The sequence below is a fragment of the Mchenga conophoros genome, linkage group LG6, assembly GCF_057382185.1.
Source record: "Mchenga conophoros isolate Kocher_MC1m ecotype Shallow Benthic linkage group LG6, M_conophoros_male_GT1.1, whole genome shotgun sequence".
Classification (NCBI taxonomy): Eukaryota; Metazoa; Chordata; class Actinopteri; order Cichliformes; family Cichlidae; genus Mchenga; species Mchenga conophoros.
In genome coordinates, this window is record NC_140531.1 from 24919409 (window position 1) to 24991497 (window position 72089).

At 40.7% G+C, this 72089-nt stretch overlaps 2 protein-coding genes and 1 pseudogene across 2 annotated transcripts; all 3 read left to right on the forward strand.

Annotated features, from left to right (window-relative positions):
• Positions 1 to 19378: 19378 nt before the first annotated feature.
• On the forward strand, positions 19379 to 33586 carry LOC146572679 (uncharacterized). The gene is made up of 5 exons (XM_085278499.1): positions 19379 to 19463; positions 32137 to 32535; positions 33064 to 33207; positions 33317 to 33375; positions 33470 to 33586. The coding sequence occupies exons 1-5, from the start codon at positions 19379 to 19381 to the stop codon at positions 33584 to 33586; spliced, it is 804 nt and encodes a 267-aa protein (XP_085134625.1).
• Positions 33587 to 43005: 9419 nt separating this feature from the next.
• LOC146572680 (uncharacterized) lies at positions 43006 to 45246 on the forward strand (annotated as a pseudogene).
• Positions 45247 to 50983: 5737 nt separating this feature from the next.
• On the forward strand, positions 50984 to 57224 carry LOC146572681 (uncharacterized). The gene is made up of 5 exons (XM_085278661.1): positions 50984 to 51025; positions 51147 to 51584; positions 55361 to 55504; positions 55732 to 55793; positions 56925 to 57224. The coding sequence occupies exons 1-5, from the start codon at positions 50989 to 50991 to the stop codon at positions 57045 to 57047; spliced, it is 804 nt and encodes a 267-aa protein (XP_085134787.1). The 5' UTR covers positions 50984 to 50988; the 3' UTR covers positions 57048 to 57224.
• The last annotated feature ends 14865 nt before the right edge of the window (positions 57225 to 72089 follow it).

A 72089-nucleotide genomic window follows, 5' to 3' on the forward strand; every position in this document is an offset into this window, starting at 1 on the left:
TACGGCGAGTGCTACGCTGTGGGCTCTTGCTGAATGAAGCTAGGACAGCCACTGATGTTTCTTCATTAGTGACAGTTTTCTTGCGTCCACATTTTGGTAAATCCAACACTGAACCAGTTTCACAAAACTTAGCAAGCAATTTGCTAACTGTAGCATGGGAGATGGGTGGTCTTGTAGGGTGTCTTGCATTGAAATCTGCTGCAATGACCCGGTTACTGCGTTCACCAGATATCAACACAATTTCGATCCGCTCCTCACGTGTTAACCTCTTCGACATGTCAATGGCTGTGAACAAAGAGAAACTTGTAAATAACTCATGAAAGAATAAAGTTACGTTGAAACCAAGCACACCATTGTTTTTCTTGTGACGTTACCAATAAGTTTGACGTGTCACATGGCCCTCTTCCTATTGAAAAAACAAAAGTTCTATCCAAGATGGCCGACTTCTAAATGGCCACCATGGTCACCACCTATCTTGAGGAGTTTGTCCCCTCACATATACTAATGTGCCACAAACAGGACTTTAATATCACCAACCATTCCCATTTTATTACGGTGTATCCATATAAATGGTCCACCCTGTATATTAACCCCCTCCCCTTTCTCCACTGCACACTACCATGCCCTATTGACTCTCCTTCCCTTCCCTTTTCTCCTTCCTTTCACTCCTCTTTCACCTGCCACAGTGCCACCAGTGAGGCCACCTATGAGATAAGCAGCGCCAGTGTAGAGCCATCAGGTTCCTGACAAGATGCGCCCCGTGTGTTCAGACATGACCCACTGCCAGGCAGCTACTGAACCTGTCAGAGAGACACTGGCGGCTCAGGGCACAAGATGACTGCCAGACGGACATTGCAGGATTCGCAGAGGGGACAGTTTAAAGTTAAAATTGTTGTTTAGATTCACTTGAGACCATTGACCTTGTCCACCTTGAGCATGCTGTCAGGAGTTGTGAACTGGATAAGGTTGAGCAAAAGCAAACAGAGAAAGTGCTGGGAAGTAACAAAAGCACTGCCATTACATTCAGATGTAACATCGTCACTTACCACACACATTAACAGATGTAAAAGAAAAATGGCAAAATTTACTTTCTAAACGGAATGTGACAGATAATGGCTGAGTGGCAATTTTCAGGGTTTAAAACTTAAAAACAGCACATAAGTGTTCAAAGTGTCATTTGAGGCTGATTCTAAAAGCAGGTCAACATGTGCAGCTGTAGCTGGCAGCAGTTCACTTAGCACTGACACCAGAAATATGTTTGCGGTGTTGGTGCCTCATGGAAGATTTAAATGTAGTTAAAATGACAATACTGCTTACTGTGCGGTTAATTGAGAAAAGTCAGTGCTTTTATTTGGATAACACATGGCTGGTATTTGTGTCTCTGCAATACACACGTACATGTGTGAACTGATGCACCTTGCTAGTGTTAAGCTAATGATGTAACATTCCATCCTCTTATTCAAATACGGTCTCTTCTGTCTGCCAAACATACAACAGTATCTAACACTATGAGATCTCATTTTGAAACCTCAAAGTTCAGTGGCTGCATGTCAAATTTAAAACTGAATTTTAAACCCTTCTTCTCATGTGCAAAGTCTTGAATAATAAAGCTCCATCATATCTTAAAAATGCTTTGGTATCTACCTATCTCTACTAGAGGTTCAAGGTTCAAGGTTCTTTATTTGTCACATGCATAGTTGTACAAGTATAACACACAGTGAAATGTAGCCTGACACGCTCCTCGACATGTGCAAAAATGGGGGGGGGGGGGGGGGGTAGAGGAATATATATATATATATATATTAGAGATGGACCGATCCGATATTATGTATCGGTATCGGTCCGATACTGACCTAAATGACTGGATCGGATATCGGAGAAAAATAAAAAATGTAATCCGATCCATTAAATATCACGAAAGCACCTCACAAAACTTGCAACACGCCGTAACTCACCTCAGAACGTTAGCACTCGGAGCAGTATGCATCACGTGATAGAGCGGCTGTGGCATGCGGGACCTGTGGTCTGGATAGCATTTGGAGCTTCGCTAGCAACCTGGCATTTCATCTCCGACAAAGTTATCCCCGAGAGAAGTAAAGCACGTGTGTAAGTCCATCTCTGAATGTTTGTAAAGCATTCCTGCGTTAAGCTTAACGAGCGACTGCCTCTCGCTCTCCGGCTGCTACTTCAATCGTGAAACTGCTTAAATGATCAGCTGATCGGCTTTTCTGTCGCGAGTCCGTCTTTGTTTTTGGCCCACTTTGCACCAGAAAGAGGAAACCAGCGGCTGAACAACAGCAGCACGTTTAAGCTTGATAAGCTGTTGTTAGAATTTATTTAATATTACTTTCTACACCAGGATCTTTTTCTACGTAGCTGACGCTGGTAACTGTGCAGGGGCGGATCTAGCAAAGTTTAGCCAGGGGGGCCGTAGGGCATTAACTGGGAAAAGGGGGCACAAAGACATACTTTTCTTTCTTATTCTCATTTAAAATGTCGAGCTTTTAATAAATAATTATCTGACACACAAAGTTTTAATTTGATGTAAAATGAATAGAAGTCAATTACTGTATATAGTGACTATTAAGTCTAATATATATACCCTAGTAAGCTATAGTACTTTTTCCTTTGGGAAGGTACCATCTGTGCAGTCTGCAATTTTGTTGAAGAAAGATGTTGAATCTATTTAATATTTCTTGAAAAATAATTGATTTCTGTGCATTTTTTTTCACACTGCATCAAATTAAGGTTGATTACGTCGATTAAGCATCATGAGGTGGAGCGTGAGGGGTGGTTCCCTATTTTTTATTTATTTATTTTTGTTGTTGCTGGGAGTTGGAACCCTATTAGTTAGGTTGCTTAATATTTACGCTAAGTACTCTTTAAAATACCAGAATAGGGAGGATGGTGTAGGTTTAAGTTTATTAGATTGATCAGTATTGCTGAACTATGAAATATTTTTTTTGTATACAGGTATAACAGAATAGCTTTAGTGTAGTTGTTGTTTTAAACTTGAGTATGAACTTGCAGACTTGCAAAATGCAGGAAGATATTTTAAAAAACAGTTTTGTTGATTAAAAAACACTATATCGGATTCATATCGGTATCGGCAGATATCCAAATTTATGATATCGGTATCGGTATCGGACATAATAAAGTGGTATCGTGCCATCTCTAATATATATATATATATACATTGGGTGAATGTGCAGTAGTAGCAGAGATGGACCGATCCGATATTACGTATCGGTATCGGTCCGATACTGAGGTAAATTACTGGATCGGATATCGGAGAGAAATAAAAAATGTAATCCTATCCATTAAATATCAAAAAACCACCTCACAAAACTTGCGACACGGCGTAACTTGGCTCATAACCGTAGCACGTCGGAGCAGTGTGCTCACGTGATAGAGCAGCTGTGTGTATTTGTAGCCTCGCTACCAAACCGGCATTTCATCTCCGATGAAGTTATCCCAGAGAGAAGTAAAGTGTGTAAGTTCATCTCTGAATGTTTGTAAAGCATTCCCACGTTAAGCTTAACAACCGATATATGGAGCGACTGCCTCTTCTTGCTGCTACTTCAATGGTGAAACTGATTAATGATCAGCTGATCGGCTTTTCTGTCGCGAGAACAGGGAAAAGGGGTCACAAAGATATACTTTTCTTTCTTATTCTCATTTAAAATGTCGAGCTTTTAATAAATAATTATCTGAATCTTACACCCAAAGTTTTAATATTATGTAAAATATATAGAAGTCCATTACTGTATATAGTAACTGTAAGTTTAATATACCCTAGTAAGCTATACTACTTTTTCCTTTGGGAAGGTACCATCTGTGCAGTCTGCAATTCTGTTGAAGAAAGGTGTTGAATCTATTTAATTATTCTTGAAAAATAATTTATTTCTGTGCATTTTTTTCCACACTGCATCAAATTAAAGTTGATTACGTCGATTAAGCATCATGAGGTGGAGGGTGGTTCCCTATTTTTTTTTTCTGGGAGTTTGCAACCCTATTAGTTAGGTTGCTTAATATTTCTGCTAAGTACTCTTTAAAATATCAAAATTGGAAGGATTGAGTAGGTTTAAGTTTATTAGATTGATCAGTATTGCTGAACTATGAAATATTTTGGGTGCAGTGTATTTTTTACATACAGGTATAACAGAATAGCTTTAGTGTTGTTGTTTATTTAAACTTGAGTATGAACTTATACAAAATGCAGCAATATATTTAAAAAACTGTTTTATTGATTAAAAAACACACTATATCGGATTCATATCGGTATCAGCAGATATCCAAATTTATGATATCGGTATCGGACATAAAAAAGTGGTATCGTGCCATCTCTAATCTCTACAGAGGACTTCACTCTCAGAGTGCGGGTTTGGATTCAGAACAGACACCTTTACTGTCTTTACACCTCTACTTCTCTACTTTTAAGACTTGGCTTAAAAACTGTGATCTTTGATAGAGCTTATAGTTAGGGTGGATCAGGTGAGGCTGCCGGGTGCTTCGACATGAAGCATTTCTTTGCTACTCACTTTTGTTTATATGTATTTATTGCATTTGGGAGAAAATATTTTATAATAACTACACACTGTTAAGCATTAGAAGGGTATTAGTTAAAACTTTTTATAAGAATCAATTTGAATGTTTTAGTCTTGTTTAATAATCATATAAATAAAGATCAAAATAATGGATTTTTAATTTTTCAAACAATTTCGAAATAAAGTATTGCATCAAGTACAAACAAGCCATGTGAAATATTACCCATTCCTTTATGATAAACGTATTCATGTTTTATTTTAAATGAAGAAGTTTCAATACCCAAGTTAAAATCTTCAGTGACTCTAGCTGCTCAGTGTGTCTCTTTTGCTCTTAACCCCTCCTATGAACTCCGACACTGGTCCTACTTACATTTCAGTATTCTGAAAATATTAAGTGAGTTATATTTGCCTCCCGCAATAAATATTTGTATGTTTTGTATAACTTTATGTTTTGTCTGTTTCCTTTTTCTGACTGTTAGATAGCTGAGTCTCAAGGTCCTGCTGCCCTTTCAGTTTCATTTATATTTTTTGTAAGTCACACAGGGTCTACACTTTAGATAAGGTTGCACAAAGTCCTTTGTAAAGTAACAACCTGAATTAACCATAATTTACAATGTGAAATAAGTAGTGTGAAGCTTCTGTTAACACATTCAAAAACAACTAGCTCATTTCATAATTTTTATACAATAAGATGTTAATCATTTACTTTCTGAATTATACTATGGACCATTAACAGTGCCTAAATAACTTGTTTGGGCTTGATGTCATACTTTATTTAGAAACTATAAACTGTAAACAATTATATGCTGTATGAACTTGTAAAGCAAGACTAAACCATTTTTACATATATGTTCAAAAATCACATACTAATATGTAATACTTACTTGATTAAATAAGTATTAACTAATACCTTACTAATGCTTAATAGTGTTTAATTATTATAAACGGTGTTGGGGTGTAACACAATACATGTCCTGGTGTTACGTATTTTTAATACAAAATATGAGTAACTGTATTCCATTACAGTTACCATTTAAAAAGGTGGTATTCAGAATACAGTTACTTTGTTGAAACAAAGGGATTACACTGCTGTCTTTTCCTGCTTCATATGTTAGGCTATGCCCTCTCTATTTCTGGTAATTCCACGCCGTTGGAAACCCAAACAAAACACACACACTCATTAAGAGGCTCTAATGTCTGTGTCTCAATCTTGCGACCCATGTCACCTCTACCTGCAGCCCGCATAATGACGTGAAGAAATATTTAAAAAAAAATTTTGTTCAAAAAATTATTTAATATGAAGGCAATATGAGTAGAGTATTACAGGCATTGCCCTAAAGAATGTAGCCTCATGGGCAGCGTAGCCCAGGTGTAAGTAAGCTAATAAGACTCAACTGTACACTGTGTTCGTGTTTTTCTCTGAAACAATAAGTTCCATTGGAGCAGCCTTTCAACGCCTCTCTCTGTCTCTTGCTAGCAAAGTTGACTCAGACAGCAAAAGCTAGTTTTCAGCTACGAGCCCGACATGGAACCCGACGTATTAGTCAGAGGTCACTTTACTACGGTTCGCAGCTGCAGGCCTGTTTTATATACGCGCGGAATAGTTTTCTATACAAGATCACTGAAAAAGTGCAGCCTTACCGAAAGTCCACCCTACTGTTACTCATTTTATATTAAGATTTAAAAATCTAGTTTGTATTGGTATGGCGAGTAGCCTTCAGTAATAATAATAAATCACACAGCAATAGTACATTCATGTAGTTGTAGTTTGATAATATATTAAGTAATCCAAAGTATTCAGAATACATTACTCTCATTGAGTAACGTAACGGAATACGTTACAAAATACATTTTGGGGCATGTATTCTGTAATCTGTACTGGAATACATTTTAACACTGATTATAAATTCTTACCAGTTGGTAAACTTTTGTCTTGTCTCTCTCAAATAATTTGTGCTTTGTACCAATCTCTCACACTTTCTTTTTCTTCTTCTCTTACCCCCCAACCAGTTGTCATGGTCCTCGGTTGGTGACCCAGTGTTTTGAGTTTTGTACTATTATTGATCTTCGATTTCTTTATGCTTTATGATGATGATGATGATGTTTTGGTTTGGTTTCTGTTTTGTATTTCTAGCTCTCTACTTCTTCTTTGTCATGTGATCTATAGTTCTTAGGTTTCAGCTCCTGTGCCCTCATGTTTAGTGTAGGTTTAGTTCTGTCATGTTTATTTCCCAGTCAGTCGGGTCTCATGTTGCAGTTTGTGACTCATGTTTCTGTGCTCTGTGTTTCCTCTGTTCAGTGTCTAGTCCGTGCCTCTGTGCCTGTCGTATGCTTCCTGTTTTATTTTGATAGTCCCTGTCCCGTGTGCAGGGTGTCTGATTCTGCTTCCCCTTGTCTCGTTAGGTCTGATTTGTCCCAGGTGTGTTTCCACCTGTTCCCCTCCCTCTTGTTGTTCTGTTTGTGTTTTTAGGCCCTCTGTTTCTCTCTGTTAGTTGTCGCATCATACCCCTCACCATGCTGTGTTTTCTCCCTTTGGGTTCCTGAGGAAATTCTAGTTCATAGTTCCTGGTTCGTTGTCCTCGTTTATGTTTCTTAGTCTTTAGTTGCTTGAGACCAGTCTAGTCCTAGTTTTCATGTTCAAGGTTTTGGTTTGTTTTTGTGAGTTTATGGAAATGGTGAAAAGGGAGTTCTTCCTTCCCACCATTGCCAAGTGCTCCCTCACAGAAGATCATCTGATTGTTCTAAGTTGGATATAAATAAAACTGAATGTAATTTAATTAAAGGGTGGTGGTTACATCTATTTTTTATATAATAAACCATAACCACTGACTTGACGAAGCTTACCTGCGTTTCCACAGTAATTGTGGATTCCATGCGTGTTTTAAATCTGAAAAGTCATAATAATTCTCAGCCCATGCAGAGCCACTCCTGAATCTCTAAGCAGCTTCCCACCTCCAGTCATACATACACATGCAGACACCAGAGTCCCTGTGGGCCTGACGATGCTGTGCTTGTCTTGTAGTACGGGTTGTGGCTTTTACCAATTAGCAAAGCAGAAGAGAGAGATTTAAAACATGATGACACCACAGTGTTGTTTTATCCCACAGGCCACTGATGCTCCACAAGCACAGATCATGTGTGATCAGATCAAATCTAAGTGCTTACACAGGCCAGATGATACACATACTGTACTTACCTCTTGCTTTGATTAGCAGAAACTGGCTGCTACTTTCCCTTTTAACTGTTATAGATTCAGTAAGCTTTTACTTAGCTTTTCATAGAGTCCTGTGAAAAGGCTTTTGTTTTGTTTTTTCACATGACTGGAGTATTATGTACTACGTTTCATTCATTTTAGTTCATAGTTTATAATTTTGAATCAAAAATGAGCTAGGTCGTGCTTTTCAATTCACAATTGTCCCAAACCATGACAAATCTCTAACCTTAGCCAATTAGTGTTAATGCCTAAATCTAACTGAGCAGTCCGTGAAAACAAGAAACTGCCCTGGGTAGTGGTCACGCTAAGGTCTCCTATCCAAAATAACCTTCTTAACCCTTAATCTCTTAATCTCTTAACCCTTGTCCCTTTTTAACATTAAAAAAGTATTATTTGTAAATGGTTGAATCACTTTAAGTCAGTTTAACTGCAGAACTGTAGTTGGAGGTTGAAAAGCAGCCAGTAGTGTAGTAGTTCTTGTAACATCTGTTTGTTTGGTTTTTCTAAATCCATGCAGAGCAGTTTACCTCTCAACCACACAGGCCAGGTAATTGGCACTCAGAGTGCAAATCAAATTTTTGAGTAATTTTTACCAGCTGCATCGCTACATAAGATTTTAGTGCTTCCCAACCTGCCAAATCCCACCTTAACCCCTGATTATCTGCACGTTATGCTTGATTTATTTGGCAAGTAAATGTTAAAGGGTTTTGTGTTGTATTAAACAATAATGTGATTTTTAATGACGTCATCTTCTAAAAGCTGACATGTGATAAAAATGCAGTTCTCTTATAGGTGCAATAAACATGAATTTTAATTTATTATTCAGCATTTATTTTAAGTAGTAAAAACCACTGGAAGATTTAGGAAATGCACCAACTTCTTTTCTGTTGATGTGGATCAACTTTCTCAAGCCACTCCCAGCCAAGAAGAGCTACTAGAGCAGGGGTGGGCAATCTCAGCCCACGAGGGCCGGTGTCCCTGCAGGTTTTAGATGTGTCCTCGAACCAACACAGCTGATTTAAATGGCTAAATTAGCTCCTCAACGGCTGTGTCCCAATTCAGGGTCTGCACGCTTGAAGTACGCATTTTAAGTGCGGTTACGTCACCGCCACACGACGACGGCTGTCCCAATTCGAAGTGTACTTCTTTTTTTTTTTTTTCTTTTTTTTTCTTTTTTTTTTTGTGTCCCGTTTGGATCATTAGCCATCAGAATTGTTGTCTTAAGGCCAAGAAAGATGCCAAGCGGATTTATTTTACCAAGTGGATCATCATGGCCTTGCCATATTGGTCCATTTGATTGACCTTTATTATAATTATGAATTTATTTTATTTTCAGTTCCTACAAACGGGACAGACATGACTGGGGGATAGGACAGGGAGAAAGAATGAAAGAAAGAGAGGGAGAGAAAGAAAACCAAAGGGGAGAAGAGACGGTGAGAAGGGGGGGAAGAAAGAAAAACAAAAAAACAAACAGAAAAAAAGAAAACACCTGGGTCACCTGTGTGGAGAAAAAAACAGAAGAGAAAGCAAACAACAAAGAGCAACATAATAAAAAAAACAGCACCATCACAATAAACTAGCTAGCAGTAGATAACAGTAGATACTAAATAATAAACGATATTGTGCAGTACGCAAGATAGACAGCGCACAATGTGCTTTGAGGCAGCAGCCAAGAAAGCTGTAGTCCGCGTCTGTGAACACCCGTGTGTACACCTGTGTGGATCAGCATGCTTGCATTCCAAAGGTTTCTCCATGTAACGATCTGCTAGGGAGTGTGGGGGGGCCACAGCCCCGTCCTCCAGGGTATGAAGCAGGTATGGAGGAGATCAAAACTCCAGACATCCAGAGGCCCCCAGAACACAAGAGACCAAGGAAGACCAACAGAGGGGCAGCCGCGCCACTGTCCCAGTAAGAGCTGAGGAGAGTCCCAGATGAGGGCTCACTCAGCAGCCGCGGAGCAGAAGCCAGGGGGAGTTGCAGTGACGTGCCCGTGAGCTCCGCCGGCAGCCAGCTGTGCCTGAGTGACCGAGCCCCAGGCCGAGAGGCCGGGGGCACCCCACCTCCAAAGTGGCCTGAGCGAGCCCCAGGCTCCAGGCCCCGATAAGCGGCCGCCAAGGAGTGAGCCGGTGTGTACCCGGACGCCCACCCCCAGACACAAAGAACCACCAACGCACCGACACCTGAGGGAGTCCGCCACTGGCAGGGGAAGTGGTGGTGGGTGGAGATAGGCCTCCAAACCTTGGAGGGCCTGAGATGTCCCCAGAGAGGTGGCGTCTGACATCCAACCTGACATATAGACACAGACATACAGGCACACACAGATACAAACATCCATTCCCACCCTCATGCTCTCATATGCACTTACTCCACACTCAACCAACGTGGAGACAGACATAAAGAGACGCTGTACACACGATCACACTCCCCAAGCATACTCTACGAACCGGGTCTAGGTACCCTTGCCCCTGGAGGGGGGAACTGCACCCAGACCCAGGTGGTGTTACCCTTTTCCCTGCGGTGGGGAGAGGCAGACCGCCCCGACTCCGTAGCAGCAGGGAGGCCCCACACTCCAAACCGCAGTCGGACGGCCAACTCCTCCTAGCCCCCCCGCTCCAGCAGGCCGCAGAGAATGGGGGTGAGAGAAGACTCCAAACCTCCCTCCACCCACTCATTGTAGTGTTGATACATGTGTGTTCTAAAGTGCAATTAAAACCCAGGAGGGCATGGAGCTACCTGCCAGAGAGCAGCAGGTAAGCGCATAGCCCCTCCTGATAGCCCTCAATGTCTACGTGTATTTAAAATTGAGAGGTGGGCAACGACGCCAGGGGTGAGGTGTACACCCTGATGGTAATTTGGACTCCGTGTATCGTGCCCACCCCCAAGATCCTATATGTATGTGTAATGAGAGTGTGAGTAATGTGAATGTCTAAGTTGTGGGATAAAATTGAGGCAGAGGCAGCCAGAAGGGGACAGAGGGGGTGGGGGGGGGGGGGGGGGGTAGCCTCCTCTGCACCCTGGTGACATACCCCTACTCCAAGGCCCTGCATGTGTGGGTGGTTGTGGTGGAGCGGGAAGTGGGAGGCAGCTGGAGATGGGGAGGGAAGGAAGGGAGGGGCAGGTGACCCCTCCCTGGGGCCAGCTCCCCCGCTGACCCCAGTAAATGGCCTGTATTTATATAGCGCTTTACTAGTCCCTAAGGACCCCAAAGCGCTTTACATATCCGGTCATCCACCCATTCACGCACACATTCACACACTGGTGATGGCAAGCTACATTGGAGTAGGCACTCCCATACTCCGCGACCCGCCAGGGAAAGGGGGCCCAGGCCCATCCAGACCAGGGGCCAGCGCAGCAGCGCCCCCCGGCCCCACAGAGCCCGGGACAGTCCACCCAACCCCACCACAGAGAAAACTGCACCCACCCCACCATCCACTCATCTTCCAGACTACATGAGACAATAGACGCCCAGGCTGAGATCTTCCTCCACCTCTCCTGTATCTCCCCCTCCTGCAGAGAGTTCCTGAGGAGAGGAAAGCTCCTGCAAGGTGTGACAATCTCCCCCACCAGTTGAAGAGCCCCCAGGTGGCTTGATGCACCGGCGGCACTGTACTTCAAATGCATACTCCAAATGCGCCGTCGATTTCCCCAAATATCAAACGTGGTCCCATATATCCCACAATCCATAGCGCGGCGGTGGGCGTGGATAATTTTGCCGCAAAATACAGCAGATGGGAGCGGCCGAAGAGGTTTTTGTTTTTTTTTCAAAACTTTATTGAAATTATAAAGCGAACAGTCAGTCATTCCAGTTCAGTTTGTACAGTAGACATACAAGACAAATAAGAGTAACAATATACAGTACAATGAAATAAGAAGGATAAATAAAGGATAAAAAAGAAAAAAAAAAAAGGGGGGGGGGGGGGGAATGTGACAGACTTCATAACAACTTTGTATTTGAAAGTTGTGACCGCTCATTCGTTAAACATTTCTCAATGAATTTCAATCAGTGATAAACCTTTTTTATTGGAAGTTAATTTAAGAGAGTTTAAGTAATATTCAATTTCAATCAAAAACAAATTAAATGATGGGGTTGAGTTTTGAAATTGACATTTATGTAAGTGGACTTTCCCTAATAAGATGGAGCAGCCGAAGAGTGAACTGTCAAAAGTACTGAATACGACGTCACTTATTTATATATATATCACTTATATATATCACTTATTTATATATATATATATATATATATATATATATATATATGTATGTATGTATGTATGTATGTATGTATGTATGTATGTATGTGTGTGTGTATATATATATATATGTATGTGTGTGTGTGTGTGTGTATATATATATATATATATATATATATATATATATATATATATATATATATATATATATATATTGTGGCATGCAGAGGAGACTTTACAAAGAAGCTCACAGGGAGAGATTGTTATTCAACCCCAAGCTGGTAGGGGGAGCTCTTTATTACAACACACACTGATGCTACACTGTGCTTCGAGGGTCATCAACAGCATAACAGAACTCACCCATGGTTGCATTCATTCTATAAAACAACAACTGTAAGTGCCTTTGAACCACAGTACAAACACAACATTCAGGAAAACAGTTAAAAGTAGTGTAACCATAAACAACAAAACAAGAACATCCAAACAGCAGCACACGTCCCAAGGCATGATGGGAGAGAACTAGCCGCTCCCCCAACACGCCACACAGCCCCCACCTGAGTGGTTAGCTGTCCCCAGCAACCGGCATGTCCATAGCAAAGTCTCTGAGGTGTTGGGGAAGGCGACGGCTTCGTTGAGGACGTTCCGTGGGTCCCCCAGCTGCCTCCGAGGCCAGGTTGGGGGCCTGCAGTTGAAGCTGGGACCCTGACGTCTCCCTGGATGGACTCAAGGGCTGATAGGGTGCCAGGCGATCGCGATGGAGTATGACCACCCTGTTCCGTTTGACCAGCCGCACCCTGTAGACCACGTCGGACAGCCTCTCAAGAACAGTGCAGGGTCCAACCCACTGGCTCATCAGTTTGGGAGAAAGCCCTTTCTTCCTCTCCGGGCTGTAGACCCACACATGCTGACCGGGCGAAAGTCCTTCCCCCTTGCAGCGGGTATCATAAGCTCGCTTCTGCCGGGAACCTGCATCTCGGAGAGCCTGCCTGGTCAACTGATGCACCTCTCGGAGCCGGGCGAGGAGGTTGTGGAGGTAGTCCAACCCGGGGTCCCCGCACACTTCCGGCCCGGGGGGAGATCCAAACACCAAGTCCACTGGGGTACGAAGCTCATGACCGAACATCAAGGCCGCTGGAGTGCACTTAGTAGACTCCTGGACTGCAGAACGGTAGGCCATTAGGACCAGGGGAAGGTGTTGATCCCAGTCACGCTGCTGGTGGGAGGTCAGGATAGCAAGCTGGGTGGCCAGGGTGCGGTTGAAGCGTTCCACCAACCCATCGCTTTGGGGGTGCAGTGGCATCGTCCGGGTCTTTCTGATACCCAGCCGCTGACAGACCTCCTTGAACACCGCAGCCTCAAAATTCCGGCCCTGGTCGCTGTGCAGTTCCTCTGGTACCCCGAACCGGCAGAACATCTCGTTGACCAGACGCTCAGCAGTGGTAACAGCACTCTGGTCAGGGACTGCATAGGCCTCAGGCCACTTAGTGAAGTAGTCCATGGCAACCAGGACGTAGCGGTTCCCCTGGTCAGTGGTGGGGAAGGGTCCCAGGATGTCCACACCAACCCGCTCCATGGGAGCCCCCACCTGATACTGCTGCAAGGGGGCATGAGAGCGTTGGGAAGGCCCTTTCTGAGCCGTGCAGGCATCACACCGATGGACATGGAGCTCTACGTCCTGGCGACACCCGGGCCAGTAGATCCGAGACCGGAGTCGCCGCAGAGTCTTGGTAACTCCAAAGTGTCCTGCCCCCGCTGCACCATGAACCAGCTGGAGCACCCTGGACCGCAACTGTTGAGGTACCACGAGCTGGAAGACCTCACGGTGACCCCCGGGAGCCTGCCAGCAGCGATAGAGGAGGCCGTTTCGGTTTGTGAGGTTGGCCCATTGGGAGTAGAGAGCCTTGGTCTCGAGGTCCAGTGCAGATACCTCTGGCCATGATGGTCTCTGACCGGCTCCAATCCAACACTGAACCTGGGAAAGGGCAGGGTCCTGGTTCTGGTTGTGTTGCAGCTGTTGGGGATCCATGGCCTCCAGACCCTCAGTATCCCCCGCGGCGGACTGGACCTGAAGACTGCTACAATGCCCACCTGGAACAGAGTCATTCTCAGGGCCGCCCTGTGGTGACGCGATCACTGAAGTCATGCCCTCCCGGTCCTCCAAGCGTTGGCAGTACCTGCACTGTTTTTCCTCACAAGGGCGTCGGGAGAGGGCATCTGCATTGGTGTGGAGACGTCCCGCCCGGTGACGGACTTCAAAGTGGTAATCTTGCAATGTCTCCAACCACCGGGCTAGCTGTCCCTCCGGTTCTTTAAAGCTGAGCAGCCAAGTGAGGGACGCATGGTCTGTGCGCAGGAGGAACTTCTTCCCGTAGAGGTAGGGTCTGAAATGGCGGAGACCCAGGATGATGGCCAGCAGCTCTCGACGGGTGACACAATAGTTCCTCACCGGTCTGCTGAGGGAATGGCTGTAGTAGGAGATGACCCGCTCCCCCTCAGGGCCTTCCTGCGACAGTACAGCCCCCACCCCTGTGTTGCTGGCATCGGTGTCCACGACAAAAGGGAGCTGCAGGTCTGGGTAGGCTAGCACCGGTGCCTCAACCAGTGCAGATCGGAGCCGATCAAATGCCACGGCACTGTCCTTACTCCAATGGAACTCCCGGCCCTTCTGTGTGAGCCAGTGCAGGGGGCTTGCAATGGTAGCAAAGTCCTTGACGAAACGCCGGTAGTATGATGCCAGGCCAAGGAAACTCCGCAACTCAGCAATGTTGCCCGGAATGGGCCAGTCTTTCACAGCGGCCACCTTTGCAGGGTCAGTGGAAACCCCTGCTCCGCTCACAACGTGACCCAAGAAGGTCGTCTCCTTTCGGAAGAGATGGCACTTTTTGGGGTGGAGGCGAAGGCCAGCCTGGCGGATAGCGTGGAAAACAGCAGTCAGGTTAGCCAAGGCTTTCTCGAAGTCTGTCGCGTGGATGAGGAGGTCATCCAGGTAGACCACACAGCGGTCGCGGGGGATGTCAGCCAGAACCCTCTCCATTAGGCGCTCGAATGTGGCTGGGGCATTGCAGAGGCCGAAGGGCATCACCTTAAACTGCCACAGTCCCTGGCCAATGGAGAAAGCAGTCTTTGGGCGGGCCTCTGGCGTCAGCTCCACCTGCCAATAGCCACTGCGCAAATCGAGGGAACTGAACCAGCAGGACCCAGCAATGTCGTCGAGGGCATCGTCAATCCGGGGCAATGGGTAGGAGTCCTTGCGTGTGATGCTGTTGAGTAGACGATAGTCGACACAAAACCGCCAGGTACCATCCTTTTTCCGAACCAGTACAGCCGGGGCTGCCCAGGGGCTGTTTGAGGGTTCGATGATGCCCGCCTCTGCCATTTCCCTGATCTTCTGCTCTGCTGCGGCACGCTTGGCAAGGGGAAGGCGACGAGGGCGGAGGCGGATGGGCCGTGCAGCCCCAGTGTCAATGTCGTGTTGTACCAGGCTGGTTTGCATGCAGTCCTCATCCTTGGCTGCAAAGATGTCGGCAAACAAGTCGAGTATCTCTCGCAGCTGCCGTCGCTGATCAGTCTGGAGACCCTCGCAGCTCCTCTGGTATAGGTCCTCGACAGCTTGCTTGGTCTCTGCAGACAGTTGCGGTACTGCTGGTGAAGGGGAGGCCCCTTCCCCCGCCAGCGGCGACAGGTCCTCAGGCTTCCTGACGCTGGCTGAAAAGGTGGAGGCAGGCAGCGGGACTTCCATTGTGGTGTGGAGCTTCACAGCCTCCGTGCCCAGGTAAAGGATTGCTCGGGACACGTCCACTGTGGCCTCCCATTTGGCTAGCAGGTCCAGGCCAATGATGCATTGGTCCTGGATGCTGGCTAGCCAGAACTGGTGGTCCACGGTGCAGTTAGCAACAGTCACCGGGAGGGATCTTTCCCCCTTAACTTTGGCACGCTCCCCCGTGACTGTGGTGATGTGGAGCTGAGTAGGCTGCCAACCCTGCGGTATTGGGCCATCAGAACCAGGGAGGACTCCAGCCTGTACTAAGGAGAGCGTGGATCCAGTGTCTATCAGGGCTCTACAGGTGGTGCCGGCAAGGTCACAGTCCAGATACAGTCCCCGTGTCTGGCCGAGCCGGCCAACCCGCAAGTGTGATTCGGAGGACAGAGTGGTGGCAGGGGGCAGTTCCTCCGTTGTGCCACCCCGCCTTAGTTTAACGGCAGCTGGGGTGCCAGGCTTTGTGGGCTTGGTGCTGGACAGTAGCGTGCGATGTGGCCTGGTTCTCCGCACCGATGGCAGTTACCCCTGGATTGGCCTCCTGCTCGCCTATTCCCTCGCCGAGATCGCCAGGGTGGTGTGTTGGTGGTTTGGCGGTCCTCCTCCGCCTGGTCGCTCCTTTCGTAGTCCGTTTGGCGCACTTGGTGACTTATGCCAGGGCTGCGTGCACCTGGGCTGAGCACATGCTCCACTCTTTCGGCCTCAGTTAGAGCTGCCGCCAGGGTTTCTGGTGCATGCAGACGGATGTGCTCTTGTAGTCTTTTTGGCTGGAGACCCCGGACAAAAGCCTGGAGAGCAAGCTCTTCTTGTGCTGCAGCATCAAAAGCAGGGTACCCTCTACGTGCATAAAGACGTAGGTCAGCAGCATAGGCACCCAGACTCTCCTCTTGTCTCCGTGGGCGGTTAGCAAGTTTGTCTCGGGCATCATCTGCATGTGTACGGAGGCCAAACCTGCTCTGCATTGCTCTGGCAACAGCAGGCCAACTTAAACGCTCTTCTGGCTGAAGATCTGTGAGGATCTGCAGGGCCCTGCCTTCCAAGGCGAGGGCAACTTGGACAGCTGTCTCCTCTGTTGACCAACCGTTTAGCTGAGCAGCCAGCTGTACCTGGATAAGGTAGGTCTCTGGAGGTGCCTCCCCATTATAGCGTGGCAGCTTCATGCTCCCCCGGACAGGAGCCCCTGATGGCAGCGGCGGCTGCACTTGGTCCTGGAGACAGTTGGCGTTGTCCCCCTCGGCTGCCAACAATGAGGGTGTGCTGCTCCCAGGCATCACCATGAGTGGAGGCTGGCTGGTCGCTCGTGGTCTTGGAGCCTGCAGCATGCCTTGGCGGCTCCGACAGCTCCCCAGTGGGCGGGAGTGTGAGGCTCCATCTGGTAAGCCCCACAGGTCTTCCCCTGGCTGGCTTGCTGCTGCCCGGGGATCTCCCCGCTTCTTCGATTGTGCTCCATTCACTGCTTCCAGGTGAGTGATAAGCTCCTCAATCTTCCTCAGCTCCTCTTCCTCTTTCAGCATAGTGGCCATGCTCTTGGAATCCCACTTCTGACACCAATGTGGCATGCAGAGGAAACTTTACAAAGAAGCTCACAGAGAGAGATTGTTATTCAACCCCAAGCTGGTAGGGGGAGCTCTTTATTACAACACACACTGATGCTACACTGTGCTTCGAGGGTCATCAACAGCATAACAGAACTCACCCATGGTTGCATTCATTCTATAAAACAACAACTGTAAGTGCCTTTGAACCACAGTACAAACACAACATTCAGGATAACAGTTAAAAGTAGTGTAACCATAAACAACAAAACAAGAACATCCAAACAGCAGCACACGTCCCAAGGCATGATGGGAGAGAACTAGCCGCTCCCCCAACACGCCACAATATATATATATATGTGTATATATATATATATCATAATAATCTGACAATACTATAATATTGGCCATATTATATTTACATTACCACAGTGAGATGACTTTAGTCTCATGAACAACATTAACTAATTGTTATTTACTAACTAATCTTAAATGACTGTTCAGCACAGAAATGAAGCCCAACAATCATGTTTTACAGTCTCGTGGTCTCAGCCTCAGATACTCAACTAATCAAAGTGATGTCATGACAAAAATAAATGACCAACAAAACATTTTTCTCCTTCATTTCTGTCAAACAATGCTGTATGTAACGTGTCTCGCGGTTAGTATCATGGTTGCTAGGCAACCTGAACAGCGCGACGAAGCATATACCGTCCCATTTCACAAGCCTCTCACTTCCGCACTTCTCGTACTAGTACGCACCGTGCGTAGTACGCGTAGTGCACGTTCTTCAAGCGTGCAGACCCTGAATTGGGACACAGCCAACATGTCCTGAAGTTCTCCAGAGGCCTGGTAACAAACTAATCATGTGATTCAGGTGTGTTGACCCAAGGTGAGATCTAAAACCTGCAGGGACACCGGCCCTTGTGGACTGAGATTGTTCTAGAGTCGCACCCCTGTTCTAGACTCTGGTCAGTTCTCTGACACTGGTACCCTCATCTGTACAAAACCCCTTTTTCACTTCTTCAAGTGTGACTAATAAGCTATACAACACCGAAATGATAATCAGGCAATAAAAATAAAATTTGTTCCACTCTTCTTCGGGCTTTGTTGAGATTCACCATAGCAATCTGTATCACCTTCAGGGATCGTTCCTGCCAGCAGTGTCTCACCAATTACTGGATTGTTTTTTTCACCCACAGGCAATATTGCAGAGATGGATTGTCCCCCTTCTGCGGCAATAATTTCTTTGTTGTTTGCAGCAGTTCTCTTTAAGCTTTTAATATGTTTTTACTTCGTTTTGACCTCTGTAACCGGCCATAACAGTAGCGATAGCGCTTACTTATTTAGTCACCCTTTTTTGACTGTTCTGTAGAGTGATGTTTAGCCTTTTAACTTGTTCCATGTCAATGTTGACAAGTATGTCATGAAATCCTTTAAAGAAAAATGCTTAGCCTTCTAGCTAATTTCTTCTGTAAATGACATTGCTCATGCAGATTTCACACTGCTGTGTGTACACACATATGATAAATACCAGTTTTCTTTTACACTGCTTGTATTTGAACGGAGAGCACTTTAGAGCTCTTTCAACATGTAGTTTGATAAATGAAGCTCATGGTTTGTAATTCTTGAGTTCAGGTTTCTAATTTGGAATTAAACCATCACTTTTATACCATGTTTGCTTGTTTCTGTATTGCTGTACACCCACACCCAAGCAAAGTTTCAAAAAGTGTATTTTTTTTCCCTTCAGATATGATTTAAAACTAAAAAGCCATATGGCTGAATCTGATGAACATGGTCTGTTAAGTTTGAGGTTGAAGGTTGATAGAGTTTATGTGAGAACAGTTTTTCTTTTTTTGAGTTTGAATAGTATGTTTTTTGTATACTATTCATCCTAGTGCAATGAGAATTCTTAAGACCTGCACAAAAGTAAATGTCAAATCTATGTGTTTTTTCTATGTGTATTGTTGGCAACTGGGGTATTTTATATTTACTCATAAATTCAATCTTTTAGTTTTTCCCTTAGATTATAAAAAATAAAAAATCTAGATGACTGCAGCAGGAGTTCCCAAGACCCCCTTCTGCTGACTGTCCCAGCAGCTTTGTCAACAAATATGGGTTAGAAATTTATCACAATGTCTGCCCTCACTGTGAGGAACCGCCTGCAGGAAGTTTTCAGATTTAAAGAACGAGCTCTTCTCCCTGAGTTCAAAGTAGTTGGTACTGTGAAACATGACTCTATTGGGAGTTGTTAAGGCTTTGAATTAGTTTCTGTCAGTATGGCATTTAAATTGTATGCCCCCATCTCTCCCTTGCTTGCTTTTGCTCTGTCTTTCAAATTCTTGCTCTTCCTCTCTTCCTCATCTTCTTTCTAAATGCATCTTTCCTGATGTGTAAGTCCCGCCATGTTCTTAGCTTGGTTTCCCTCCTATCTCAGCAGGATGTCATGATAAAATAAAGGCTACAGGCTTAGCCTGTGAATGTCTAACCTTGTAAAAAACACCATATGTGATCAGTTCCCATGTTAAAGTGGTCTTGCTGAACTTGTGAACTATGTATATGTGTGAATGTGAGTGTGGCTTGAAGGCACAGTGCCCTGAGGGGGTCACAGTAAAACCACTCAGCAGAGGGATAAATAACCTCCATCTTCGGTCATTACCCCTTTGTTGTCTTTCACTACCTCAATTTCTCCATGATTCCGGAAGGAGGGCTTTCTATTCATCTATTTTTAATGCCTCTTGTTTTCATTTGTGGAAAGGGTGCAGTCTAAGCTTTGTGCTTTTCCTCACCCCCTAAAAATAAAACACCCTTAATATCATCCACTACCTGCAACCCTCCATCAACTCATCTCCCCTCTCTTTGCCTCCGGAGGGGTGTATGTAAGTATGTAATGGTGTGTGGGAAATAAAGCCCGTGCATCTTTGTGTGTGTGTATTTATGTGACCAGAGTGTGTTCGCGCGTGTGTGGCTATGTAGGAAAAACAACTCATCTCCTTACTCATCTCCTCCCGGAACAAATGCTTCCTGAGTGAATTTTGCTTTCAGAGGCACAATCTCCCCTCCAACAATAGCGCTCCCATTTTAAAGATACCACATACACCAACTTCCACACATACATAAATTTCACAGATAACAAGAACATTTGCGCTGGCCTTCTGCTTGCCCTAGTTAAGAGGACATAACGTTCACTGCTCCTCAACATGTGTGAGAAGGAAAAAACATTGGTGTCATGTCAAGAATGACATTAGCAGAGCAGTGAAGTAGAAGGAGGGCAAGAAATGCAATGCATTTGTGCATGTGATTGTGTGTAAGTGTGTGTGTGTGTGTGTGCGTGGTGGGATGGGGGTGGAGGGTGGGTGTTATGGGTGAGTGAGTTTTCTGTGTTTCTTACTAGTGAAGCTGAGAATGTGTGTCTTTTACTGTGTATGAGTTCTGTGTGTATTGTACATATTGTATTTCATTCCAGCTCAGTTTGGATTGAATCATTTTGCATTTTTTTACTTGTATTACTTTAATATAAGCAAATGGCCATTAGAGATTTCATTTTGCTGAGAGCCAATATCCTTTTCTTTTTAAATGGAAGCACCCTAGAAGTCTATGAGTTAAATTGTGTATTTGCAAAATCCATGATCGGCTCTGTGCTGCCTCTGCTGCACCCCATCCCACCTCTGTCTGCATTTTTTTGCCCCTTTTCACCTTTAAATCTGTAAAAACTGGCATTTAAATAAACAAACACTGGTGCAATGCAGCACTGGCTCAATTTCAAAGAGATATTTTTTATTTTACGTAGCTATTCTGTGTGTTATTTAGCATCTGTACTGTCTGATGTTTCTTTTATATTGTGTTGCATTTTATCTCTAGTGTCACTTTGAGTTGCCTTGTTGTAGCATGGTGCTATACATATGCTAAAGTGCTGGACCACCATGAGTTCACAAAACATTTTCAGTGCCTCTGTTTTTGGCCTTGGTTCTGCTGTTGTGTGGAATATTAGTGGAGAATTTCATGCCAGTCTTCTAAAATAAATTTCTTCCTTTGGCAATCTGATGATGGTGTTGGAGAACTCTTGCCAACATGCTCAAAATCTTTCACAGATGTTGAAGTAGCTTGGGATCTGGTAATACTGACAGCTAAAACATGATTCACATCACATTTATGCTCAGTAACCCATTCAGTGATTCTTTTTGTCACTAAAAGGGGCAACTGTAATGTTTCTCCTCTAAATTATTCATTTTTCCCTTTTAACTTGTTGCCTCTCTGTGACTACTGTTGGAAACTGAATGCAGACTGTGCACCGTAGATACTGCATACATGCAAATTGTTTTCATCTTTCACACACGCTTATTTTTTTGCATAGAAACTGTGTTCTGTGTATGTGTTCATGGTTTAGTGGATCTAAACAGCCTCCCTGCAGAGTTGGTCTGGTCAAATTGCCACTGAGCCGTTTAAGATGCCCCATAGGTCACGCCTTGTCTCTTCTTGTCAGTGCATGCAGGTAACATCATGTAATGTATCCCTCCTCTCACTATAACCCAATGGCCTGGGGTTTTGGCACAACTTCTGATCGGTGTGTGCAGCAGGGCACGGGCCATCCTGTCTCCTAATTGAATTATCGGAGTGCAAAAACAGGCATCAGACGGGATTCATGTCAGACTTGCCCCAGAGCATCCAGCCAGCCAGCTAGGCAGGCAGGCGCTGGTTATTCAGGGAAAGACAAGCACAGTGTGTGCATGTGAGTCCATGTGGTAAGAGCAGAAATGTGTGTCTCTTTGTGTATGAATGCAAGTCAGAGCCTTTGTGCATTTGTGTGAATGTGTGTGCCGTAAGGCTCCAAAAAGAGCACTTTAATTTCCGTCTCAGAGGAAAGTGTGATTGAACACAAACCCTTTCGCCAGTGGGTCAAAACAGTCACACACTACAACAACACAAGAGAAGATAAAAAAAGGAGAAGCCTTATTTTGTCCTTCATTTTTCCCTCTAATCTATCTTCATACAAGCCTTTCTCTGATTTTTATTTTGTTTCGTCATACATTTAAATTTTTTTCCCTTTTCCACTTATTTTATACTGAACATGATATAGTAATTTTCTCTTTTTTCCTTCAATTTATAGGTAATGGGAGGTTGACATTTTAGCAAATATAGGGTATTTGATTTTGCTTTCTCATGAGGATCTGGGTTTCTGGTCATCCTTGTGTGTGTGTGTGTGTGTGTGTGTGTGTGTGTGTGTGTGTGTGTGTGTGTGTGTGTGTGTGTGTGTGTGTGTGTGTGTGTGTGTGTGTGCGTGTGTGCATGCGTTGTAGTGTTGTGGACCATCTGGCCATAGACAGACCTGACTATGGATACAATCACAACAGATTAGAATGAGGTGGAAGGGAAAGCTCCTTTTCTCCCCTTCATTTAACTCGTCCCTCCTTGTCTGCTTTGCTTCATTAAGCTGCTCCACTTCTTCACTTTGTGTATTTGTGTGTGTGCATGTGTGTGCATATGAGAGTGATTGTGTGCTTGTGTGTACAAACACTTAAACATCTGTGTGTGCGCGTGCCACGCTTTTTGAAGTGTCAAAAAGTGTAATTATCTTGCATTGGTCAGTAATTGAGAACAACTCACCTATTGACTGCTTATGGTGCATGTTTAGCTCCTGAGGCTGTCGTTGACATCATGACTAACCTGCTGGATGTTAATCCTCACTGGATTGGAATGCAACTAACAGTGATGCTAACGAGTTTTAACACTCTGATGATTAAAAAGATTAATAAGGCTAATGGGTAAAAAGCAGCATCAGTTTAGATTGAAGCAGTGACACAAGCAGACACAGGATGGATGGGGGAAATGGGGTGGGGGTGGGTGGGTGCACACAAAGGATGGCGCTGAGTGAGAAAGTGTGTGTTTGGATTCGCCTCATCTTTTCAAGTCTGTTTGGCACTCATTCACCATGAGTGGCTGTGACCCCAGTTTTGGCATGCAGTGAGAGTAAGCTGCATGAATGAGAGTTGGAATGCCTGCATATGTGTGGCTGCTCATATGCATTATATCTCACTGGGTCTATGCTGCTCTGTATGTGTGACTGTATGTGTATGTTCAAAACGGGCTCGGCGTGAAAGGCGCTAAGTACGAGTCACCTAGGGAATGATTTGAACAAATCATCTCATGTCTCTTCAGCTCCACGGTGACGTAGCTGCTGCAGAGCTTTTCTGTCCTCTTCACTGGACTGTTGAGCGGGGGGTGGGGGTGCGGGGAGCGAGGGGGGTTGCATGAGGACTGAATGTGTCTTAGTGACAGACTGATTCCCCGTTGTTAAAATGTGTATTCACAAGATGAGGCGTGCGGGGCGCTTCAGGCAAGACGAAAAAGCGGCACAAATTGACCTTGATGGGATGTCGTGGTGAGAGAAGTGGATTTTGGCCATTTTCTTTTATCTTTCGCCCCGGAGTAGTAATGGCCGCTGTTATACTTTTAATTCCTGAAGTCATAGTTATCGATGTTACTGGACATTGAAATGATGTATGTCTCAAGATGTTTTGTGGCTGACTCATATTTTCTCTAGCAATTTTTACAGCACTTTCAGTCCTCACTGCAGCCTCACAAACTGTGCAGTCAACGTCTTAAAGGTGTTGTTTGTTCATCTAATAGGTGCCAGCTTTTGCAAAAACTTTAATAATTGTAAATATAATTCATAAATAATGTTGCCTGATGTACCATCCCTTTTTTTTCTTCAATTGATATAGGGGTAGGAAAGAAATGCTGTTATGCAGCTGCCTAATAATAATGGATTTACATGCCATATAATTTGAGACCATGTATTTTATTATGGATTAATGCTTTGATGAATTGTGGTGTTTAATGATCAAAATAATTAGGAAAAGCTGCTACATTTTTCAAGATAAACTGTGGATCTGTGGTCCAGAGTTTTATATAAGACGGCAAGAGAAAGAGGACAGTGCAAAGTCAGATCAGTTAAAGTTAAAAAGTTAAAAAAGAAATTAAGTTACAAGTTTTGAACTAATTAGGAAGCAACTGTTCAAAGATACAACATGTGTCTTGTATCTTTGAACAGATCTTGAGAGCGAAGATTTAACTGCAAGTCAGATTAAAGTAACGCAGTTGTTTGATTCAACTAAAAGGAAGCAAACAGGAAACAACAGTAAGTGACCAATTAACAACATGTATCCATAAATTACTGGACAAAAGCAAAGTGTGTGCAATGTTGCCCATCTGAATGTTTTGTTTCAATTTTTTGGCTGGAAAAAAAAGCAGCGGTGGCTATTTGGAATCCATTTGTTTATAGAAGAAAAAATAAACTTAATGGGTCATGCTTGTACACACAGATAGGGGATTTGCAGGTCACATTTTGAAAATGGAATTCCACATGTGCAGAAATGTTATTTAGGGTAATAGTACACCCTTTGTTGTCATGGTAGCACTTTTCCATTGAAGATTTCAAATTAATTTTAAGAGTACAGTACATGTCTTAAATTGTGAAGTTTAGAAACAAGGACTCCCATTTTTTCTGGGTTGACTGTGTCTTGTAGTCATGGTTACGTCAGTTTTCATAGATTTGGTGGAACAGTACTGAACAGATATGTGGGAGAAACAGCTCAGGGAGAGAAGAAAGAAAAATCAGTAAATGTTATCTGTGGTAACAAAAATGAGTAAATATGTTTCTAATATTGCAAACTGTGAATATTTAATAATTTAATATTTGGTTCAATTTACCTTTAAATGATATGACTATGTTCATTGACGAAGCTGCTGTTGAAATGTAATGTGAGTTCTTGTAACAAGCAGATGACAAACATTGGTGTGTTTTGTCATTGATTCATCGATGGGTGAAGACATGAAAGTCCATAGATATGTCTGGTGGTGTACAATGTTTATTTATATATTTTTTATAATATATTATAATAATATATTATATCTACTTTTGACTGACTGTATGAACAGAACATTAAGTTACAAATGAATGTTTTGGCCATATGTTTATCTGTCTTAGTCATCTTGTAACTTTTTCAGAGTTAATTTTATTGCATTTAGTCATGCTAGTGCTTATTATGGCACCCTCACTGTCAATCAGGTTTAACTGCACTGATGTGTATATATTTGTTTGATTCTATTCTCCTTTTTTGATTAAAACTGTTTCAAAGATTTGAGTACAACTGATCAATTCAAGTCTATGGGAATTTCTAAAGCCAAAGCTAGTGATGCTGATTGTGCTGAACTGTGAGGAGTTGCTATTATTCTTCCTACTTTAGAGCCCTGTAAGTCAAAGCTTTTCAATCCAACCATCTTTATTAGAGATAATGTGATAACAGTGTCCTGTCTGTAACTGAACAAATGATATTATTCGTATTTCATAAGATTAAAAAAGCATAAAACAAAAATGAACTACAACATGAACACTAGAATTAAGCCTTCCTTTTTGTTACCCTAATAAAATGAACGTTTCTATTTTATGTATTCCCCACAATAATCTTGTACTTTTTTTCCATCCCATAACTAGTTTTCATTCAGAAACAATTAATATCCTACAAACCAGTGTTTACAGAGCTGCAAATAACACTGCACAGGGCTAAAAAGAGACGAGAACAGTGAGTCAACATAATAGATGTACTAAACAGGCACTTTCTCTTTAATGGTGTCAATAAATAGCCACATCGCCATCTAGTGACATTTAGAGGGAATATGAGCTTCAAAACTGGCATTTGAAGTCATACTTGCAGCTGCTTTGTGCAGTATAGTGCTGACCTTGTGTATGTCATTGGGGATATAAACGTCCATTCAGGTATTCTACACACAGACAAGGTGTACAAACAAATGCACATATCTATCTTGTTCTTTCTCCCAGACACTCACAAAAATACACACACCAACACACATAAGTTCCAAATATCTACTTAAAAGTGACTTTGTACACAGAGTATGAACTGCAGCTTTTGTCCACAGAAATCACACTTAGTCAAAGAAAGCACACGGATGGTACTTGCAGAGCCAAAAAACTTATATTGATATTAATGTGCTGCATAAAGTTAGCCAGATAAAAACATGTGGGTAAACAAAAATAGGAGCTTGCATAAACCCTTTTTTGTGTTTGTTTTCATGTTTGTTTGTTGTTTACCTCTACAACAAAAACATTTTAAAACTCATTTTGGTTAAAGCTGTTGTACTGTTATAAAGTGGCTAGCCTCTAAGGCCTTCAATGCTTGTGTGTACAGAATCAGACACTAAGCCTGAGTTTTGATTGTAAAAAAATGCTGTTTTACATTTAAAAATACTTGACCTCCCCCCTGACCCTTACTCAAATCTTTATATTTAAAGGTATACATTAGCCACCCACAACATATCTTACATCCTATATATTTTCACTGCCAGTATGTATACTACAGTTTGCAGTTGTAGTACTCCCTGGCACTCTTGTTTGTACAAAGCTAACCTATAGACAAGTAAGTAACAAGATAATATTCTTCTGATGATAAAACTGAGCAAGTTATTTGTTTTATATGTATTTTAAATAACAGTTTAATAAAGAAATTATGTTTATTTTCATGTTTTTCCTGTAATATCACTGTGCCGACAGTTTGTCCAAGATGTGGTTAAGTAATAGTTAAATGAGATTAATTAAACACAATGTGAAATGCAACATTGTTACACTGAAAAAAAATCTTTTTATACTGACATCAAAGTTTCCACACAGTTATGAAACTCTGCACAAACTGCTTCCTGTCCTGTACGAGTGCATACACTAAAATGGGGGCTGAAGATGTTGACCATGCTGTTGACATTTACAGAGGTGGGAGCAGTTGTGGTTTCTGCAGGTCTATGCTTCTTGCTTGATGTTGCAGAGGGGTAGCTGTAAGCTGCGATGCTGACAATGCTTGCACTGCAAACACTGTTGCGAAAGTCAACTCATAGTTGCACTAACATACAACCACAACTAACATTTGCAAATAGGTTGTGAAATATAAATAGCTTCATTTCAGCCTGCCCCGCATTTAAGTTGTGATAAATGTTCAGCCTAGTTTAACCTCTTCAGGGACTGCTCTGCCACACCATTTCTGTTTACCACTCTGATGGGCGGCAATTTAAGTTTCAATTTTTTGAAATATATGCAGCATGGCATCATGCATTTTTTCCCTACTACAACAGAGCTCTTTGTACAGTATCTTTTAATCTTATTTATATTGTACTTTATTCTATTGTATATAGTATTTTATTCCTTTTGTATAGTTTACTATTGTATTATTGCTTACCCTATCCTATTGTGTTTTTGTTAACTTTTACTGCTCTTAAACTCGTACTTACTGCCATGACCAAAAAATTTGCCACGTGTGGGACTAGTAAAGATTATTTTATCTTATCATGTGAAAATCATTCTAGAAGTCAAAGAACAGTCAGAATTTACAAACCTATTTAAATATTCAGACATTATTTTATTAGTTATCACTTCTGTGAGCATGCCATGAAAAAAGTGGTCACATTGACATTTTTCTGCTGGCTGACGTAGAGTTAAACAAAAAATTTGGATCTACCTCGCTTTCAGGGACAAAGACCAATAAAAGCAAACTATTATTTAAGTTTAAAACAAAACCTTGATATTCAAAAGCATTTTTAGTTTTCAGCTTTATAAAAAATGTCCAGGAAATAGCCTTGGCTTGTTTCCATTTTCTTGAAAAATATTTTACCAGAACTCATAACAAAGTTAAGCTGTGAGTACATATCTCTGGTTCTCTATTGTGAGCCGGTTTAAAGTCTTTTGCATCTGGATGATGAGGAATAGTATAGTAATACTTCTCCTATTAATGTATTAATCCAAGGGGATGTCATAACAGACTGGTTGAATGAGTTTGAATTTGACACTGTTGGAGTTTTTGGAATTATTATTCAACCTGTCAAAATTAGTTTTTGTAAATAGACAGAAACCTAAATAAAACTGCTTGTGCTCAAGTCCCACTACAGGCTGTCAACCTAAATGCCTTAATAATACATTTATAAATGATTTTGCCACTTATCTGATTAAGATAACATTTACATTTGTTATGTTTGATCACATTTTTATTCTGTACACAAAGTTTTAAGTACTTGAATAACATGTAAAAATATTTGTAATGGTTAGGGTGGATGACAAAAAAGATATTATTACCAACAAATGACAACTACTTTCATCATATGTCCATTGTATATCAAATTCAATTGTATAACATGTTTGACTGGTAGGAAAGAGCTTCCTTAACCCTCTTTTGCTGACTGAACGAGATTTTCTGGTATAATTCATTATAGGTAATACTGTGCATAGCCATAATTAGCAAACTGATAGAGAATTAGCCTTTACTTAACACTTATTACTGCTAAAATGATCAAATTAAGAAGTAAATTGTAAACAGATTTATATATGCAAACAAGCTGTAACTTTACAAAAACCATCCAGATGTTTGTAGGTGATTTTTATACTTGTTTAAAAGACATTATAAGAAGGCAGATGGAAAAAAGGGTGGAGTATTCACACAACTGTGAATCTTTGTGTCTTGTTTCTCACACTGAATAGTTTTGTTTTTACTTTTTTACTTTCATTTGCACAAGCTGTTTGGTTGGCCAGCGATTCTCAGAAAAGTTTAGGTTTAGGAAAGAATTGTGGTCTAGATTGAAACAAGTCAGCTCATGACCCAGAGCCTTCTCACTATTGTTGCATCACATGCATCAAGAAATACACCAGTCTCTGAGACACCCACAGCTTTGACACTGAATAATAATTTTTAGTGCACCAATTTATGGCATAGGCATATTGTACATTTTAACATTACTGATCATTGGTAAATATTGTTTATTAGTAATAATTGTTTTAGTTAAAAATATTTTTTAACTAAAGCATTGTTTTTAACATTATATTAACAATATACTAAATCTGTGGAAGGCTGTCCCAATAAATATCTGTTCCAAAAGAAATAGCACCCTCTGGTGGACAGTGTCAGTTCATCAACTCCAAATGCCAGTAGAACCCAAGCAAATTGATATTGGAAGGATTTCAAAACCCAGCTCAGTTAGCTGAACTGTTTGATGTATTGCTTAATTAAAACTAAAACTTTTCAGCTATCTTTGTAATAGGGTCATAAACCTACAGATCATTCCTTCAATCATCATATTTTTGGAACAACTAGAACAAGTGCTTCTGACTGAATGTAAAAAGCATTAGTGATAGTTTGTCATTATAAATTTGAAATGAAATAACTGATTCTGGATAAATAGATCTTTAAAATTAATTACAGAAACTTGGTTAGAACAAATATTTACATATTTTTTCTGTATTATATATCAATTGCAAATGTCAGTTCCCTTGTTATAATACTTCATGTACTGAATTGCTTTAGAGGGTGGGGTGGAAGTGGGGGTGGTGGCTGTGGTGCGGGGGCACTGACCTCATTACTGACATCTAGAAAGTGTCACAGTTTTTCAAACAGGCTGACCTAGAAAAAATACCATAGGACCACAGCAAGCATAAAAATAAAGATGGCAGATCACATGATCAGATAGTCCTTGTCCAATCTGATAGTGCTTGAGAGCAAAGTCTATATAGAATGTAAAATTTAAAGGGTTAGTGCATGCTAAGCTGCTTCTGCATCCCAGTCTCTGGATTTCCTCCTTTTTCCTCTTTTTGGCTACTTTTTAAACTCACTGGCTGTAGGCTGAGTCACAGGGGGCTATATACAGGGTTTGAAGCTGCACTTCAGAGTCTGTGGCCATTTTGGTTTCCAATCAAAACACCACAAGTTTTTGAGAGCTTGTCTATGCTATGCTATTGTTTATATTAAGTTTATGTTAGCTTGTTGTTTTGCTTGTTTCTCAGTAAATGATCAGTTTCATTGTTTTGTGTTAAGTTTGTGAAAAAAAGCCTGTAGAGGAGACAACCCATTTTTGTTTAATCACCACCCCTTTGTCATGTTTTTCCTTGAGTTGCTAGGAGCTCATTTGTAAGTTTAAAACGTTTTTTTGTGTGTGTGTTTTGCGTGCGTTTTAACTAAAGGCTTTTGGTTTGGGTTTTTTTTTTTCTTTTTGCTGATTTGACTCTTCAACAACTTTGAAAGCTCCTACAGCAGCAGCAGATTAATTAGCTTTTACCCATAAGAGTGGGTTTGTGATAACTCCTCTGTTCCAAAGGTTGAATGGGAATGCAATGTTCATAAAAAGGGTCATGCTGTTTCTGAGTGTTTAGCCTTAAAGCACAAGCACATCAAATGACAGCAAGCAGACAACATGGGTGGGGTTAATAGAAACCATTTAGCCCACTAAATAGTCAGCATGAAGACTTGAGGAATTTGCCTTTAACAAATAAACCAGAGGATGAACAACCTATTAAAATATCAGTGATATTGTTGGATTCTGGTCTTTATTAATGTGATATGCTTCCCTGCATACTCACTATAGTTCAGGTAAACGTTTCCTCTCTGGATAAATGCTACTTAGGTTTGCTGGCAATTCCTTTCTCTCAATCTTTCAAAGCCTGAACCTTTAAATAATTGCCAGAAAATTCTAAAGTTTTGAAAATGACGTGTTTATTATGACTTTTACCAAAACTCCAACCCTAGAAACACACGCACATACATTTAAACAAAACTGTTTACTCAGTGCATTCAATCTAAAATAGGAGAAACTTAAGTTGGTCACTTAAGTGACTGGAACTTATGAGTAATCAATGTGATTTAATTTATTAATACAAATCAAACTGAGTTCTTGAGGTTTCTATTATTTATTAGATTTATTTATCAGTTTATCTCAACTAGGCAGTCATACAAGTCATTTGTTCTTCTGTTATATTACCATTGTGGTTTAAGGACCACAAATTATCCCTTTATTTTAATTTTCATATTTATTTCCTATCCTATTCATAGGTCACGAGCAGTTGTCTAAGCATATCGTCACTGCATATCGTACTGTGTATGACTGTGTATGTGACAAATAAAATTTGAATTTGAATTTGAGAGGTCAGAAGTGAAATAAAAAAAAACATTTTTGATTCTTAATAGCATTAGTTTTTGGTTTCTTTTTCGTTTTCTCCAGTTTTGTTAGACTCAGGCAATAAAATAACTTGATAAGGCTAGGAAAAGATCATGGTTTGGCTCAAAACAGACCCTTTTACAGTATTTAGCACATTTTTTAAGGCTTGTTTTTTTGTGTTTCACCCAATCTAATACAATACAATACAATACAATTTTATTTATATAGCACATTTAAAAACCAGAGGTATGGCAAAGTGATTCACAGAACCAATTAAGAGCAATAATAAATAGAAATAAATAAAATAATAAAAATAAAATAATATACTGACAGGTGGGAGAGATAACTAATCAATAGTAAACCAGGCATAGTAGTAGGCACAAGCCGAAAGGCTGAAGGTTAAATCATTATAAACATTAATCAAAGCAAAAAACACAAGTTACAGTACACATAAAAGGCTAAATAAATACGTTTTTAATGGAGATTTAAAAGATTGAATTGAATCAGACGTCTGATTTAATTCAATAGCAATCTAAAGATATTAAAGAACACTAATAAACTTGTAATATGCACCAGAGTTCAAAGAGATATCAAGACGAGTATCACAGATGAGAAATTTCTGCATGACAAGCCAATCACCGCTTTGACTTCCTTAAATGGAAACGCCATGTGCATGATATATACACTATCTGTCTTTGAGCTCTCAACTATCATCACAGATGGCTGGGCTGCATGTGTTTGTGGTTGTTCTCTTGGGTAATTCTTAAGATAAGAGAATTTGATGTTTTTTAAGAATAATCAGTGTCTGCATTGTCATTCTTATTGTTGTTGTTGAGGGAATTTGTTTTTACCAGATGGGAATTCAAGTAAACTGCTTCACATTTCATTTTCTTATACCAATCTGTTTGTATTCCAGGAGTGGTCTCCTGTCAGAATTGGATTTCTGCATCAGAAGTGATAATCCATGCAGGACACAATATCACCCTCTATTGTGACTGCAAATTATCCTCTGGAGTATATATAGTATGGTACAGGGATTGTTCTCATGAGAACCAGCCATCTCTTGTTTTAAAACTGAAATATAATTCATGGGGAAATAACACATTTGACCTACTGAACCCCTTATCGCATTTTCAATTTGTGAGGAATTTTTCCTCTGAGTCCTATGACCTTATGATTTTAAACGTCACTGATTCTGATGAAGGCCTCTACTACTGTGGAACAGAACAACAACGGCTGGAGGATAAAGAATTCATCGTGCCCAGATTTATTTACACATATGGCAATGCCACAACAAGAATCATAATAGGTGAGTGTTTTTGTCAGGTTTTTCTTTTGTATGATATTTCATGTGATCTTAATTGATATGGAATTTGAGTGATGTTGTGCATCATAGTTTACCAGAACACTCAAGGAAATATTGTTTTTTAATATTTTTCAAAGAATTCTTACAAAATCAGAGACTCCTTGCTACTTACATGCAAACCATTTGGTATACATTTATTTTTCATATAATCACAGTATCACAAACCCCTGGGTTGTTTTTTCTTTTTACACTTCATTTCTGAAAAAAAAAGTTTCCAATTTGAAAAAAACAGTAGCGCAGTGCAGTTATCAAAATCAATCAACCCATGTCAAGAAATCAAAGGAAAAAGCCACAATTGTATAGCAGTAACAATTTTCAAAAAATGTCTATTCATTCTGCAAATAAAACTTAGCATGGGTTGTAACAGAAGATTGATAACAGCATTCATTTTATGATCATGGTCAAAGAAATCATGAAATTCCTTTATGAGATTAAAATACAATTAACCTACTTATTAGAGCTTTTTGTTTGATCCAGGTTTCAGCAAACATCACCAACCTCCTCAGAACTGTGACCTATGTTGGATGCTGCTACTCTCTCTTTGTCCAGTTTTTGCTGGCATCTCCTCACTCTTCTCCTCACTTCTGGTTTATCATCTATGTAGGAAAAGATTTATTAACTGTAAGTATTACTATTCATATGCCGTTCGTTTAAATCAAGAAACTCAGAATCAAAACATTTCTAATTTCAGTCCATTGTTTTGATTTTGTAACGTAATTTTTTTTCAAAGCTGAAGAACCTGAAGTTGACCAGATACATCCTAAAACAAGACGTCTAACAAGAATAAAGGTAATTTACAGAATGTTTTAACTTTATATTATACTACAGTAATAGCATTACAGTAGAACAAAATGGAGCTCTAACAACAAACGTGACCTCTTAGGATGAAGATATGTGTTACGCTGCCCTGGAAATCCGTCAGGCATCGCAGAGGCAAAAGAAGAAAACACAGAGTTCTGACTTCTGCACATATTCTGCTATCAATATTTCTAAGGTGTAGAAAATTCTACACCTAAGTGTGAAGCTGTTTTGTGTGAAAGTGTGAAAACTTTTCAAATATGATTTGTTAATATTATAAATATTTTGCTGCAAGCTCCTCTGTTTCTGGTGATGCCAACCTTTACTGCAAATGGTTGAAAATGTACAGAAAATACATTTTTATTTCAGTAATTTTCTTGAATCGGTGTGAGTAATGGATATTTTTGTGGTTCAAAAAGGGACATTTTGGTTCTAAAATATTCTGCATGTGAAGGTTTTGTGTTTTTGTAGCTTCACTCTGAACCGAAATGTACACAAAAATATATATTTTTTAATTGAAATTGTTTTTATTACGATGTTTCAGGCTACATGTCATCTGGTTTGTAAGTGAATTGTTAATTACTTGGCGTTTTTTAGATGTTTTTAGAATATGCTTGCACTTTTTTAAATTAACAGAAAGGTAGGTTGCTATGTGCTTTTTTACTGGGCTGGCCAACTAGAAATTAAATTGGAATAAATCTATTACATAAAGCTTGACTGACGGTGCTGCCTTAAACCATAAAAACTAACAAAAAGAACTATAATGGTAGTTACGTTTTCTATCGACTTGTCTGACACATGACTGTTAACAGAGAGTCTTTTGAGTCTTACTGGGATTATTTTAATGTCCATTTTATTCTTATTTTTCTCTGGTTAGGTTCAGTCAATGCAAAATACTTGGGAGGGGCTGGAAATACTTAGAACTTGGAAAGGGCTTAGTTCAAAGTACCTTTTCACAGGTTTTAGAAAAGCTCTTTTGCTCTGTTTTCTGTTTTATCAGTTGTTACTTTTTACTGGTAGAGTGGTTTTTACTGGTATAACCAGTAAAAACTATTGTTATAACTAGAGATGGACCGATCCGATATTACGTATCGGTATCGGTCCGATACTGACCTAAATTAGTGGATCGGATATCGGAGAGAAATAAAAAATATAATCCGATCCATTAAATATCAAAAAAGCACCTCACAAAACTTGCGACATGGCATAACTCGGCTCATAACCGTAGCACGTCGGAGCAGTATGCATCACGTGATATCTCTAAGAGTCTCACACCCCCCTGTGATGAGTCAGGCCCCAGCATTACGATGCTCTACTAACCTCAATCAGTTTGATCCAGTTTCGCTCCCTACTCTTAAGGGTATAATTGATCACCTAAAAAACTCAAACGCTGCTCATGACATCCTTCCATCTCGCATTATTAAAGATGGGTTTAACATTATTGGGCCCTGTATCATTAATTAACCTGTCACTGTTATGTTATGTTGTGTTCCGGCTGCTTTTAAACACGCTGTAGTGCAACCTATACTTAAAAAGAGCTCCCTTGATCAGGATGACCTCGCTAACTTTAGACCCATTTCCAAACTCCTGTTTCTGTCTAAAATCCTAGAGAAGATTGTTCATTCCCAACTTCAAACTTATTTGGATGCAAATAATATCGGGGAAAATTTTCAGTCAGGGTTTAAGCCACGTCATAGCACGGAAACTGCATTACTGAGAGTCTTTAATGATCTTCTCCCAATTGCTGACTCAGGGCGCCCTGTGGTGTTAAATTTTCTTGATTTGTCCTCTGCTTTTGATTTGGTGGACCATAATGTCCTTTTAATGAGGCTTGAGGATCTGGTGGGCATCACGGGCAGTGCCCTTAGCTGGTTTAAATCCTATCTCTCAGAAAGGTCCTTTTCTGTCACCATGGGTACCTACACCTCCTCCATTGCCCCTGTTACCTCTGGTGTCCCCCAGGGGGTCTGTGTTGGGTCCCATGCTGTTCTCTTTATACTTGTTACTCTTGGGCCGAATCTTTGATAAATACAATATTTATTTCCACTTCTATGCGGATGACATTCAAATCTATTTTGAACTAGCTGTCACGTCGTCATTGCAACACTTCTCCGATTATATGAATGAAGTTAAAATCTGGCTACTGAGCAATTCCCTCATTCTAAATGATAAGAAGAATGAAATTGTAATCTTTGATACTCCCTTCTCTCGGGCTGAACTAATTGGTATTTTTGGGCCCTTTGCTGACTCCCTTTCTGACACTGTGAGGAACCTGGGTGTTGTCTTGGACAGTTCCTTCAAGTTGGACAAACATGTGTCCTCTGTAGTTAAATCGAGTTTCAATCAACTATGTCTAATCTCTAAAGCCAAGCCCTACTTACCACGTAAGGACCTGGAGAAAATTGTGCCTACTATGCCTGGTGTATTATTGGTTAGTTATGACATACTTTTCTTTCTTATTCTCATTTAAAATGTCTAGCTTTTAATAATTAATTATCTGAATCTTACACCCAAAGTTTTAATCTGATGTAAAAACTATAGAAGTCCATTACTGTATATAGTAACTATTAAGTCTAATATACCCTAGTAAGCTATAGTACTTTTTCCTTTGGGAAGGTACTAACTGTGCAGTCAGAGCGTTCTCACTCCCGAGGCGTAACATGTCGACGTTTTGTCACGTCCCGCGGCGTTCCTGAGGAACGCGAAAGGAGACCTTCGGCGTTCTTATGGTACGCGGCGGGTTATGGCTGGAATCCAGTGAATGACACTCCCGCGGTAATAGACGTTCCAGCCCTGTATTCCAGCCCTAAACCTAACCTTATCCCTAGCCCTAACCATAACCTTATTCCTGACTTTAACCAGGTCTTTAATGATGTTAAATAGCGTGTTTCTAAGCGATTTGAAGAAAAAGAGCGAACATGTGTAGATTCAGTCCAGACGGTTCTCATATGTCCTCTTTTTTCCGAGGTCGTCATTTAGGAACGTGGTGGGTAGCCGAAAGCGTAATATGGTGACGATTTGTCACCTAGCGTAAAATGTTACGCTTTGGGAGTGAGAACGGGTTGGTGCAGTCTGCAGTTCTGTTGAAAAAAGATGTTGAATCTATCAAGTTGGACAAACATGTGTCCTCTGTAGTTAAATCGAGTTTCAATCAACTACGTCTAATCTCTAAGGCCAAGCCCTACTTACCACGTAAGGACCTGGAGAAACTTGTGCCTACTATGCCTGGTGTATTATTGGTTAGTTATGACATACTTTTCTTTCTTATTCTCATTTAAAATGTCTAGCTTTTAATAATTAATTATCTGAATCTTACACCCAAAGTTTTAATCTGATGTAAAAACTATAGAAGTCCATTACTGTATATAGTAACTATTAAGTTTAATATACCCTAGTAAGCTATAGTACTTTTTCCTTTGGGAAGGTACTAACTGTGCAGTCTGCAGTTCTGTTGAAGAAAGATGTTGAATCTATTTAATTATTCTTGAAAAATAATTGATTTCTGTGCATTTTTTTTCACACTGTATCAAATTAAAGTTGATTACGTCGATTAAGCATCATGAGGTGGGGGTGGTTCCCTATTTTTTTTTTTTTTTTTTTGCTGGGAGTTTGCAACCCGGTTGCTTACTCTTTAAAATACCATAATCCAGTTGTTCAGTGATGACGCGACGAATCCTACTTCCGGGTCTAAAGTAGTCTGCGTTTAATATGCCTTTTGTGTTGTTAACATGTTTAATGTTATGTATTTTCTTCTATTTGATCTCAAAAAGCTCCTAAAACAGTCAGTGATCCCTGTTGTCCTCCCTCTGCTTTTATTACCACTAATCATTTATTTAAGCTCAGTTTTTAAAACCTTAGGATGTAACTACAGCCCAGCCCATGCAGCAGTATATGAATGACTAACCTCGTATTGTGGATGGATTATCTCAGTTGTTCTCCTGGCTGAAGTTTGGTCCTTTTACAGCATCCTGCCATGCGATTACATTTGTTCCTGACCACCGAGAACACTCACGTTAACTTTTATCGAGTGGGGAAAAAAGTTAGCTTGTTTATATTATGCTAACGTAGCTGTGTCGCTAGCGGTCACATAGCACATCATTATATACCAGCTAGCCCAACTTCAGTAACCCTACAAACGTCACTGCTGTTTAGTTTTCTGTCTTCATTTATGCTGGAAGTGATAGCAGAGCTGTACGTTTTAATTTGTTTCCAAAACCCCGCAGTCAGGACATGCTATATTGTATTTAGATAGAAGCTAGCGAGCTAACTCCCTGCTAACTTCTAACTCCGTTAAATGTCAGAAATTCCGTTTTCATGGATGCCTGGATGTTAAACTCAATTGTTACACCTGGTAGAGCAGAACGCTGATCATTTTATTAAAGATGAAAGACTTTAGATAGTTTTTCAACTCTCAGTAATGCCATAGTGATCATTTGATATATGGACCTGCAGCGGAGTTTAGACCCAGACATGGCTAGTGACGTCAGACTGAACAATCGGATAGGGAGGATGGAGTAGGTTTAAGTTTACTAGATTGATCAGTATCGCTAAACTATGAAATTTTTTGAGGGCAGTGTATTTTTTGCATACATGTATAACAGAATAGCTTTAGTGTTGTTGTTTTTTTTAAACTTGAGTTTGAACTTATACAAAATGCAGCAAGATATTATAAAAACAGTTTTATTGATTAAAAAATACACTATATCGGATTCATATCGGTATCGGCCGATATCCAAATTTATTATATCGGTATCGGACATAAAAAAGTGGTATCGTGCCATCTCTAGTTATAACTAACAATGCCTGTACTGTAGTAGTTCAGAGCATTTGATAGGTTAGAGTGGCTTTTTCTACATGCAAATGCAACTCAACATACTAAATTTGTTTTAGGACACGTCACAAAAAAGGCAAAAAAAAAAGGCTCATCCTTTGCTTAATGACAGGTCAGCCACATAAAGTTACAACAACCCAAAAATGACAATAAAGGTAGCCTCAACAAGCCTTGTGATATGTGAAACTCACAGGAAACCCACAATGACAAACAGCTCATGTAACTAAACACCTTGGCCTGTACACTGTTTAAACCACCAGATTAGCACATAGTGTGATTAGTTTTACTTCCAACAGTTTAAAATAAACACATACAATATTATATTAAAGTGTACACAAGCCAAAAATTAGCAGCTCTTCTGAATAAACAAAGTGATTTACTTTTTAATAAACATGTAATGTGTCCAGACATTAAATGGTCTGATTCTTATATAGCACTTCTTCAATATGCTAGCGGAGGAGATTATCCCCACTGCGAGAGTCACCACATTCCCAAACCAGAAACCGTGGATGGACAGATCGATCCGCACTGCAGTAAACGCCAGGACCGCCTCCTACAACGCGGGTCTTGCCACTGGCGATATGAGCGCCTACAAAGCCGCCTCATACGGCGTGCGGCGTGCGGTGAGAGATGCCAAACGCCGGTACCGGGAACGTGTGGAGTCCCACTTCCACCAGGGCGACACACGGAGTATGTGGCACGGACTACGCACCATTACGGACTAAAAAGCCAGGGACACTGCGCCGATCAACGCTGACTCTGCATTCACCAACGAGCTGAATCAGTTCTACGCCCGTTTCGAGGTTAGCCAGGCGGCTAATGCTATCGACCGCCTGACTACCGAGGACAGTGACGTCATCAGCGAGAGACCGGTGACCAGCATCGCGGAGCATGACGTCCGAGCGGCACTGAGGAGAGTGAACACAAGGAAAGCGGCGGGGCCAGACGGCATCACCGGCCGTCTGCTGCGCTGCTGTGCTGACCAGCTAGCAGGTGTGTTCACTTACATCTTCAACGAGTCCCTGGCGAAGTCTGTGGTCCCCACATGCTTCAAAAGATCCACCATCATCCCTGTGCCCAAGAACAGCAAACCCTCATCCCTGAACGATTACCGGCCAGTTGCACTGACCTCGGTAGTAATGAAGGTGTTTGAGAGGCTGCTGAAGAACATCATCTCCTCCTCCATCCCAGACACCACAGATCCGCTGCAGTTCGCCTACAGATCCAACAGATCCACAGAGGATGCCATCGCCCACGTCCTACACACCACTCTCAGCCACGTGGACAAGAAACAGGGTAACTATGTGCGAATGCTGTTTGTTGATTACAGTTCAGCGTTTAACACAATAGTGCCCTGCAGACTGTTCACAAAGCTGAGGGATCTGGGACTTAACAGCCGTCTGTGTGCATGGGTGTTGGACTTCCTCACTGGCAGAACTCAGGTGGTGAGGGTGGGCAGGTGCTTCTCCAACAGCATCACCATCAACACAGGAGCACCGCAGGGATGTGTCCTGTCGCCACTGCTCTACTCCCTCTACACTTCAGACTGTGTGGCCACCATGGCTCCAACACCATTGTGAAGTTTGCTGACGACACAGTGGTGTTGGGTGCCATCTCCAACAACGATGAGGCGGCCTACATGGATGAAGTGAAGAATCTGGCATCGTGGTGCCAGGACAACCACCTCCAGCTGAACGTTGGCAAGACCAAGGAGCTGGTGGTGGACTTCAGAAGGAGTCAGCACAGAGACTACAAGCCCATTATCATCAATGGAGCTCCAGTGGAGAGGGTGCAGTCCTTCAAGTATCTTGGTGTCCACATCTCCTCAGACCTGACATGGGCTGCCCACATTCAGGTCCAGACCAAAAAGGCTAGGCAGCGCCTGTATCACCTACGACAACTGAGGAAGTTCAGGGTCTCTCCAAAGATCCTCAGGATTTTCTATACAGGCGCTGTGGAGAGCATCCTCACACAGAACATGACATCATGGTTTGGGAACAGCTTTGTGAAGGACCAAAAAGCTCTCCAGAGAGTGATCCGTACAGCAGAACACTGCTGCAGGATTGCTCTCCCCCCGCTTCAGGACACCTACACCAGGAGATGCCGGACTAGAGCAGCGCAGATACTGAAGGACCCGTCCCATCCTGGCAACAAACTGTTCCAACTTCTGCAATCTGGTAGAAGGTTCCGCATCTTCCGGGCAAGGACAGAGAGACTCAAGAGGAGCTTCTATCCCCAAGCCATCCGTGCCCTAAACACACACACCCGCCCTCTCACATCATCTATAATTGACTGAGACAGGACTCTTCCAGACACTAAACCAAGGCACAATGTACATTTCAATTCTTTTAATTTTAAATATGTTTATATTGTCTATCCTGTAAAATAGTCAGATGTCTATTCATATTAATGTACAGAATTCACCTGCTTGCTGCTACTACTGCACATTCACCCAATGTATATACTACATATATATATATATATATATATATATATATATATATATATATATATATATATATATATATATATATATGTTCTTCCTCTACACCCCCCCAATTTTGTTGCACATGTCGAGGAGCGTGTCAGGCTACATTTCACTGTGTGTTATTTCACTGTGTGTTATACTTGTATAACTATGCATGTGACAAATAAAGAACCTTGAACCACTTATCTACTCTCCTAGAGCTCTACTCTACTCTATTCTACTTTTCTACTCTCCTATTCGCCAACCTTTTTTGCGCCAAAGACCGGCCTTTAAGGTGTCGTGGATAAATACAACAAAATAAAATCAGTGCTGGTACCAAAAAAAAAGAAGATTTATTCATAACACACAGGAAAACACCCAGTGAAAGCGAGTTAAGGATAAAAAATAAATAATGATAAAAACTGGTAAAAACCCTGAAAACCATAAATTTCACACCCGAGGCTCAACTCTCGCAACCCGGTACCAAATGACTCCCAGACCGGTGGTTGGGTACCGCTGTCCTAGAGCACTCAAATCATTTTATATGACATGTCTCATTCACTTTCTTCTATGCTTAAGGGCTTCCTATCTACCAATCATACTCCGACAGATGAATAGGAGAGCAACTTGAGGTTAGTAACTTCTTCAAGGGTTTTTGGTATGCAGACTGGAGCAACAAGGGATCAAACCACCAACCTTCCACACAGTAGAGGACCCACTTCATAACAGATGCCTCTGCTTCCCACACTTCTGTTAGCATCCACCCAAATACTTTCATGGACAATTTATTATTTAAACACTTATGAATACTTATCACTTGATATTTAGTGCAAATAAAGTACAGTTTGAAAGTGTATGTACTGAAAGATAACAACCCTGTATTTTCTGGAAAGATCACAGTATGTAAATGTGGCACCAATGCAAGATACCGTACTTTCTTGAAATTGAAACTCTACCATCCCCTAACAATCTTTTGTTCACAGGGGTATCCCAAAGGGAACCATGCCATAATCAAAAATTACATCTTTCCCACTCTGCATAGATTGTAAAGAAAAAAATAGAGAGAAAAAAAGAGATTTTATAGTTTTAGTTTTGAGCATTTGGTGCACTGAGACAATCATGTAATTGCTCAATGCTTTCACACTTACTGGGAGTAAGTAAAATAATCCATTTGTTCATATGGTTACAGTAAAAGTGTATCTCATTTATTCATGAATTTATTAACATGTAAACTTAATATTTAAACTCTTTTATGAGTGTAGCCAGGTGGCTCCCACTTCAGGTGTACACACTAAGGCATGCATATAATCATATAATCATTAAGCATGTGTGTTTCAGGCTGTGTTATTGATAAAAATCAGTTTCTGTATCACATGCTGACTTTGTACAGGTTTTAATATAAACTAGTTACTGGATTTGACCTTAATTAAAAGGATTGATCAAGCTCCATCTTTGTAATTAACTTACGCCAGTAAAGACAGCAGTATTGTGTCTCTATATAAATATTTTACTTTGCCTGACTTTCTGCTTAATATATTACCATACATTAACATACATTACGGTAATAATATATAACCTCTAATGGGCACTTTCTTCATTTTCTTGACTTCTAACTGCTACGATTTACAGGTGGGTCAAGTCAGTTAAGCGACTGCATGGTCTTTGAAGAACATATTTGGATTGCTTTTGCACTATGCAAATTTACTGGGGAAGAAAGATTTTTTTTGTTTATTTGTTTGTTTGTTTTTTTTGTTTTAGATTGGGCTAGGACTATAAAATCTTTCACATAGGCGTTCCAAATATAATTAAATAAAACTTGTGGACAACTAGAAAGTCTTCTTTGTATTATGAATATCTTTTCTGAAATGAAGACATGAAGAAATAAATCAAAGCTCTGGACGAAATCTAGGGCTTATAAACTTGAATGTGCAATTTGTTTACGCTTTTTTTGTTTTTTGAAAGTTATCTTTTACATCAGTAAAAGATAACTTAAAAAGCCTATAGAAAGCAACCACAAAGAATTTCGCTCAGCAACCAATCACAACTAACATTTCCTTGAATGGAAAAATCTGAATGGCTCATGACATCTGTTAGTAGGTCATGGTGTTGCCTTCTAACTCCAGGATGTCATCATCATCACACATGGACAGGCTGCATGTATTTCTGATTGTTCATTTAGGTAAATCATATTTATTCCATCTTTATTGATGTTCATTTTTGTAATGCCATGGAGATGCAAACAACCTTTAATTTTGTTTGGGGGGGGGTTTCTCCAGGATCTTTAACTTCCAGTCAAGATCTCAGATATGACTCACTGATAGAGATGGCAATCAGACCAGGAGAAAATATCACTCTACACTGTGATTGTAAATCGTCAGTTGGAGTTTACATAGTGTGGTATAGGAAATGGGGACCAAAGTTCAAATGATGGGGCTGCTTACAGAAACATTCTGAATCCATTCCCTGATTTTCACCTGGCGAAGAATGAGTCCTCTCAATCTTACGAGCTGCTGATCACAAACATCACTGATTCCAATGAGGGTCTCTACTACTGTGGAACTGAAAAGCTTGCGCTTACGGATAAGAAACTAATTACTCCTGGATATGTACGCACATATGGTAACATCACAACGAGGATTTTCTTTTGTAAGTAATCTGTGTATCATTAATACATTTTCTGTGAATTGTTTAAAGGATCTGACAAACTAAGCACAGAAAGAAAATCAGGTCTTACATAACCCCGTACTTGTTTAATGGTCAAAGTGGCGGCAAGATTATGGATTGAAAGAGAAACTGAATTTCCACTATTGAAACCCATGCATGCATGATGTAAGATGCTTGGATTTTTGTTCCATCCCTAGAATTAAAGATGAAACCGAGCACATCAATCATGTTCGTCTGTAATGTCACAGTGTCTAAATTTTCACAATTTCTAGATATCTGGTGTGTTGGTTTTTTTTCATTCAGATTCCAGTGAACCTCATCACCGTGAGACTCAGCCCGACTGTGCTCTTTGCTGGATGCTCTTCTATTCTCTCTGTTAAGCTTTTGCTATCCTCTCATCTCTCCTCTCCTCCCTTTTGATTTATTACTGTCAGAAGACAGGTAACTCCTCAATGTTTCTGTTACGTTCCCCCCGAAGGGGCCTAGGCATGTGAGAGAGGGGATCAGTAACAAATGAGTCCGGAATCAGAATGAAAAAGGAAAACAAACAGAGTTGTTCTGCATCAACAAAACTTTATTACAAAATGGTACAGGTTAACATTAACAGCAGCAGGACTGCCCCGGCTCCGGTGGCACTGGCATCGACCTCTAGCTTAAAGGGGCGAGAGAAGTTTGGAGCTGCCAATACAGGGGTGCTGCACAGAAGAGATTTTGCCGACTCAAAGGCATGCTGGCATTCAACTGACCATTCAAAAGGCACCTTTGGGCTACACAGTTTGGTTAGCGGGGTCACGACCACAGAAAAGTTCTTACAGAAACACCGGTAATATCCGGTCATCCCTAGGAACCGCCTTAGTTCCCGTCTGGTGGCTGGACTCGGGTAGTCCAGGATTGCAGCCACCTTTGCCTCCACCGGGCGGACCTGCCCAAACCCCACCTGCTTGCCTAGGTAAGTGACGGTTGCCTTACCAAACTCACACTTAGCGAGATTGAGGGTCAACGAGGCCTCGGCTAGCCGCTGAAACACTGTCCTCAGAAGGGACATATGATCTGCCCATGTGTCTGTGTACAGCACCACATCATCTAGATACACATTGCACTGGGGCACATCTCCCAACACCAACTGCATCAGTCGTTGAAAAGTAGCTGGGGCATTTTTCATGCCAAAGGCCATTACTGTGTATTGCATGAAGTGGTCAGGGGTGACAAATGCAGAAATCTCTGAAGCTCTGGGAGTGAGAGAGACAGAGAGGGGTAGGAGTGGCAAGAGGGGTGGAGGCGGGGAGAGTGGGCAAACACCCCACCCACACACTCCCACAGCCTCACAGAACGTAACAGTTTCATTTTGTCCAGCCAGTTACTTTTTATCACTTTATTCCTCTGGTCATTTGACCATCACTATTAAATTGAGTTTTTGGAAGAAAAAAAAACTGGGGGAAAAGTGGCTGATTAAAATGAATGTATCTTTTAATGTATTACCATAATTAATATTGTGATATATTTTAATATTTATTTTATATTCATTTTAATTACATGTTGTTCATTTCTGTAGCTAAGGAACCTCAAGTTGATGAAAAACAGTATGAGAGAAGAGACCAGACTACAAGAAATCAGGTAATTAATGGCTTTCATCAGTCTTCACATCAGTGATATGATATATGTATACTACAGCTACTACTTATTTTCTGTAGTCATGATGATCAAGATATTGAACAGTAAAATACATTTATCATATTACACAAGTATATCATGATACATCTAAATTATTATGACATTTTAGGATGACGAAGTGTATTATGCTCCTTTGGAAATCCGTCAGGCATCACAGAGACCAAAGAAGAAGAGGACAGCCCAGATTTCTGATTTCAGCATCTCTGCTATCAACACTTGCACCATGTAATAATAATAATTATGTTTTTTCCTCCCACAGAAATGACAAAGAAATATTTATGTCTGGTTATTGTTATACAGTGGAAATAAAAACCTACCATCTTTAACTTACAGATATTAACAATTGCTCTGACATGAACAAAACTAATATATACGATTTGACAACATGAAAAAAAAATTGTTAAAATTACTAGCTTTTTGTTGTTGTTGTTCTTTATAGTTAATAAGTGTGTTTTATTACACACACACACACACACACACACACACACACACACACACACACACATATATATATATATAATATATACATATATATTAGTGATGTCAGGGTTAATCTCGCTAACGCCATAGCCGCATTAACGCGCAAATCTGTGTTTGGGTTGTTTGGCTGTTGGGTTATATTAATTATTATATTAGATATATTTATATCAGTTATCTAATTCAGCATCATTTATTTTTACCTCAATGTTTATGAACTTGCCTCAACTGTCATATAATGTCTATTTATCCTCTAAGTCAGCGTTATAAATGCTCTTGCGGCCAAACCCTGTAGGATAACTTAATGGGTTGAAAAAACAACTTTTTGCGGTGTAATTCTCAGGTGATATTTCTCATTCAGCTCACAATCAAAATGTTTTGTTTGTGGTATTGGACAAAAAGATAATATAAAGCAATCACTGTAGTACAAACCAGCGCTATACAATATTTTTCTGGGAATTATTGTCAAACCTGAGAACAAACATCATAGCTTAGGAAGGTTAATTCCTGCACACTGCAGACCACAGCCTCTCTGTGTGCGCACCGCGGATGACGTCAGCGCGCACACTGTGTCTGAGGAGGATGTGCGGAAGTGTTTCAGGAAGGTGAACGCACGCAAAGCTACTGGTCCGGACGGGATTCCCAGCCGCATCCTCAAGTCATGCGCGGCTCAGCTGGCTGGAGTGTTTACACACATCTTCAACCTTTCCCTCTCTCTGTCTGTAGTCCCAGCCTGCTTCAAAATGGCCCAAATCCTCCACCATCTCATCACTGAACGACTGGCGACCTGTAGCCCTGACCCCCATCGTGAGCAAATGCTTCGAGAAGCTGGTCAGGGAATTCGTTTGCTCTTCACTACCCAACTCACTGGACCCTCTACAATTCGCATACTGCGACAACAGGTCCACTGATAATGCCATAGCCCTGACACTACATACTGCCCTGTCACACCTGGAGAAGAGAGACACGTATGTGAGAATGCTGTTTGTAGATTACAGCTCAGCATTCAATACCATCGTTCCCTCGAAGCTGGACAGGAAACTGCAGGATCTAGGATTGAGCAGCTCCCTCTGCAGCTGGATCCTTAGCTTCCTGTCTGACAGACGCCAAGTGGTCAGACTGGGCAGCATCACCTCATCCCCCATCACACTGAACACTGGTGCTCCACAGGGGTGTGTACTGAGCCCTCTCCTGTACTCACTCTACACCTATGACTGTACGGCCACTAACAACTCCAACATCATTGTTTGCGGACGACACTACAGTGGTGGGTCTTATCACCAACGGTGATGAGACGGCTTACAGGGAGGAGGTCAGCGCCCTGACCCACTGGTGTCAAGACAACCATCTCACCCTCAACGTCGCAAAGACAAAGGAGTTGATAGTGAACTTCCGGAGGTGCAGAGAAGTACACACCCCCATCACCATCAACGGCGCTGAGTGAGCAGTTTCCGGTTCCTTGGTGTACATCTGGCTGAGGATCTTACGTGGTCAGTACACACAAACAAAACAGTGAAGAAGGCGCAGCAGCGCCTCTTCTTTCTCAGGAGACTGAAAAGATTTGGCATGAACCCCCGCATCCTCAGGACCTTCTATCGCTGTGCCATTGAGAGCATCCTCACTGGATGCATCACCACCTGGTATGGCAACAGCACCGCTTACAACCACAAAGCTCTCCAGAGAGTAGTGCGGTGCTCTGAACGGATAATTGGAGGTGAGCTTCCCTCCCTCCAAGACATCTACAGGAAGCGCTGCCTGAGGAAAGTGGGGAGGATCATCAAGGACTCCAGTCACCCCAGCCATAAACTGTTCAGACTACTTCCATCAGGAAGGAGGTTCTGCAGCATCCAGTCCCTTACCAGCAGACTGAGAGACAGCTTTTTCCATCAGGCCATCAGACTGCTGAACACTTCATAGACACCTCACCTTCACTACTGGAACTTCAACATTATGCACTCCACACTGTATATAAATGCCACTTGTTTTGCACATGTCCAACTACCAACCTCTGTATATTTTATATATTTTATTTTATTGTTTACTCTATTTAATTTGTAAAATATGTATATACACACACACACACGTAGAAAAACATATTTAGTATACACATCCAGTAATGCATGCACTCTTATATTGTACATATATTTATTACTCTAAGATTTAGCCATTCTTATATTTTGCTTGTTTTATGTTATTGTATTTTTGCACACCTCTGTTGCTTGTGAAGCTCGCACACAAGAATTTCACTCGCATGTACTGTACCAGTGTACCTGCTCATGTGACGTGACAATGAAAGTGATTTGATTTGATTTGATTTAGAACAGAAAACAGCCACATGAAAAAATCACATAAACAAATACAGCAGCATCTAAAAATTTGAGTTTTGACTCAATTAAAATAGTTATTCTCCTCATTTCTAATAGAGTAATATAACTATTTCAAAAGTATTTTTCTCATCAACATACATGTACAGTAACTTAGCAATGGTGATTGGTACAACAGAAAATCCTTAAATTTGCTAAAGTTTTCTCACATAAAGGGAGATGAGGGTATTATTGAAAAACATCATCCTGAAGCTCATTAGCTTCCAGTACAGATTGTATGCATGTCATTTTACTTAGTTTAAACTGATTTGAGTCCTCCAGCTAGCGTATTTCCAAATTGACAAGTGAATATGGATTTTAGTTTACCAAAATAACTACACATGAATATTTGTGAGAAGTAAACTGGACAATGTGGGAAATCTTGGTGAAGTTCATTACCTGGAAACAAGATTTGAGATTTTTCTATTCTATTCTATTTGTAATGGACACTGGATATGCAAATGTCCACATGGATAAACACACTGTTCAGGCAAATGAGAAAAAAAAAATTGCGACACAGCAGCTCAGTGTGTGATTTGATCACAAAAGTTAGTTTCAATGGCAAAAACAAGCAATTAATTTTGATATAATTGTCTAGATTTTTGTTTGTTGGTTACTCATATTGGCAATAAATGTGGATGAATAAAGTTAAAGGGAGGAAAGCTGATCCAAATAAAAGGGGCGTAGCTGCCAGGAGCAGAATAGTATACATACAGGATAGCGACGAATACATGTATATCCTATAGACCAACGAGAATCATCAAGGCTAGTAAACATTAATTTAAATTGACTAGATTTAGATTCACTCAGTCAATTTAATATTTTATATTGCCTTTACATTCTCTGGGGTTGAAAAACAGTGATGATAGCCCATGTAATACCTGCTTCTGCAACTATTGGTTAAATCCACAAAGGGTAGTGAATTTCAGAGCAACAAAATGTTTTTGGTTTTTTTTTGTCCACACAACATCCAATCTTAGAGTTACCCCATCTGTCAAATCTGCACACTTTAACTCCTGAGCACAACAATTCAGTTCAATTTATATTGCATCAAATCCCAACACCAATCAACTCAAGGTGCTATATATTGTAAAGACTCTACAATGAGATAGTGTACATGAACATCTGTGTAGCATATTGATTTGTTTATATAGCTCAGTAACTGCCGTTGGTTTCCTAAGGCACCAACAGCTGAGGACAAGAGAGCACAACCTGTCAAACCCTAGTGGTGACAAAACACCACTAGGTTGTGAAAGATGTGGCAGTCCTATTAAACAGCAGAATCAGGAAGAAGGCATATAAGAAAACTGTAATGTACCGGGGCACAAGGAACAACTGAATCAAATGTGGAACACTGTATTTCACATAGTAGTTGCAGTGGTATTAGGGGCAATAAAACCAGTAAACCCAAACTGTAAGATTCCAGTACATTGCAGACACAACATCAAAGGTCTCCGTCCAGAAGAGGTTCTAAGAATAGTTAAAATACTGTGCAGAACCCTCAAACTTGATAGAGGACCCAAGTTTGAGGAACATGGCGACAATGTAGGATCAAGTCAACAAGGTCCCAGTCTCACAGGTTTAGAGACCATTCTGATCTGGCAACCACCAGTTGTGAAGAAACTAGTAGATGACTTGCTATGGGATGACTGATATTGGATGACTTCCTCTTCCTGTTGCTGTGTACAGATGTGCTTTATCTACAGGTTAATCTGATTAACTCATTTAATTACAAAACTTTACTTAAAGGATAAACAGATTTAGTAGAAATGTAACTCATGTTAATACTAATGACAGTGGTTTTATTCATTTTTCTTCAAGGAAATTCAGAAACTAATAAGATTAGAATGTATTTTTGTGAAAGCACTTTCACTTTCAACCTAGCTATGTAGTCTACAAGAAGTTACAACAATATAAGTTGACAGTAAACCCAACGTTAACAACCCCCTGTTCTGTGAAAGTCACAGGAAACCCACAATGATAAACAGTCCCTCACAAGCACGCACAAACCTTCAGGCTGTTGAACCAGTATTAAGTGCAGAATGTGATTTGTTTTATTGTCAGTAGTTTAGAATGTATTTTCAGAAAAAAAAACATATATATATATATATATATATATATATATATAGCGAGAGAGAGAGAGAGAGAGGGAGAATCAGCACAATTCAGAAAATAATAATATTAGGAAGTGTTATTTGTGACAGCACTTTCAAGATTACCTTTTTTGTTTTTCCAAGAAATGATATTTGAAACAAATTGTAATCATTTTCCTTGTGTCCTTAAAGTCAAGGTTGGTCACCATACAGGCTCTGTCTCATGCTGCAGAATGACAGAGGATTGATCATCCAGTGTGGTATTATATAAAAAAAACAATATAATCAACACCAAGTGAACTACAGCATCATCAAGAAACCTCAGCATTACTTTTCATACTGCAGTGTTTTGAAGGGTTTTTTTTATTCGGGCTCCACCCAAGTTATTTACACTGCCCATGGTCCCCTGGTATCTTGCATAGATAATATCAATTATGCGCTGCTCATTATTGCTGCCAAATTTTAACACTGAGATCACCACCTAAAGGGAACCAATAACATAACGATAGATGGTCTGTTTAGAGGAGGATCTTAAATCAAGAAATTTTAATATTAATTTTTGATTCTGTTTGTGTCCTCCATCGTTGTTAATGTGGACATATTTTCTTTATTTATAACCCAACAGAGGGCAACTTCTTCAGATTCCAGTGATATAAAACGTGGTTAAACAATAATTGTGCATGACTAGAAGGTCTAGGTATGTATACATATTTAAAATGCATGTATAAATTGATTTTAATAAAAGCTTTCAATAAAGTGTAATTGATTATTGATTTTTTTTTTTTTTACAGTGTGTGTGTTTTTTGTTGTTTTTCCTTCTTTTCTTTCTTTTTTTGTTCATTTTTGGAAAATGATCTTTCTGGTTACCATCATAACATCACTTGGTGTTGCACCTATAGAAAATAACCACAAAGAAATGTTCCATTCAGCAGGCCAATCACAACTTACATTTCCTTTAATGGAAAAATGTGCATAGGTCATGACATCTGTTAATAGGAAGTGTTGTTGTCTTCTAACTCCAGGTTATCGTCATTAGACATGGACGGGGTGCATGCATTTCTGGTTGTTCTTTTAGGTAAATCATCTAAATGTTTTTCAATATCCCATTTTAACAATAAACATTTTTCTCATTCTGAATGTTTAAAAATTGTGCATATGTGAACATACTTTAATTTTTGTTTGTTTGTGTCTTCCAGGAGCTTTATCTTCGAGTCAAGATCTGAGAAATGAATCAGTGATAGAGATGAGAGTGAGACCAGGAGAAAACATCACTCTCTACTGTGATTGTAAATCATCAGTTGGAGTATACATAGTGTGGTACAGGAATTGTTCTCATGAGAAGCAGCCTTCCCTGGTATTAAAAACCTGGCTGGATCGGAGATATGGTGCCCCACACTCAGATTATGAGTCTACTTTCTTCCATCTCCTGAATCCATTTCCTGATTTTCATCTGGTAAAGAACAATTTCTCTCAATCTTATGACCTGCTGATCACAAACATCACTGAGACTGATGAAGGCCTTTACTACTGCGGAACTGAAGAGCTCAAGGTTAAGGATGAAGAAAAAATTATCCAAAGATATGTGCGCACATATAGTAATATCACAACAAAGATCCTGCTTCATAAGGATTCTGGTGAGTCTTGCATTATCTGTGCACTGTTTTTTAGCCCTTTGAAAAACTAACCACAGTAAGAAGATATGATCCTACATTATGATGCATTTTAAAATGGACAGTTTGATTGTTTAGTAGATAGTAGGTGAATAATTATGTTGATTTGCATGCCACCAGAATAAATTTAAAATGAAACAAGAAAGATGCAATTTTTTTTAATTTTTTGACAAACGGAGTTGTAAATGAAATGCAAATTTTTTATGTTTTCTTTGTGGTGTTTTAACACTTTCCGTCCCTCAGAATGCTTTGCTTGGCCTTAAATAAAGCTGTCTTAAGCTTTTGCCAGTAAGCAAACTGCATTCTAAACTGAAATCAAGTCAATGACGTGGCCGTTACTAAATATTTTATTTATTTATTTATTCGTTTTACTTCTTTAAAACAAGCTAGATGCTGTTACAGCACATTCTGGGTTATCCTCTATAATATCAACTACATCTGTAAAAAGCCCTCATCTTTGTGGCTAAAAGATGAGCCTGGTGTCAGAATGTAGGTAAAAATGAGAACATTTATACTGTACAACTTCGTCTGAAGTTTTAAAGCACATATCTTGCAAGGTTATATGATCTTTTGTACTCTAATTTCTACTTTGTTATGATAATTCATAGACAATTAGTTTTACTATTGAAACTATCATATATAGTAATGTTCAATGCTGGCATTAGAGCAATAGAATAAAAAATAAACTTGAGCTTCAGATTTTGAGATTACTTAAAAACTGTTTTTCTTGCAACTTTGGTTGCAATTTTTTAGAGGAGCTAATATGTTTATTTCGAACATAAAAATTTTATATCACTTGCTCCTATATTTAAAAGTTGTATTTTGTGTTGTGATTCACTGTCCACAACCTAAATAGCATTTGGCTTAATCTGAGCTGAAAGCAGTTGAGATTTTGGTGAGGTCTGATGCAAAAATTCACAGAGGGTTCCTGCATTTGTTTGGATTTTCACTCATTCACACAGGGTCAAAATTATATGTACAGGTTCAAATATGTATAGTGGTGGCTGTGACACATTAAAAAATAACACATTACTGTAATCACATTATATTTTCCAGTAACATTTTACTGTACAAATTCAATAATGCAGCACATTACAGTTACAATTATGTTGTCACTTGCGTTACAAAGGTTCATTCATTTGCTGTGCGGCAGAAACCATTTGCACATTGTTAAAATCAGGTGATTTCAGTTCATGTCTGAGAGGAGAAAATTGGTGGAGCAGTACAGCAATACAGCTTTTGAGGAGTGGACATTAATTACATTTTTATTGCACAAAAGGACACAAGCACGATGGTCAAGCGGAAACAGCTTCCAGGACAGAAACAACCACATTATACTGCTAACACAACATTAACTCTTTGCAAGCATCTACATACACAACATGCTAACACAAAGCTAGACAAGAACTGAGAGAAATTTTAAAGCTGAGAACAAACTGACTGATCTTCAACAGGGACAAAAAACAGTGATGAGCATTGAGGCTAATAGTCACCATTTCTACCTGTTCATGTTTCTAAAGTAGAATGACTGTGTCGATCATTTTCAAGTTTCTTTGAGCTGGTTTTAATCTTTGCTTTGTGTTGTCAGGTTAATGTTCCTATCTAAAAACTGAAAGAAATATTGTACGTGTGTCCCCATTGAGATCGAGATTTGTGTTGGTACATGAGGCTGTAGCCTACATTAGCTGGTTATTATCAAACGATGTGTTTCAGGTCATTTTATGGAGTAATGACTAACTTAATGTAACATATGAGTAGTGTAACAAATAATTTTTCCTGGCAAGTAATTATGCAAAGCATAGCATTACTTTTAAGTAAAGTAACAAGTAATGTATTAAAAGGAGGTGCTGAAGGTTCTACAATGTCTTTGAACCAGACAAAGTCAAGGCATATTAATGTCTCATTAGTGATCACAACTGACTACATTTGGTAGTTTCTTTTTGCAAACATATCAATTTGTACAATAATTATAACCATAATAATTTATTTGTTAGCAATCTTTGGATTGACCAATACTCAGAACAATGGGAAACCCCAAGGAACTAAGTGAAGACCTAAGAAAGAGAATTGTATAAGTTGGGAAGGTCTCTTGGAGACCTTTCTAAATGACTGTAGAGTCCAAGATTATCAGTTGAGACAATTATAAATAAGTGCAACTTATTTGGATGTTGCCATTTTGCCAAGGAAGAAGACTCAGACAAACCCTGAAATAGGAGGAATCTGGTTAAGATGTTCAGGGACAATTCAGTGCTCAAACATGCCATGAACTGAAAACTCCTCAAATGCCAGCATCACTGCCCACAGTGAATTGAGTTTTACATTGCCATGGACTGAGAGGGTGTTGACCAGTAAAGAAGTCCCTGCTCCAAAATCGACATCTTCAAGCTCGACTGACATATGCAGCTGCCCACACAGACGAGCCAAATACGTAATGGATAAAAGTCAGACATGAAAAAGACTGAACTATTTGGCTACAATATTGAGAGGTATATTTAGAGGAGTAAAAGACTGGGAAGAGTGAATCTACAATAGGCAAGCAGCTTGGTGTGAAAAAATCAACTGTGGGAGCGGTCATCAGAAAATGGAAGACATACAAGACCACTGATAATCTCCCTCGATCTGGGGCTCCACGCAAGATCTCATCCCGTGGGGTCAAAATGATCATGAGAACGGTGAGCAAAGATCCCAGAACCACACGGGGGGACCTGGTGAATGACCTGCAGAGAGCTGGGACCAAAGTAACAAAGGTCACCATCAGTAACACACTACAACGGCAGGGAATCAAATCCCGCAGTGCCAGACGTGTTCCGCTGCTGAAGCCAGGGCATGTCCAGGCCCGTCTGAAGTTTGCCAGAGAGCACATGGATGATACAGCAGAGGATTGGGAGAATGTCATGTGGTCAGATGAAACCAAAGTAGAACTTTTTGGTATAAACTCAACTCGTCGTGTTTGGAGGAAGAAGAATACTGAGTTGCATCCCAAGAACACCATACCTACTGTGAAGCATGGGGGTGGAAACATCATGCTATGGGGCTGTTTTTCTGCCAAGGGGACAGGACGACTGATCCGTGTTAAGGACAGAATGAATGGGGCCATGTATCGTGAGATTTTGAGCCAAAACCTCCTTCCATCAGTGAGAACTTTGAAGATGAAACGAGGCTGGGTCTTCCAACATGACAATGATCCAAAACACACCGCCCGGGCAACAAAGGAGTGGCTCCGTAAGAAGCATTTGAAAGTCCTGGAGTGGCCTAGCCAGTCTCCAGACCTCAACCCCATAGAAAATCTGTGGCGGGAGTTGAAAGTCCGTGTTGCTCGGCGACAGCCCCAAAACATCACTGCTCTCGAGAAGATCTGCATGGAGGAATGGGCCAAAATACCAGCTACTGTGTGTGCAAACCTGGTAAAGACCTATAGTAAACGTTTGACCTCTGTTATTGCCAACAAAGGTTATGTTACAAAGTATTGAGTTGTATTTTTGTTATTGACCAAATACTTATTTTCCACCCTGATTTACGAATAAATTCTTTACAAATCCTACCATGTGGATTCATGGATTTTTTTTTCACATTCTGTCTCTCACAGTTAAAGTGTACCTCTGGTGCAAATTACTGACCTCTGTCATCATTTTAGGTGGGGGAACTTGCACAATCGGTGGCTGACTAAATACTTTTTTGCCCCACTGTATGTTATCATCAGTCTACACAATGAGCTAACCTCGATAACTTTTGTTTTTCAGGTTCAAGTGAGAACCGCTGTTTTACAGCTTCAAGTGAGCACCATCATGAAACTTGTTGGATGCTACTTTATTCCTTGTGTCCAGCTTTTGCTGTTATCTCATCACTTCTCTCTTCTCTTTTGATTTATTACTGTCAGAAGACAAGTAAGTCCTCAACGTTTAATTTGTCTACCAAATTATTTTTCATCTCTTTATTACCGTGATCATTTTGCCATCATGATTAAATTAAGTTTTTGTCTCTAAAATTGAAATATTTTCAGTTTCTCTATAATTCTGATATTATAATTTTACTATAATTTTTCCTTTAATCTGGTTCTAGTTATTTTCTTTTGGTGTACTGAATTATAGTAACACTATGTTAATTTCTATAGCTAAGACGCCTCAGGATGACAAGAAAAGATACAGCAAAAGAGTACAGAAAAGATGGAATGAGGTAATTAAGAACTTTCATCAGTCTTTATATGTACTGATATTTAATATTTATAATACTGTATTTTCTGCACTATAAGGCGCACTTAAAATCCTAATTTTCTCAAAAATCGACAGTGCGCCTTATAATCCGGTGCACCTTATGTATGAATTCTGGATTGTCGGACCATTACGGTTACCGTAGTCAGGAGCCTTGTGGACTCGGAGTAATCTGGGTCCAAAACTCCGTCCGCTTCAGTTCCCAAAGTCTAACGAACACTGCAGCATCACTGAGAGTTAAAAACTGTCTAAATTATTTCAACTTTAATAAAATAATCAGCATTGCTGCTTTACCAGGTGTAACAATTAAGTTTAACATCCAGGCATCCATGAAAACAGAATTTATTAAATTCAACGGAGTTAGAAGTTAGCAGTAAGTTAGCTCGCTAGTTTCAATCTAAACATGATATATCATGTTCTGACTGAGAGATTTCTGAAAAATTTAAAACATACAGCTCTGCTATCACTTCCAACATAAATGAAGACAGAAAACTAAACAGCAGTGACGTTTGTAGGGTTACTGAAGTTGGACTAGCTGATATATAATGATCTGCTACGTGATCGCTAGCGACACAGCTATGTTAGCCTAACAAACACAATGAAGCTGGAGGATGAACGCTAACTTTTTCCACTCCATAAAAGTTAACATGAGGGTTCCCGATGATGAGGGACAAATGCAATCGATGCTGTAAACTGACCAAACTTCAGTCAGGAGAACAACTGGAATAATCCATCCACAATACGAGGTTAGTCATTAATATACTCCAACAACACTGGAATAGAGCAGCTGCGAGAGGATTCAACATTAATGAATCAATGGTACGGAAGTGGAGGAAGCAAGAAGAATGAGTTGAGTAAAGTTTGACTTATCTGAATGTTTTGTTTCGCTTACTGCGCCCTATAATCCGGTGTGCCTTATGTATGAAAACAGACCGTTCATCGACAGTCCGCCTTATAATTCAGTGCGCCTATGGTCCGAAAACTACGATAATGCTAGCATTTATTTTCTGCTGTTCCTCATTAATGTTTAGCAGTGAATTACTTTTAGCATATTAAATCAATAGATGATGATAATTCTAAATAAATATATCTTTAGGATGAAGAACTGTGTTATGCTGCACTGGAATTCCGCCAGTCGTCACAGAGACCAAAGAAGACGATAGCCCAGAGCTCAGATTTCAGCACTTACTCTGCCATTAATACTGACAGCATGCAATGAACCCATCAGTGCAAAAGGCTGTATAATGAATTCTATACTCTATACTTATATTTGATACTTTTGGTGTTTGTACTTATTAATTCATGTTTTGTTCACAACAGTGTTATCACAACGGGATTTATTACATCCCACAGAATTGCTTAGATCTGTGAAAGTAAAAATATATTTACTTTGTTTGCCAAGTGGATTATGCTATAGTCTTTAAGTTAGATATGTGAAACAGTTTCACTTTACTTTTTATGCAAGCAATGTAATACATCTGTAAAGTTTATTAAAAACATTTCACTTGTTTCCATTGTTTGTGATTATTCTTCATTTTTCTTACTGTTGGTCTTGAGAACTACTGTGTATTATTCAGCCAAAAAATTCTGCACTTACAGAAATTGGACAATAGAAGATTGGAAAAATGTTGCCTGGTTTGAGTCTCATATCTTAATTTCTGCTGCGAAATTCACGCATCATGTTTAGAATGTTGTGTAAACTTTCAGGCTGGTGTAGAGTAAATGTGTAGGAGATGTTTGCTTGGCACATTTTCAGCCCGTTAGTACGAACTGAGGCATTTAAACACCACACTCAACCTGAGTATGATGAGTAGATGTCGTCCCATCCAGAACAGTTAAATCCTTCCCCAAATCAAAAACCGTGGATTAACAGAGATGTTCGCACGGCACTGGCAGCACGGAACACCGCTTTTGCTTCCGCGAACACATCGGACTCCAAACATGCACATTACCAACTCTGGAAGACGATCAAAGCAGCCAAACGTGAGTACAGGGACAGGGTGGAACAACAGTTTGACAACCCTCAGAGTATGTGGCAGGCACTAAACACAATCACAGACTTTAGAGGGAAAAAAACAAGCACACCGCAGACCATGGCCTCTCTGTGTGAGGATCTAAATGTATTCTACGTTAGATTCGACACAGCTAACACCGTGAAACTGGACAGTGTGCGCACTGCGGATGACGTCAGTGCGCACACTGTGTCTGAGGAGGATGTGCGGAAGTGGAAGCGGAAGGTGAACGGACGCAAAGCTACTGGTCCGGACGCGATTCCCGGCCGCGTCCTCAAGTTATGCGTGGCTCAGCTAGCTGGAGTGTTTACATACATCTTCAACCTTTCCCTCTCTCTGTCTGTGGTCCCAGCCTGCTTCAGAATGGCCACCATCGTCCCTGTACCCAAATCCTCCACCATCTCCTCACTGAATGACTGGCGACCTGTAGCCCTGACCCCCATCGTGAGCAAATGCTTCGAGAAGCTGGTCAGGGACTTCATCTGCTCTGCACTACCCGACTCACTGGACCCTCTATAATTCGCATACCGCCACAACAGGTCCACTGATGATGCCATAGCCCTGACACTACATACTGCCCTCTCGCACCTGGAGAAGAGAGACACATATGTGAGAATGCTGTTTGTAGATTACAGCTCAGCATTCAATACCATCGTTCCCTCGAAGCTGGACAGGAAACTGCAGGATCTAGGATTGAGCAGCTCCCTCTGCAGCTGGATCCTTAACTTTCTGTCTGACAGACGCCAAGTGGTCAGACTGGGCAGCATCACCTCATCCCCGTCACAATGAACACTGGTGCTCCACAGGGGTGTGTACTGAGCCCTCTCCTGTACTCACTCTACACCTATTACACCTATGACTGTACGACCACTAGCAACTCCAACATCATTGTGAAGTTTGCGGACGGCACTACAGTGGTGGGTCTTATCACCAAAGGTGATGAGCCTGCCTACAGGGAGGAGGTCAAGACAACTATCTTACACTCAACATTGCAAAGACAAAGGAGTTGATAGTGGACTTCTGGAGGTGCAGAGAAGTACACACCCTCATCACCATCAACGGCGCTGCTGTGGAGAGAGTGAGCAGCTTCGGGTTCCTTGGTGTACATCTGGCTGAGGATCTTACGTGGTCAGGACACATAGACAAGACAGTGAAGAAGGCACAGCAGCGCCTCTTCTTTCTCAGGAGAAGTTGACAACTTCAGTCAACTTCTCCTGACTGAAGTTTGGTCAGTTTACAGCATCTCGACCTGCAAATCAGGTTATAAGTTTTATTTAATGTGGATTTTTTTCCTGGGTTTGGGTTGGTATTCAGTCTCTCTCCATTAAAATGAAACTACCATAAGATTTTAAGACTGTTCATTTCTTTGTAAATGAACAAAGTTACAAATTCAGCAGGCGATCAAATGATAATCTCCAACACTGTATATCTTTTTAAAACTGGCTTAATGCTATAGTCTTAACAGAGAGGTATTATCAGTTTCTCTTTAAACATTTTCATGTAGCAAGTGTAATATGTCTGTTATTAAAATATAGTTAATAATAATAAGAATAATGGATTGGATTTATATAGCGCTTTTCAAGGCACCCAAAGCGCTTTACAGTTCCACTATTCATTCACTCTCACATTCACACACTGGTGGAGGCAAGCTACAGTTGTAGCCACAGCTGCCCTGGGGCAGACTGACAGAAGCGAGGCTGCCATATCGTGCCATCGGCCCCTCTGGCCAACACCAGTTAATAAAATATTTCACCTATTTTATTGTTTGTGACTATTTTGCACTTTCCTTAGTGATGGTGGCATGGACTATTGTGTCACTGCCTGGCATTTGCATTTGCTACTCTTACCACACACCTTACCACTGTTTTCCTGTCCTCATACATGTCCTGTACCACATATCACATATTTCTCTGCCAGTCCTGACGTCCCTATGTTATGGTATCATTTCACTAGATCCACAAAGACACAATATAAGTCCTTCTGACCTTCACTATACCACCAAGTGTCTTTGTTCTCTTTCCAGAGGATTCGACTTTTGTCAAAGAAGTAAGATACTGCCCCCTCCCTCCACTTTTAAACATAGGACACACATGGGACGAGCGACTATTAAAATATAACGGGAAACATAAACACAGAGACGAAACCCAGACTCAAGACATACAACTAGACACAAGGAAAGGGTAAAAAATATAGAGACATGACTAAGGACTAACATTACAAGACATGAACCAAGAACTAACTAAACTCAGAAGCACAAGAGAATAATATACAGTATCTCACAAAAGTGAGCCTTCACATTTTTGTAAATATTTTATTATATCTTCTTGTGGGACAACAGGTGTCTTGAATTTGATGTTATTGCTCTCATACTCTCTCTGTCACGGTTTGCCGGGGCAAGCCGTGTGGAATATTTAGGACCAGGACGCGGCAGCTCTGGTGCAGGTGAGTATTTATTAACGAAGGGAAAAACAAACAACAAAGACACTGGGAACATGAAACTGGAACCTAAACTGGATAAAACTAACAAAACAAACCAGAAACGAAGATGCAGGGAGGTCCATGGAAATACACATGGAGACGTCACACAGACGAACCAGCAACTACCATGACAGAAGACACAACTTAAATACACTCAGAGAACACAGGGAGATTACACACAGGTGGGGAACACAGCTGGGAGTGATTAACGTGACGAGACTAGGGAGGCAAACTGAAAACACTCACATAAGACGCAGACCTTCACAATAAAACAGGAAACACATACACGCAATGACATAACACACCAACTTAACACAGACTGGGGGACACAGAACATAGGAACATGAACCATGAAACAGAAGAGTACAAACACCCAAGGTAACCAAAACCACAGAATACTAATAAACTAAACATAAACATGGAGTCGCAGACTCCGGACCATGACACTTTCACAGTGGTCACTGAAAGTTTAACATGTCACATCATAGGAAAGTATTCTCTGAAGATATGAAAGAAAGAATTGTTACTCTACATAAAGATGGCCTAGGCTATAAAAATATTGCCAACACCATGAAAATGAGCTACAGCACGGTGGTTAAGACCATACAGCAGTTTAACTGGACAGGTTCCACTCATAACAGAACCAAAGAAGTTGAGTGCATGTGCTCAGCATCATATCCAGAGTTTTTCTTTTGAAAATAGATGTATGAGTGCTGCCAGCATTGCTGCAGAGGTTGAAGGCGTGGAGGGTCAGCCTGTCAGTGCTCAGATCATACGCCTCACGCTGCATCGTGTCCCAGAAGAAAGCGTTTTCTAAAGATAATGCACAAGAAAGCCTGCAAAAAGTTTGCTGAAGAGACTAAGGACATGGATTACTTGTGGTCTGATGAGACCAAGAAAATTTATTTGGTTCAGATGGTATCAAGGGTATGTGGGGGCAACCAGGTGAGGAGTATAAAGCCAAGTGTGTTTTGCCTACAGTGAAGTATGGTGGTGGGATGTCATTACTGTTATGAGATACTGTACATAGAGACTATTTTGAAGCTAAACTGTTTTGTAATTTCAAAGAAATAAACAAAACCAAGTCTAGAAAAAATGAAAACAATGAACATACTGTACATGTATACAATCCAGCTGATCCCACAAGTGTTTAATCAGGTTAAGGGCAGGACCACAGTCAGCCATCCCATCATCTTCACTCCAAATACTGTATGCAGTGGCTTGCAAAAGTATTCGGCCCCCTTGAACTTTCCCACATTTTGTCACATTACAGCCAAACATGAATCAATTTTATTAGAATTCCACGTGAAAGACCAATAAAAAGTGGTGTACACGTGAGAAGTGGAACGAAAATCATACAGGATTCCAAACATTTTTTACAAATAAATAACTGCAAAGTGGGGTGTGCGTAATTATTCAGCCCCCTGAGTCAATACTTTGTAGAACCACCTTTTGCTGCAATTACAGCTGCCAGGCTTTTAGGGTATGTCTCCACCAGCTTTGCACATCTAGCAACTGACATCCTTGCCCATTCTTCTTTGCAAAACAGCTCCAGCTCAGTCAGATTAGATGGACAGCGGTTGTGAACAGCAGTTTTCAGATCTTGCCACAGTTCGGTCCAACAAGGGATTGCCACGAGTTAGAAAATTTCATCTCAATATCTTTCTTCATTGAGATTGCCAGCAATGATGACACCCCAAACCCTCACAATTTCTCCACCAAAAGCTGTTACCTTATCAGTGCAACAATCAGCAGAGTTGACTCTGTCTTCTCCACTCTTTGACCCAACAGCCATAGGCAAACACAAGGAGGATAACTTGGGAAGAATCAAAAGAAAAGAATCAAAAGCTGGCATGACTAGTTACCACTGAGATAGCTGTAATAGAATAGAAAAGAACAGATCTTTATTGTCACTGTTACAAGAATAATGAAACACAGTACCATAACAATGTGGCAAAGATTGGAAGATGAAGGGGTGACTTAATGGGCAGCATGATGAGGAGATTGGCAAATCTGTCAATCCTGCCAGCTGCAGTGGCACGACTAAAGGAATCCCTGAGGCAGAGGAAACACCAGCAAGGACCTCAAAGTGGAGAGACAGAGAGGAAGAAAGAGGTTAAAGTACAGAGTGAATGGAGCCTTTGCATGGAGCATGCGATCTTATCACCAAACTGGACTTTTAAAAAACTCACTTGAAAATCAATTTTTACATTTTCATATTTGAAAAGACTGAGTTTTTATATATGTTTTAAAATAGAATTAAAAATGTATTGTTTATGTGTGACAAAAAATTACAGCTACACTCAGATAATTTCCAGTTGTTGTTGTTGTTGTTGTTGTTGTTTTTTCTCTAATCAATCATTAGTCATATTTTCTTCAACATACAGTAAATATTAATGTGCTCAATGTATAATACTCAAATAATAACAATGTTCAAATATCTCACTGAAAGAAGTTAAAGGACAATACGAAGGTGGAACCCACAAGGTTTGGCCGAGTAAAGCTTACAGGAAAACCACCACTTTGCCTTAATGCACTGCAAAGTAGTGCAAATCATCTGATCTAGTATGCTGTCACTGGACATGTTGTTTAGTATCACACTAAGCTTATACCACAACAGAGGCACTGCAGGCACTGCAAAGTATCATTGTTACTTTGCAAAGTATCATGTATCATGCTGGTTAACTGTTTCTGAATAAATTCCCAGAAGCATTGTCAACAAAATCACCTACCTACCCCCCACCCACATCTACATATAGCACCTTCTTCCTGTCCACCTTCTTTGCATCAAATGGCCAAAACCAAAAATCAAAAACTTCATTTGATTCACTTCAGTCTTATTTACGTAGCGCCAAATCACAACATTTCCTCAAGGTGCTTTATTGTAAGGTAAAGACCCTACAGTAATGAAGAAACATGCAGCCGGAACACATGATCAGGGATTAGCTGGGCTGGTTCCAGTGCAGATGGCAGTTTGGCTGGTTTAACCAAGTGGGTAACCTTAGAGAAGCAATCAATAATAGTTAGAATAATCACGTTTCCTTTCAAGCATGGGAGGCCAGTGATGAAATGCAAGTCTATGTGAGACCAAAGCTGCCTGGCAATCAGAAGTGGCCAGAGGAGTACTGCAGGTGGAGAACTGACATATTTATTCTGGGCACAAACTTGACAGGCTGACACATATTCATGGATGTCTTTTACAAGAGTAGGCCACCAGAACAAGTGTTAGAGGAAGGTTATAGTGCAGTCTTTACCAGGATGGCACATGGACTTCACAGTATGTCCCCATTGGATGACTTGGCACTGAACTGGGGAAGGTACAAAAAGAAGATAGTACCTGGGTGTGGTTTACAATGCTCAGCATTTGAGACCAGAGACTCAATCTTCCAGGATAGTGACATAATGATAAAGGAGGGCGTCATGATTGTGGGTTCCTCTGCCATGGCGTCAGAAAATTAGAATTAGCAGGACACGGTGTTGGGTTTCACGTTCTGGGAACTGCTTTTATAAGTAATAGCAAAATTGAATTGAGCAAAGAAGAGGAGGTTCTTGCGGTTGGTCCAGACAATGGGTGTTCAGCCCTCTCTAGGCAGTGGTGCCAGTCCTCCAAGGCCATCTTGACCACCAGAAGTTCCTAATCTCACATGCTATAATTGTGATCTGCAGATAAAAAGAAAGCACATGGAGCAGGAGCAGAAATCAATTAAGTAGCTTTCTTGCCATAATATTATTACTCACTGGCCATTCTGTCTCAGGTGTTCCACCAAAGAGAGGTGAGTAGGACAAAGTTGCACCTCACTCTTTGTTTCTCCTTCAAGGGTTTCAGACTCATCTGGAGTTGTACCTCCTCTCCTCAGCTCTCTCAACAAAATTTGTTAAAACAGTCTTTTTTTTTTTAAATGGAAAAAGAAGTTAAATGATGGTCAAGGCTCAGTCATTGTAAGTTATATTGCAAACTGTCTTTTATTTGATTGTAAAAAAGCTTTCCTTCAAGTGTCATCTTGAGAAGAACTTTCATCTTTACATCTAGACCATCACATAACATTACACCAATAGAAAACAACCACAGAATACAGTTCCTTTCAACAAGCCAATCACAACTTACGTTTCCTTTAATGGAAAAATATGAGCAGGTCATAAGATCCAAGAGTCAAACCAGTTTTAGTGTCTTTTAACTACAGGTCATCGTCACACATGGACAGACTTCACATAATTCTTGTCCTTCTTTTAGGTAATATTTTGGATGGGTAAACTTTGTTAAACTCTGTTGAACTGAAATTCTGAAGGAAATTTGAACTACTAATTCTGTTTTACGATTTACATCAACTTACATACTTGATTAGAAGACTTTTGTCCAAAAGACGTTTGTACTGTGTTTATTTTTCAGGAGGCAATTACATTTCTGGATCAGTGGTGGAGAGGGTGGTGAGATCAGGAGACAATATTACTCTGTACTGTAACTGTAAAACATCAAGTAAGGAATTTCTTGTGTGGTACAGAAACTGCACCCATGATAATCAACCTTCTCTTGTTCTAAAACTAGAAGAGGATTCATGGAAATCCACCACTGACCAAGCAACTTTGGTGAATTCCCTATCTCGGTTCCACTTTGTAAAGAACCAGTCGTCTGGATCCTATGATCTGCTGATCATAAATATTTCTTATTCTGATGAGGGCCTCTACTACTGTGGAATTGGGACGCTCAAGGTGGAACAGACTTCAGTAATTAGTCTCAAGTATATTTACAGATACGGCAGCATTACAACAAGGATCCTAATTAGTAAGTGCTGTGGTGTGATTTATCATTATTATTATTTTTATTATTAGTATTAGTATTAGTAGTAGTAGTAGAAAAAGTAGTAGTTTAGTATTAGTAGTAGTTCTTTGTGTTCAGTTTATGTTTGATATGTAATTATATTTGATTCTCTTTAAAATAGCCTTTAAAGGATAATGATGTTTAGAAAGACTTATGTAATATGAAAATATTAACAAAAAACACAGCACAGACCTAACTGAAAAATATTTGTGAACAATTTAGATTCGAGTAACCAACACTACTCAACTTCAACGGATTGCCTGACTACACCAGCCTGTAGCATGTGTTGGAAACTGCTATTCATCCTGTGTCCAGCATCTGCTGTTTTCTCCTTTTTTGTCTCTCTTCTTGTTCATCACATCTGCCAGAAAAACGGTAACTGCTAAATATAGCACTTTTATTCAATCCATCCTTCAGTTCTTTCAACCACTTTTATAACTGATTCAATCTGTTATCATAACGTTCTCCAAAAACTTCAAATATTTGTAATCATATTACAAATTGTTGGAAAATAGATGCTATATTTAAGTATTGCATGAATGAATGTGCCTGTATTGGTCACTTGCGGTTTCTAACATTGTGTGTTGTTGGATGTTTTTGTAATGATGTTGTATTTATTTCTGGGATTGAAAGTTGATCAGCAAAAACCTGAAATGAGTGGAAAAGCAAGGAGAAATCAGGTAAATTGCATTAGTATCCAATTTCTGTTATATTTTCAGTTTTTTTTTTTTCATAATTAATTCTATAAAACAAAAACTTTCAAAAAAGTTTTTAATGGATTAAAGTCAGTAGCGACTATAGATGCTGACATTTTTACATACAAATTTTATACACACAGCAAATTTATTGTTAGTAATTTCTAACAATTACTCAACACCATGCAGTGGCGAATCAAAATTATGGTTTGTTTTCTTAATAATAGGCATATATTTCCATCTCTTAGTGCAGCCATTTTTCTATCTTTATTCTTAAGAACGAATACAGGTTTCACCATTTACAGTGCTTATACTTTCTTTATGCACCAATATACAGAATTATGTTTAACAGTGACTTACAGAAAGTCAAAGTCATTGCAATCATTAATTAATCCTTAATTAAAATGCACATTCACAGGATGAAGATGTGTTTTACGCTACAGTGAAAACGGGTCAAGCAACACAAAGACCAAAGAAGAAGATAACCTATAGTTCTGAATTCTGTACTTATTCTGCCATCAATACCTCCAAAGTTTAGATATAAAAAGGTCAAAATTGTTTGAGAAATTTTTGTATTGTTCACCACACAAAGTTGAGCAGTGACTAAATTTAAAAGTTTCTCTTCTCAATGAACTTTAAACTGGTTGAGGTTACATTTAAGATGTATACAACAATGGGTTAATGATGTGACATTACCAGAGTTGTTAGCTTTAACACAGGGATTTATAACAGGCCTTTGCTTTTAATCAATTCACTGAATAAATGCTGTAGTAATTCTGTTGCATTCTTGTGTTGATAAGTTACCGTATCAGTATCCCAGTTGCTACAGATACATAAATGCTTAGTACAGACTCCTCCATATCATTAAGTGTATGGAGTAAGGGTGAGAATAATAAATAAATATGTTTTTTTAAGATTAAACATATATGGGGGCACTTCAGAATTTTAACTTAAATTGACCTTCATAAGATAAGATAAGATAAGATAAGATAAGATAAGATAAGATAACTCTTTATTGTCATTGCACAGTCATACATAGTACAGTAGTACAATGAAATTGGAAAAACTGTCCTACGTCGGCACTACATATAACACAACACGACACGATATGACACATCACAACGTAACAAACAACACAACACAGTATATTAACTTAGTATAAAAAAGAAGAATAAGTGTATGTGTATTGCACACTGTTATTATTGCACATTAATTATTATTGCACCTTGTTATAAATATAAATATTATTGTTATCGTTTTAAACATTGTAAACTCCCCCTAAAAAGTCCAGGGAGGTATCCAGTCAGGTCAGCTATTTACATTGATCAGGGCTATTGCCCTGTTGTAAAAGCTGTCCTTGAGTCTATTTGTTCGGGACCTCAGCAGCCTGAACCTCCTGCCAGACGGCAGCAGCTTAAACACCCGGTGTCCTGGGTGTGTGCAGTCCCGTAGGATGCTGCGTGCCCTCTTGAGACAGCGAGTGCTGTACAGGTCCTTCAGGGAGGGAAGAGGATGTCCAATGATTTTTTTGGGCCATGTTGATGACCCTCTGGAGTGCCTTTCTGTGTGCTGTGGTGCAGCTGGAGAACCACACACCGATGCAATATGTCAGCACACTTTCAATGGAGCAGCGGTAGAAGACGGTCAGCAGCTCCTTCTTCAGGTCCATTTTTCTGAGGATTCTCAGAAAGTGGAGACGCTGTTGGGCCTTCTTTAAGACCGCAGAGGTGTTAGAGCTCCATTGGAGGTCTGTGTCTATGTGCACACCCAGAAACTTGAAACTGGAGACCCTTTCCACGCACTCCCCGTTGATGCTGACAGGCTGCAGCTCGGACTTCCTCCTTCTGAAGTCAACTACCAGTTCTTTTGTTTTGGTGGTATTGAGGTCTTAGAAAATTGACAAAGATAGTTACCCCTTCCCTCTTCGAAGCGTGTCTGGTTTCACAGGTCAGAGCAGACTTCATTTCTAAGTGTAAACACAAAGAATAAAAATAGTACGCATCTTTAGTCCCCAAGTGCTAATTTATAGCTGATGATATGTTACCATTTGGTATCTAAACTTGTGATTACAATATACAATGAATCTTATAGGAATATTGAGAGACCAATAACCCCATTGCCAAATATTAGAGAAATATTAGATTTAATAATTATGTGAACTTTTGAAGTGACTGTGCACACAGTATTTACATTGATCAGCTGAAATATTTACAGTAATTCCAGCCTGTTTCACTTTTTGCCCATCATGTGCCTCAGAAAGAAATCTAACATGTAAAACTGCAGACTGTAGAAGACCTCTGATGGTGCCCTATGGTTTAGACCATGATTTTAATAGGAGATATGTTATAGTCTGTATCATAGGATCTGGTGATGTTGTAATTAATTAAGGTATTTGGAAGAACGGAATCTCAGCAGTGATAGGGATTAGGGAAGGACTAGTCTAGACAGTGGTGGAGATGAAGATTGGCTTGAATGGAGGAGAGTAACAAGGGAGAGGTGGAGATGGAGAGAGATGGGTTGCATGATGGCGTCTGCAACGGAGAATTACAGATGAACAGACAGATTTAAAGTACTTGGGGTGGAGGCTGATTGGCTCGAAGAATGTGGCATGATAGGATTAGACCAGTGATGTCAAAATGAGTTTGAGAGTGTGTGAAAGTGGAAATGATGTAATGCTTAGATTATCTACCAAACACCTGTGAAGCAGACAAAAGTGTGACTACAGAGCTTCCCTATTGAACTTATATATAAGCTTCATTATGAGATGTTTTTGGAAGCAGATGTGCGTACATTTTTTTGTTTGGGTGATTACTAAAAAAGTAATGCATTCCACGTTACATTTTCTTTAAAGTAATGTATTGATTTTTTTAGTAAGGACATATATAGTAATTAGTAAATAGATTTTGAAAACAGTCTTTATTCATATATTCGCTTAAAAATAAAGTCAATGTTAGTTATTACTTTTTCCCTTTTTATAATGTTTGCTTCTACATGATATTAAAGTTTTTGTGGTAGTTAAGATGTTCTCATGTAAATTGATTTCTTTTTTTTCAATTATTTCAAATGATTTTTAGCATTTTAAAGTCAGGTTAAACTTTGGTTAAACAATAGTATCTATATTATAAAACCTTCTGTGATTTTTCTGTGTTTGATTATTATAGGAATTACAGTGTTTATTATTTGAAGCAGCAGTTGTTTTCTTGTCACAGTTTTTCAAAAGATTGTGGGGGTGGGGGGGGGGTGATCATACTACAGGTCTATATACAATATCCTTTGTAAAATATATAGCTTTTGTCTTTAATTGTTGATTTGTATCATTGTTTTCCAAAGTATTTTGTAAACTCTGAATAACAGTTTTCATCTGAGTTTTGGAAATGTTTCCATTTTCTGGATTTCAATTTAGCAGCTGTCTTATCTGAAAATAATGTAATAATCAATTCACTAATAATCAAATAAAATGTCAGTTAAAATATTTGGAATTTTTTCTTCTTGCATCCTGACTGTAACAAACTTGCATCGTGTAGTAACTGTCTTAACAGTTAACCAAGTTAATGTGGGGTGGAAGATATGATAGATCCCTACTGTCACAAGTAAATGTGTCTGCCATAAATTTTACTAAGTGCAGAAGCTCAATTAAAGTTTCAGCTTTAATATCAAAAATCCTTGAAAGAGTAGTTGTCAAACAGCTAACAGATCATCTGCAGAGGAATGGTTTATTTGAAGAGTTTCAGTCAGGTTTCAGAGCTCATCACAGCACAGAAACAGCTTTAGTGAAGGTTACAAATTATCTTCTTATGGCCTCTGACAGTGGACTCATCTCTGTGCTTGTCCTGCTAGACCTTAGTGCAGCATTCGATACTGTTGACCATAATATCCTATTAGAGCGATTAGAACATGCTGTAGGTATTACAGGTACTGCACTGCAGTGGTTTGTATCATATCTATCTAATAGACTCCAATTTGTGCATGTAAATGGAGAGTCCTCTTCACACACTGAGGTTAATTATGGAGTTCCACAGGGTTCAGTGCTAGGACCAATTCTGTTTACATTATACATGCTTCCGTAGGCAGCATCATTACAAGATATAGCATACATTTTCACTGCTATGCTGATGACACCCAGCTCTATCTGTCCATGAAGCCAGATAACACACACCAATTAGTTAATCTGCATGAATGGCTTAAAGACATAAAGACCTGGATGGCCGCTAACTTTCTGCTTCTTAATTCAGATAAAACTGAGGTTATTGTACTCGGCCCTGAAAATCTTAGAAATATGGTATCTAGCCAGATTCGTACTCTGGATGGCATTACCTTGGCCTCCAGTAACGCTGTGAGGAACCTTGGAGTCATTTTTGACCAGGACATGTCCTTCAACGCACATATTAAACAAATATGTAAGACTGCTTTCTTCCATTTGCGCAACATCTCTAAAATTAGAAATATCCTGTCTCAGAGTGACGCTGAAAAACTAGTTCATGCATTTATTACTTCCAGGCTGGACTACTGTAATTCATTATTATCAGGATGTCCAAAAAACTCACTGAAAAGCCTTCAGCTAATCCAAAATGCTGCAGCAAGAGTACTGACAGGGACTAGAAAGAGAGAGCATATTTCTCCTGTTTTGGCTTCATCACCCACCGGGAACGAGTCCGACTTATTGCGAACCAAGCTCTTGCAACGGTTGTATAGGGATCGAATGGCCCGTAGCAATGGGCCAGACTCCCCATACTCCCGCAGCACCTCCCACAGGACACCCTGAGGGACACGGTCGAATGCCTTCTCCAAGTCCACAAAACACATGTAGACTGGTTGAGCAAACTGGTTGGGAGTGTGATCCCCCTGTAGTTGTTACACACCCTCCAGTCCCCCTTCTTAAAGATGGGGACCACCACCCCAGTCTGCCAGTCCAGGGGTACTGCCCCTGATCTCCACGCAACATTGTAGAGGCGTGTCAACCAGGACAGCCCTACAATGTCCAGAGCCTTCAGGAACTCGGGGCGGACCTCATCCACACCAGAGGTTCTGCCACCAAGGAGTTGTTTAACTGCCTCAGTGACCTCGCCCCTGGAAATTGGCGGGTCATCCCCCTCATCCCCAGACTCTGCTTCCTCCTCGAAAGACATGTCAGTGGGATTAAGGAGGTCCTCAAAGTATTCCTTCCACCGCCCGACAGTTTTCTCAGTCGAAATTAGCAGCATTCCGCCAGCACTACACAGTGCAGGAAGAGCACTGCTTTCCCCTCCTGAGACGCCTAACGGTTTGCCAGAATCTCTTCAAGGCAGTCCAAAAGTCTTTTTCTATGGCCTCTCCAAATTCCTCCCACACCCGGGTTTTTGCTTCAGCCACTGCCCGAGCCGCATTCCGCTTGGCCTGTCATTACCTGTCAGCTACCTCCAAAGTCCCACAGGCTAACCAAGCCCAATAGGACTCCTTCTGCAGCCTGGTGGTGTCCAGAACATATGGTCGCAGGTCTGGTGATACGATTACAAAATCGATCATTGACCTCCGGCCTAGAGCGTCCTGGTGCCACATTCAAACAAGGTGTTCGTTATGGCCAAACTGTGATTTGCACAGAAGTCCAATAACCAATCAGTACTCTGAACTGCCACTCGGCGCATGAGCGCAGATGACAGTCAGGACACCCTGGGTCGGGGAACGCAGGGCGCAGGGAACAAACCCTCTCATCCACCTGGAAGAACCTCAATGTACTGGCAGCAACCCGAGGGGATATTAGAATACCCACCCCAGCCCGCTGCCTCTCACCAGGAGTAACTCCAGACTGAGACAGATTCCAGCCCCTCTCCAGGAGACTGGTTCCAGAGCCCAAGCCATGCGTAGAGGTGAGCCTGACTATATCTAGCCGGTACCTCACAACCTCACGCACTAACTCAGGCTCCTTCCCCACCAGAGAGGTGACATTCCATGTCCCAATTGCCAGTCTTTGTAGCTGGGGAGTCCTCCAGGGCCTCCGCTTCTGGCCGCCGCCCAGCACACAATCCACCTGACCCCTACGGCGCCTCCTGCAGGTGGTGGGCCTGTGGGAGGATGGGCCCATGTCCCCTTTTCGGGCTGTGCCCGGCCAGGCCCCTTGGACTAAGCCCGGCCACCAGACGCTCGCCCTCGGGCACCCTCCCCGGGCCTGGCTCCAGGGCGGGGCCCCGGTAACCCTGCCACCCTGTCCAGGGCAGAGTAAACTGTTCCCTCAATGTTTTTCTCATAAGGGTCTCCTGAATCACTCTTCATCTGGTCCCTCACCC

Coding starts and splice junctions, on each gene's coding strand:
- LOC146572679 (XM_085278499.1), top strand. CDS start 19,379: ATGTCTGCCCTCACTGTGAGGAACCGCCTGCAGGAAGTTTTCAGATTT. Junction 33,208..33,316: donor TAGGAAAAGATTTATTAACT/GTAAGTATTACT, acceptor TTTTTTTCAAAG/CTGAAGAACCTGAAGTTGAC. Junction 33,376..33,469: donor GACGTCTAACAAGAATAAAG/GTAATTTACAGA, acceptor GTGACCTCTTAG/GATGAAGATATGTGTTACGC.
- LOC146572681 (XM_085278661.1), top strand. CDS start 50,989: ATGGACGGGGTGCATGCATTTCTGGTTGTTCTTTTAG. Junction 51,585..55,360: donor CCTGCTTCATAAGGATTCTG/GTGAGTCTTGCA, acceptor TTTGTTTTTCAG/GTTCAAGTGAGAACCGCTGT. Junction 55,505..55,731: donor TTATTACTGTCAGAAGACAA/GTAAGTCCTCAA, acceptor TAATTTCTATAG/CTAAGACGCCTCAGGATGAC.